We start from the raw sequence: 61,099 nt of genomic DNA, 5'->3' as shown, positions 1-61,099 counted from the left end.
TACTGAATTCCAGCATGGGTGTGGTAGATTACTGACGTGAAGCCGGACCTCTATGAGTGCTCTACATGGCCGGATCAAAGCTCCAAATCGTAATGTCGCGCTCGCCCGCCCTACACGTAAAATATGATGATCATGGGGACACTTTCAAACAAGTCCGTGGAAAACTTGCGAACGAAAAAAAAAATCCCTCTTGATAGCCATTTTCCTGCGAAATAATGGGCATTTATGTGATTACATATAAAGGTAGGGGGTTTTCTGCAAAAAAACTGCCACATAGGCACCCGACAGGCGGGCCTCCTCGGTCAGATACACTGTCAATACATGTAAAAATTAGCAATCATGGTACCAATCTGCATGTAATGCCTGAATTATGGTACTTCTGTGCAATTAACTTTCTTCCTCCTCCTCAATGGCCAATGGCGGCTGCACTCAGCAGCCACAAAAGAGCGCGTCCATGTTTAACTCGTCGGAGACGTTCAAAGGCACGCACGAGTTCAGGATCCCAAACTTCAGTGCCATGCAGAGGAGGTTCGGCGTGGACGAATGCATCCAAATCGGCGGTCACGGCTGGGTCATTCTCGTGTACCCGTCAGGAATCCGCGGGCACGGGCACGACGACAAGGAGGAAGACCAAGAGAAACACATAGGCGTGTTCCTCGAGATGATAACTAGTCCTCCTGGAGCTGCAGACGTGTGGGTGGCGTGCACCTTGAAGATGTGTGACCCGAGCGGCAAATTGCCACCGGTTTTCTGTTGGGTTGATGACTTCTGCAGTATTCATAAATACTTGGGAATGAACAAGTTCGGTGACCTGGCGTCTACCAATTCATGCTACCTGGGACACGACGGCTCCATCACACCTGGACACTGCGACGTCTCGGTCACCAAGGAGTACCCAAACACCAATGCCGGCACCGCCGCCGCTGCTGAAGCTATGACAACAGCGATCTCCGTGCCGTCGTCCAACATCGCCTCGCACCTGGAGAACCTCCTGGTGAGCGAGCAGGGCTCCGACGTCACATTCCTGGTCGGGGACACCGAGCTCCGCGCACACCGCCTCGTGATCGCTGCACGCGCGCCGGTCCTACACAAAGCCATGGCGGCGATGGATAGCATGGACGACCGCCTAAGGATGGATGACGTAGAGGCCCAAGTTTTTACTTCTGTGCTTGACTTCATCTACACCGACGAGCTGCCCGACCACTTGGGAAACACCACGACGATGGCCCGGGTCATGCTGGCTGCAGCGGACCGGTTCGGCCTGGAGAGGATGAAGGCCATGTGCGAGAACATACTGTGCGAGCACGTCACGGCAAAGAATGTGGTGGGCACGTTGAAGCTGGCGGACCACCACCTTTGCCAGGGGCTCAAGGACTTCTGCATGGAGCACATTTCGCAGCCGCATGTGCTCGAGCAAGTGGTGGGAACTAAGGGTTTCAAGGATCTCAAAACCACATGTCCATCGCTTCTAGAGGAGATCATCATCAAAATCTCCAAATTGTCGTCGTCGGATGGGTAGCTCGCCTCGCTAGCTCCACAAGTATACCTATAAATCCAATTGTACATGCACTCAATGCAATTTGTAACGTCCACATTGTCTCAACATTTTTGAGGTATGAACATTTTGACATTGATCATTAGTTATACTTGAACCCCTGCCGGCCTCTGGAACTTTGGGCGTGTTGTCGCATCTAAGTCCACCCCCCGCTACTGGTATCTCGATTTGATCATGAATCCCAGGCCTTAAGCTTTAACTTAACTAGATGATGCTTCGTGTGTTGCTATAGAAATTGATTGCAATAAATCTCAATGAAATTTGATTGTATGGCATAACTATTTTGATTATTTATTGTATTTCCTTTGGTCCATTTTTAGAACATTCCAACTTTGTCTCCACAACGGAGGAAAAACAAACAGCAGGAGGTCACACATAACTAAGTTTCAACACACCCTTGATTCCGTGGCTCTGTTTATTATCTTTCCCAGTGCTACTAGATGCAGCGAGATGGTTGAGATTTGCGTGAATTCTATGTTGCCCACCAATTAATCTAATGATGAGATTGGTTGACGCAGAAAAGCACCACCAAGATATTGGAAGTACCTTTACTTTGTATTTGATGATTTCTCTTACGGATGGTAGTGGTTTGATACTAATCATCAACTTACGCCCGAAACGCAACAACCAAAGACTAACTAGGTGGCATACAACCAGATTGATGTGTGATAGAAAATATGGGGCAATACATGCACGACTCAAATTGATGTGTGTTAGATAATAACGAGAATAAACGAGACAGAGAGAGCACACGGATTTTTTACGTGGAAACCCTTGCGGGAGAAAACCACGGACGCACGAAGGCGCAATCACTATGAGGAGGAGTATTACAAGCACGAGACGACAGGCCGTCTGAGGTGCGACTACATGGGGTATATATGAGGGGCAACACATAGAAGTCCTTATAGGACAAGTAAACGAGTTGTACTCGTACACGTCGGTACCAACGCAAAAGGCCCACACCGTATGTACTACGTCTAGTCCAATACGGTACTAGAATTTGGATCATAATTCAACAATCTCCACCTTGAGCCAAATTCCCTCCAGTAGTCGAAGAAAGTGAATAACTCCATCCAAATCAGCTTAAACACCTTGTGCGTCAAAGTCCATAGGACTAGTGAGAAATACCAACTAAGCCTGAGCAAAGCTCAAACTTATTGGTCGGAACTGGCTTTGTCATCATATCAGCAGGATTATCATGAGTACTTATCTTGCATACCTTCAAATCACCTTCAGCAACAACATCTCGAATATAGTGATATTTGACATCAATGTGCTTTGTTCCATTGGATTCTTTGTAAGATATATATCACTTTGACTGTCACTAAATACGGTAGGGCAAGATGATTCTCCACAAAGCTCAGTGTACAAACCTCTCAACCAGATAGCTTCTTTGCATGCCTCAGAAATAGCCATATACTCGGCATCAGTAGTGGAACAAGCCACAATAGACTGCAAAGTTGCTCTCCAACTCACAGCACAACCACCAATGGTGAAAACATAACCTGTGATTGATCTTCTCTTATCCAAATCACCAGCAAAATCAGAATCAACAAAACCAACAAGTCCATCTCTAGTTTTCCCAAACTGTAAATAAGCATTAGAAGTACCACGCAGGTATCTGAAAATCCACTGAACTGCTCTCCAATGCTCTTTTCCAGGATTAGCCATGTATCTACTGACAACACTCAATGCATATGATAAATCAGGACGAGAACAAACCATGGCATACATAAGTGAACCAACTGCACTTGAATAGGGAACTCTAGACATGTACTCAATATCGGCATCTGACTTAGGACATAAAACTGATGATAATTTGAAGTGTGCAGCTAACGGAGTACTTACTGGCTTGGCATTATGCATATTAAAACGACGAAGAACTTTATCAATATATCCCTTCTGACTGAGATACACTTTTCCAGATGGTCTATCTCTGGATATTTCCATGCCAAGTATTTTCTTTGCTGCACCCAAATCCTTCATCTCAAATTCATTACTCAATTGCTTCTTTAGTTCATTAATCTCTGACATACTCTTTGCAGCAATTAGCATATCATCAACATAAAGGAGCAAATAAATAGTTGAACCTTTGACAGTTTTCAAATAAACACAACTATCATAATTAGACCTTTTGAAAACTTGAGAGAGCATAAAGGTGTCAAATCTCTTGTACCACTATCTCGAGGATTGCTTCAATCCATAAAGAGATTTCTTTAACTTACAGACAAGCTTTTCTTTTCCAGGAATAACAAAACCTTCAGGTTGTTCCATATAAATATCCTCTTCTAATTCTCCATGTAAGAATGCAGTTTTAACATCCAATTGTTCAAGCTCAAGATCATGCATGGCAACAATACCGAGTAAAGTGCGAATAGAGCTATGCTTCACAACAGGAGAAAAGACTTCGTTATAGTCAATACCTGGAATCTGGCTATAACCTTTAGCAACTAACCTTGCTTTATATCTTGTCTCATCATTAGGAGAAACACCTTCTTTCCTCTTAAAAACCCACTTGCAACGAATAGGTTTCTTCTCTCTAGGTAATCTTACTAAATCCCAAGTGCCATTTTTTTCAAGTGATTCCATCTCATCATGCATAGCAGTCATCCACTTATTACTATCACTAGAAATAATAGCCTCAGAATATGAAGAAGGCTCAGCATTACCTTCAATTTCTTCTGCAACAGATAAAGCAAAAGAAACAATATTGCATTCTTCAATTAACCTGTCAGGTTTATTACTACCCCGTCTAACTCTGTCACGTGCAAGATTCCAACTGGTGGAACAATAAGCTGATTTGGAGTGGGAGTGACATGTTCATCATTAACGACGGGTTCATCATGTGCATCAACAATTTCATTATGAGATGTATCACCTGAATCAATAACATGCTCCACCTGAATAGTAGGCTGCTGAATAGGAGGCTGCTGTTCACTCTCAACAGGAACATTAGTAGATGAAACATCATGTAACATAGCAGATTCATTAAAGATAACATTTCTGCTCATAACAACCTTCTGGGTTTCAGGAGTCCATAATTTAAAACCTTTAACACCAGACTTATAACCAAGAAAGATGCACTTAACAGCCCTAGGCTCCAATTTTCCATTATCAACATGAGCATAAGCAGTGCAACCAAAAACTCTCAACTGTGAATAATCAGCAGGTGAACCAGACCATACCTCAATTGGAGTTTTCTTATTAAGAGCAATAGATGGTGAACGGTTAATGAGATAACAAGCAGTGGAAGCGGCCTCAGCCCAAAAACGCCTATGCAAACCTGCATTGGACAACATGCAACGGGCTCTGGAAATAATGGTCCTGTTCATACGCTCAGCAACACCGTTTTTTTGAGGAGTATAAGGAACGGTGTAATGTCTGACAATGCCTTCAGACTTGCAATAATTCTTAAATTGCTTAGAACAGAATTCCATACCATTATTAGTGCGAAGTATTTTTACCTTCTTTTCAGTTTGTCTTTCAATCATAATCTTCCACTCCTTAAATGCTGAGAATGCTTCATATTTATGCTTCAAGAAATAAGGCCAAACTTTTCTCGAATAATCATCAATAATAGTCAGCATGTAACTAGCACCACCTAGTGACTTCTTGCGAGATGGTCCCCATAAATCAGAATGCACATAATCAAGAATACCTTCGGTTGTATGAGTCGAAGTGTTGAACTTCACCCTGTTGTGCTTGCCGAAGATACAATGCTCACAAAATTTTAATTTACCAGGTTCATATCCATCAAGAAGACTGTAGGATCTAGAAGTAGATGTGTCTAGAGGGGGGTGATTAGACACTTAGTGCTAAAGTTGCAATTTTTAAGCTTTTTCGGTTTAAGTGGAGTTTAGGCACAATTTCAACACACACAATACATATCAAGCAAGCATGCAAAGAGTATATGAGCAGCGGAATGTAAAGCATGCAACTTGCAAGAATGTAAAGGGAAGGGTTTGGAGAGATCAAACGCAATTGGAGACACGGATGTTTTTCCCGTGGTTCGGATAGGTGGTGCTATCCTACATCCACGTTGATGGAGACTTCAACCCACGAAGGGTAACAGTTGCGCGAGTCCACATAGGCCTCCACCCAAGGGTAACGGTTGCGCGAGTCCACATAGGGCTCCACCCACGAAGGGTCCATGAAGAAGCAACCACCCACAAAGGGTCCACGAAGAAGCTACCTTGTCTATCCCACCATGGCCATCGCCCACACAGGACTTGCCTCACTAGCGGTAGATCTTCACGAAGTAGGCGATCTCCTTGCCCTTACAAACTCCTTGGTTCAACTCCACAATCTTGTCGGAGGCTCCCAAGTGACACCTAGCCAATCTAGGAGACACCACTCTCCAAGAAGTAACAAATGGTGTGTAGGTAATGAACTCCTTGCTCTTGTGTTTCAAATGATAGTCTCCCCAACACTCAACTCTCTCTCATAGGATTTGGATTTGGTGGAAAGAAGATTTGAGTGGAAAGCAACTTGGGAAAGGCTAGAGATCAAGATTCATATGGTAGGAATGGAATATCTTGGTCTCAACACATGAGTAGGTGGTTCTCTCTCAGAACATATGAGTTGGAATGGTGTATGCGTTCTGATGGCTCTCTCTACGAATGAAGAGGAGGTGGAGGGATATATATAGCCTCCACACAAAATCCAACCGTTACACAGTTTTCCAATCTCGGTGGGACCGAATCAATAAACTCGGTCGGACCGAAAATGTAAACCTAGTGACCGTTAGAGATTTCGGTGGGACCGACTGGATCAACTCGGTGGGACCGATGTGCTAGGGTTAGGGTAAATCCAAAACTCGGTTTGACCGATTACTCAAACTCGGTGGGACCGATTTGGGTAATAAGTGAAACTGAGATTTGGCCAAGCAAACTCGGTGGAACCGATTGCATATCTCGGTGGGACCGAGAATATTGCAATGGGTAACAGAGAGTTTGCAAGCCCATCTCGGTGAGACCGAGATCCCATCGGTGAGACCGAAATGATTAGGGTTTGGCAGTGGCTTATGACAAGTGAAACTCGGTGGCGCCGGATAGGAAGAATCGGTAGGACCGAGTTTGGCTTAGGGTTTAGGTCATATGTGGAAGTGGGAAAGTAGCTGAGGATTTTGGAGCATATCATTAAGCACATGAAGCAAGAGGCTCATTAAGCAACACCTCATCCCTCCTTGATAGTATTGGCTTTTCCTATGGACTCAATGTGATCTTGGATCACTAAAATGTAAAATGAAGAGTCTTGAGCTTGAAGCTTTAGCCAATCCTTTGTCCTTAGCATCTTGAAGGAGTTCCCACAACTTTTAGTCCATGCCACTCCATTATTGAACTTATCTGAAACATGCTAGATCGAAATGTTAGTCCAACAAGAGATATGTTGTCATCAATTATCAAAACCACCTAGGGAGCACTTGTGCTTTCAATCTCCCCCTTTTTGGTAATTGATGGCAACATACATCAAAGCTTTAGATAAAGATATAAAGAACAACAAGTAATGCTTTGGAAGGACATGTAACAAGCATAGGCTCCCCCTACATGTATGCACTCATGTAAATATGAAATATAGAAGCATGTGAGAGCATAACCATGACAGAGTAGGCAATGTGTTACATGTATCTTGGCCATATGCATCGGAGCAAAAGATTATCAAGGAAAATACCTTCATGCTCATGAGTCCTTCTTGCAAACAGTATGTACATAAGCAAGAACTCCTCATACTCATGATTTTGATGCATATACTTACCTTGTGGTCTTGAGTTGGCTTAGGATGGAATGAACCTGCACAAACAAGGTTAGATAACACAGGTACATCCACTAGCCATAGCAAACAAAAGAAACCACAAGAATACCAAGACTGGGATGACATGTAGAGAGTGAGTACAAGGTACCACATTGAATTCAACATGTCCCCAAGAATAAAGATATGCAATGAATTTGACTGATTTCTTTTCCTTAGGTGTCTTGCTCCCCCTGAATCGTACATGGGATATTGGGAGAAGATAGGAAACAGAAAATCAGAGATGAAAGATATGAATAGAACTTAATTCAAATGAGCTCATATGAACATGTCTTTCCCCCAAAAAGACATGTGGCATCTCTCCTCTTGAACATCAAGCATCTGGGATCCTTGAGTATTCTCTCCCCCTTGGAGATTTCTTTCTCCCCCTTAATATATGGGATCCTTGAGTATTCTCTCCCCCTTGGAGATTTCTTTCTCCCCCTTAATATATGGGATCCTTGAGTATTCTCTCCCCCTTAGTACTTTCTCCTTTGTAGGTGATAAGCTTTTGATGTGATCTCTCTCTCCCTGATGATAAGCTTTGATGTGATCTCTCTCTCCCCCTTTGATATCAATTTCCAAGAAGGTTTTTCCTGGAATCCGTCGAATAGGTTTGGTCCTCGAGATTCAGTACAAAGCAGGGAATAAAACTGTGATGCTTGTAGAGGACAAGATTCATTGAGTGGAGCTGGATCAGAAGAAATGTAGAACAAGTGGCAAACTGTTTTTCTGATTGCAAAGTCGGTGGCACCGAGTGACATATTTCGGTGGTACCGAAATGATTCGGTTGGACCGAAAATTGCAAGTCGGTGAAACTGAGTTTACACAGAGAAAAACACTTGTCACCTCAGCTCACTAGACATGTAGGATCTCACAAAGATTTGCAATGAATTACCTGAAGGATTTGCAAGGAATTAAATGCAGAAAAATGCAGAACAAATCTAAAGAAGAAACTGAAAGATCTAGATGAAGTTTTTTTTTGTTTTTGAAAAAGATAAAGAAACTAAACATGCATGAGACAAATGCAATAACACAGAAAAGAACACAAGAGAACTTCATCTAGAGTTGGGCCGTGACATAGTCACCTATGTTAGAGTATATTGACTTAGGAGTCAAGTGAGAACACTTGATCATAGGTCATACTCATCGTTTAAGCTCAAAATGGGGTTACCACTTTTCGTTTAAGCATCTTGATGTATTCACATCTTGTTAAGTTGCTTTGACTCATGTCTTGGAGTAAAGCTTCTCTAAGATGGAATAACATACCTTGGGTGGTGGTGTGGTTCTTGCTCATGTAGTTGAACTTGTGTGGGTGCTCAAGGTTGATGTAGCTCATCAAGAGTTGGGAGCACCACTTGGAGTTTGAGTTCATCTACCTACATGGGTTAGTTCTTGCAGGGAAGAGCACTTGTGTATCCAAAAATGACAATCATGAAGCTTAACATAGAATTTGTCAAAGGATATGTTTGAATGGTTTTGTGCTTCCTTGTCTTCAACCACTATTGTGTAGAGTCTTGGTGATGTAGAGATTGCTCAATATGTGAGTGAGTCGCAATCTCATGGAATTAGATTCAACCAAGCACCTACATGGGTTAGACAACATGCAATGTGCAAATATATCCAAGACATAAGATAGTTATCATAAGAGATATATCATGGATTAGTCATAAGCTCATGTCTTGCATGTATCCAATGGAGTTTCTACTCCAAGTTCGAAGCATCAATGATGTTCAATTCTCCTCTCAACCTGCAAAACACTTTCTCATCAAGTGGTTTAGTAAATATATCCGCTAATTGCTTGTCGGTGCGAACATGCTTAAGATTGATGTCACCCTTAGCAACATGATCTCGAATGAAATGATGACGAACTTCAATATGCTTAGTTCGAGAATGTTGTACAGGATTATGACCAATTTTGATAGCACTTTCATTGTCACAAAGCAGTGGAACATGTTTCACATAAATCCCATAATCTTTAAGAGTTTGGGTCATCCAAAGTAATTGAGCGCAACATGAACCAGCGGCAATGTATTCCGCTTCGGCGGTGGATAAGGATACCGAGTTTTGTTTCTTGGAAGACCAAGACACAAGGGATCTACCAAGAAATTGACAAGTACCCGAAGTGGACTTTCTATCAACCTTGTCTCCGGCATAATCCGAGTCGGAATAGCCAACAAGATCAAAAGAAGACCTCTTAGGATACCAAATGCCAAAATTTGGTGTATGGATTAAATATCTCACTATCCTTTTCACAGCCTTAAGATGACAATCTTTAGGAGCAGCTTGATATCGTGCACACATGCACACACTTAGCATAATATCAGGACGTGAAGCACATAGGTATAACAATGAACCAATCATAGAGCGATGAACCTTTTGATCAACCGGTTCACCATCTTTGGTTAAATCATTATGTCCACTAGTAGGCATGGGTGTAGACATACCTTTGCATTCTTGCATATTGAACTTCTTAAATAAGTCCTTGGTGTACTTTGTTTGAGAGACAAATGTACCTTCCTTAGTTTGCTTGATTTGCAACCCGAGAAAGAATTTGAGTTTACTCATCATAGACATCTCAAACTTCTCTGACATTAGCTTTCCAAACTTTTCACTAAAGAGAGGGTTAGTTGAACCAAATATGATATCATCAACATAAATTTGGCATACAAATAGTTCTCCATTAACCCTTTTAGTAAAAAGAGTAGAATCAATTTTACCAATTTCAAAACCACTTGTAGTAAGGAACTTGGTCAAGCATTTATACCATGCTCTAGGAGCTTGTTTAAGACCATAAAGAGCCTTATGAAGTTTGTAAACATGATTTGGTTTCTTAGGATTGATAAAGCCTGGAGGTTGTTTGACATAAACTTCCTCCTCTATTTCTCCATTTAGAAAAGCACTTTTAATGTCCATTTGGTACAAGGTGATATTATGGTGATTAGCATAGGAAAGTAAGATGCGAATGGACTCAAGTCTAGCGACGGGGGCATATGTCTCACCATAGTCCATACCTTCGACTTGTGTGTACCCTTGAGCGACGAGACGTGCCTTGTTGCGAACCACTTATCCATCTTCATATTGCTTGTTGCGAAACACCCATTTGGTACCAATGATGTTGTGGTTGTTGTCGGGCTTCTCGACCAATGTCCAAACTTGGTTTCTCTCAAAATTATGTAGCTCTTCATGCATAGCGTTTATCCAATCCGGATCTTCCAATGCTTCTTCAACCTTCATAGGTTCAATGCTAGAGATGAATGAATAGTTTTCACAAAAGTTAGCTAAACGAGTTTTTGAGCGAGTGATTCTCCCGGTTTGTATATCATTGAGGATTTGCTCGACGGGATGATCTTTGGCAATTCTTGCTCGAACTCGTGAGAGCTTTTGCTTGGGTCTTCGTTGAGCATCTTCTTCATCTTGTTCTTCTTCTTGGCCTTCTTCATTGTTGACGTCGTCGTTCTCTTGTCGTGGTGGAGAAGGAGGTTGTTGATGTTCATCTTGACGTACTTCCTCATTTTCTTCATCTTGGTGTGTCCCACTTGTGGATGCTTCCGTGTCGATTCTTGGTTCACCTTGTCGTGAAGTAGAAGCTTCCACTTGGACGGATGAAGTACTCTCCTTCACCTCCGTTGGACGAATTTTGCCAATGGACAAGTCTTGGATTGCTTCTGAAGGGTCTTTGTCTCCTACATCAATTGGCAATTGCTCTACTTGCGAGCCATTAGATTCATCAAACTTCACATCTACCGTCTCTTCAACCTTTCGGGTGAAATTGTTGTAGACACGGTAAGTGTGAGAGTTTGAGCCATAACCAAGTAGAAAACCTTCATGAGATTTAGGAGCAAACTTTGAACGACGATGCTTATCAAGAATGTAGCACTTTGAGCAGAATACTCGAAAGTATCCAACTTGGGGTTTGTTACCGGTGAGAAGCTCGTATGCCGTCTTGCCGAGTAGCTTGTGAAGATATAAGCGATTTGTTGCGTGACAAGCTGTCTCAACCGCTTCTGCCCAAAAGTGCTTCGGCGTATTGTATTCATCAAGCATCGTTCTTGCCATTTCGATGGGCGTTCGGTTCTTCCTCTCAACAACTCCATTTTGTTGAGGTGTGTACGTAGCCGAGAACTCGTGTGAAATCCCTTCTTCGTCAAGAAAGGTGTCCACATTTGCGTTCTTGAACTCCGTTCCGTTGTCACTCCGAACCTTCTTGATCTTCACGTCAAACTGATTTTGGGCCTTCGTAGCGAAGTTTCTGAAGATCTTCTGGACCTGCGAATTGTCATTAAGAAAGAACACCCACGTAAATCTTGAAGAATCATCAACTATAACTAGACCAAAAGAATTTCCACCGAGACTCTTGTAGGCGTTGGGACCAAAAAGATCCATATGAAGTAGCTCGAGTGGCCTTCTTGTGGTCATGATGTTCTTCACGGGATGCCTTCCTCCAACCTGTTTACCTGCTTGACAAGCACTGCAAAGTCTATCCTTATCAAATATGACATTGTTAACTCCAAGGATATGATTTCCTTTAATAAGCTTGTCAAGGTTTCTCATGCCAACGGGACCTAGTCGTCTATGCCACAACCAACCTTTTGAGGATTTAGCAACAAAGCAAGTTTTAGGTTGTGCCTTTTTAGAGAAATCGACAATGTAAAGATCACCTCTACGCATACCCGTAAAGACCATTTTATGATTGTCTCGACGAAATACTTGGCAATCTACCTCAGTAAATAGGACATTCAAACCGAAATCAGCAAGTCTAGATACTGGAAGTAAGTTGTAGCCAAGAGATTCAACGAGCATGACATTTTGAATGGAACTATCATGTGAGATGGCCACCTTACCAAGGCCAACCACTTTACCCTTTGAATTATCACCAAAGGTGACATATTTTCGAGGGCCGTTGTTTTCAGCAAGCTCACGAAACATCTCTTCATCTCCGGTCATATGATCAGTACATCCACTATCAATAACCCATTCCTTTCCTCCTGATTCATATCCCCGAAGATTTGCCATAAGACCAAAATGTCTCATTGCATCATCAAGATCGAAGTCACTATCATCATCATCATCATCATCATCATCATAGTATCCATGTTCATCATGATCTTGTGACTCATCATTTCCTAGAGAGGGTAATTCATTAGATAAATGATCAAAGTGGTTACTTTTATGAATTCTTATAGCTTTGAATATGATATCATTAATGATTCCAACATCTCCTTTAGCATGCTTAAGATTGGTAAGTTCAAATAGGCAATTACCAAAACTAGGATCACTAGAGTTCATCTTACTCAAGGCAATAGATTTATGGAGAATTTCATCCAAATTTTTCAAGGAATGATCGGGAAATCGTTCCTCAAGAAATTTCCATATAGTATAGGCACAATTAAGAGTAGGCAAACTAGCAATCAAATTTTTGGGCAATCCTCTAATGATGAGCTCAATAGTTCTAAGATTGCGAATCATGTCAATATCTTCATCTAGGGTAGGATGCAAAGGATCAATATGAGGTGCACAAGGACTAGCAATATACTTGTTCAAATGATATTGATTGAAGATTACAAGCATCTCATTTTTCCACTCATGAAAATACTCTTCATCAAGAATAGGCACTCTATGTCTAAGACTCCCTAAGGTAGACACATCCATCTTCCTCCAATGGTGATTAAACCAAGGCAATGGAGACCAAAGCTCTGATACCACTTGTAGGATCTAGAACTAGATGTGTCTAGAGGGGGGGGTGATTAGACACTTAGTGCTAAAGTTGCAATTTTTAAGCTTTTTCGGTTTAAGTGGAGTTTAGGCACAATTTCAACACACACAAACATATCAAGCAAGCATGCAAAGAGTATATGAGCAGCGGAATGTAAAGCATGCAACTTGCAAGAATGTAAAGGGAAGGGTTTGGAGAGATCAAACGCAATTGGAGACACGGATGTTTTTCCCGTGGTTCGGATAGGTGGTGCTATCCTACATCCACGTTGATGGAGACCTCAACCCACGAAGGGTAACGGTTGCGCGAGTCCACACAGGCCTCCACCCAAGGGTAAGGTTGCGCGAGTCCACACAGGGCTCCACCCACGAAGGGTCCATGAAGAAGCAACCACCCACAAAGGGTCCACGAAGAAGCAACCTTGTCTATCCCACCATGGCCATCGCCCACACAGGACTTGCCTCACTAGCGGTAGATCTTCACGAAGTAGGCGATCTCCTTGCCCTTACAAACTCCTTGGTTCAACTCCACAATCTTGTCGGAGGCTCCCAAGTGACACCTAGCCAATCTAGGAGACACCACTCTTCAAGAAGTAACAAATGGTGTGTAGGTAATGAACTCCTTGCTCTTGTGCTTCAAATGATAGTCTCCCCAACACTCAACTCTCTCTCATAGGATTTGGATTTGGTGGAAAGAAGATTTGAGTGGAAAGCAACTTGGGAAGGCTAGAGATCAAGATTCATATGGTAGGAATGGAATATCTTGGTCTCAACACATGAGTAGGTGGTTCTCTCTCAGAACATATGAGTTGGAATGGTGTATGTGCGTTCTGATGGCTCTCTCTTCAGAATGAAGAGGAGGTGGAGGGGTATATATAGCCTCCACACAAAATCCAACCGTTACACACAGTTTTCCAATCTCGGTGGGACCGAATCAACAAACTCGGTCGGACCGAAAATGGTAAACCTAGTGACCGTTAGAGATTTCGGTGGGACCGACTGGATCAACTCGGTGGGACCGATGTGCTAGGGTTAGGGTAAATCCAAAACTCGGTTTGACCGATTACTCAAACTCGGTGGGACCTATTTGGGTAATAAGTGAAACTGAGATTTGGCCAAGCAAACTCGGTGGAACCGATTGCATATCTCGGTGGGACCGAGAATATTGCAATGGGTAACAGAGAGTTTGCAAGCCCATCTCGATGAGACCGAGATCCCATCAGTGAGACCGAAATGATTAGGGTTTGGCAGTGGCTTATGACAAGTGAAACTCGGTGGCGCCGAATAGGAAGAATCGGTAGGACCGAGTTTGGCTTAGGGTTTAGGTCATATGTGGAAGTGGGAAAGTAGCTGAGGATTTTGGAGCATATCATTAAGCACATGAAGCAAGAGGCTCATTAAGCAACACCTCATCCCTCCTTGATAGTATTGGCTTTTCCTATGGACTCAATGTGATCTTGGATCACTAAAATGTAAAATGAAGAGTCTTGAGCTTGAAGCTTTAGCCAATCCTTTGTCCTTAGCATCTTGAAGGAGTTCCCACAACTTTTAGTCCATGCCACTCCATTGTTGAACTTATCTGAAACATGCTAGATCGAAATGTTAGTCTAACAAGAGATATGTTGTCATCAATTATCAAAACCACCCAGGGAGCACTTGTGCTTTCAAAGACCTCTCTTATTTAACTCTGCCAAACCAAGTTCACTCATATGTCCAAGACGCATATGCCAAAGGTTAGCAGCATCACAATCAGAATTCTTTGAAATAGCTGGAGTAGCATTACCTGAAACGGTAGAACCTCAAAGGTAATAAAGACCATTGGTCGAACTTAAGTCACCTTTCATCACAATAAGGGAACCTTTGGTGACTTTCAAAACACTATCTCCACCTGAATACTTGTATCCCTTTGCATCAAGGGCACTCATAGAAGTAAGATTTCTCTTCATCTTCGGAATATACCGAACATCTGTCAAAGTTCTGATTATGCCATCAAACATCTTGATTCGAATAGAACCTATGCTTTCAATCTTGCATGGTGAATTATCAAAACCCAAAACGGAACCAGTAGAAGTTGTGGAATCAAAAGTATTAAACCAATCTCTATGTGGATACATATGAAAAGTGCATGCAGTGTCAAGTACCCACTCATCATTGGTCTCAGCACATCTAGCAATAACGACAAGAGCATCATCGGAACTATCATCACGAGCAACGTTAGGAGAATTTTCACATTGTTTGTTACCTTTCCTCTTTTCTTTATTTTGCAACTTGAAACACTCTGAGATGTCATGCCCGTCTCTCTTGCAATACCTGCAATATTTCTTGTCTCTGGATTGCGACCGGCCCCTGTAGCCATTTTTACTTTTGCCTCTGTTTCCATTATTGGAGTTCTTCTCCTTTGTCCTGCCACGAACAGATAATCCCTCGGCTTGGGATGAACTCGAACCATCATGAGGCACCATTAATTTCATCTTCTCCTTAGAGTTCAAAGCTTCATAAACTTCATGAAATGTGAGAGTATAACGACTGTATAATATGGTGTCTCTAAAATTGGTATAAGAACTTGGCAGTGAACAAAGTAACATTAAAGCAATATCTTCCTCTTCATACTTAACCTCCATTACAGCTAGATCGGATATAATCTCCTTAAATTCTGAAATATGATTCAAAACATTACCTCCCTCGGGTAACCTGTGCAGGAATAATTTTTGCTTCAGATGCATCTTGCTGGTGAGATCTTTAGTCATGCAAATCCCTTCCAGCTTTAACCATAGAGCGGCGGCAGTTTTCTCGCTCAAAACTTCCTGCAAAATATTATTATGCAAATGGAGTTGAATTTGTGACAAAGCCTTACAATCAATTCTTTTCTCCTCAGCAGTCCAGTCCTCAATTCGGTTCTTCCCAAACTTATCCAGTGCTACATCATAGTCGTCCTGTGCCAACAACGTCCGCATCTTGACTTGCCATACGGTAAACCTTGTGTCACGATCCAGCAGCGGAAAATCGTACTTCATGGATGCCATGTGTTGATAAACTGTGCACAAAGTAGTACAAGTCGTAGAAAAATTCTTGATAGAATTAATTAATGCGGAGCAACGGAGTTGAAAAAATAGCACCTGAAAACTCTCGGTGGCTGTAGCAATTGATGATCTAGTACTCAATTAGTACTAGCTTCGTCACGTACTAGTGCGTGAGGAGTACTAGTTGAAACAGTACTTGAACGGATCAATGCTCACGCGCCGAGTAGCAGCAGCAAAACAAATTGCCTCGGGACTTGATCCAACTGCAGAGCACGCGTGGACGCGTATGCACGCGAGGGCAGCTAGCGGCCTCGACGGGAATTAATCCACAACAGACCTACTCCAGAGTTCCTGTCGGTCTCGGTTTTTACGACGGCTGCAGCACAAATCGATCTGCCTTCGAATTGACAGATCCCTGGTCGGACAGATCGCACCACGGCGGCGCGCACAGATAAAACCCTAACTCTCGTCTCAAACTCTCCTATCTGAAACCTCAACTCTGATACCACTTATTAGATAATAATGAGAATAAACGAGACAGAGAGAGTACATGGATTTTTTACGTGGAAACCTTTGCGGGAGAAAACCACGGACGCACGAAAGCGCAATCACTATGAGGAGGAGTATTACAAGCACGAGACGATAGGCCGTCTGAGGTGCGACTACATGGGGTATATATGAGGGGAAACACATAGGAGTCCTTGTAGGACAAGTAAACGAGTTGTACTCGTACACGTCGGTACCAACGCAAAAGGCCCACACCGTATGTACTACGTCTAGTCCAATACGGTACTAGAATTTGGATCACAATTTAACAATGTGCAACATCCTAAGCCAATGAGGTTGTAGTCATTCTTTCTTACGCCGCATTTAGTGGTCGCGTTTGAGAGATCGAATTTGCCAAGCCCGGTTGTATATGCTCTCCTCTTGAAACATGCTTTCGCCCCGCCTTATAAATAAAATAACGAACCAGAGTACACGGCCGAACGATACAGTGGTGGGGAGGCACCCGGGCGCGTCAGCAAATAGTGACCGGTCATGCCTCAAAAAATGCATTCAACATCCGAATACCTCAAATTAGAAATCTCAAATCCATATATTATTACATGCAACGTGAAACCTAATCTAAGCGGAGCTCGTCCGGTTGCGCTCCCCGCTCGCCCGGCTCCGTCCTGGCCATGTCCGGCGGCCGGCTGCGCTACTCAGAGTGTTGGTCTGGTCGCCAGCAAGGTAGGGTAGGAAATGGGACACGAGCCGGCTCATGGGACTCGAGGCACCGCCGTCTCTCATGCCCTACTCTTCCTCGTCGGAGCCCGGAACCCAAACGGTGCCGATGGACATCAGATCAATGACGGATCCGTTCGGGGACGAGCCATCGACGTCCACCACGATGTGGTTGCGGCGCCCGGACCGCTGCGCCATATGGGGCGCCGGAGAATGCGACTCCGCCTCGCCGACGTCCACTGCTACGAGGGCCGCCGCCGCCTCCCGCGCCCGGTGCCTTGCACGGCAGGCACGCTATGCCATGGCCTCATGGGAAGATGGTGCGTCTCGAATGTCGGCGCGCCACCGGAGGGGTTGCGCATCCGCCAGCGCCTTCGGACACCAGACGGACCGCACGGCCTCCGGCGAGGCAGCCACGGCCGGCCTAGTGCCGGATCCATGCGTCATTTGGTTGGACACAATGGATTCCCGACGGATGGAGTCCGAGCGCAGCCGTGCACAGGCCTCCTCCTGGGCGTGGTGGAGCGCAAGTCGGACGATCATCTCCTCCTTGGGGCCGCGTGGGATGAGCAGCGGCGTGGGCGCGTGCAGCCGTAGCACCTCCCGGATGACCAGGTGCAGGTACGGGAGCTCGCCGAGGGCGTGCTCCTCCACGCTGCCGCGGGCCTCCAGGGCTCGCCGCACCTTGGCCGTGGCCTTGTGCATCGCCTCTGGGTTCCTCATCAGCTCTGCCATCGCCCACTCTATTACTGTCGTCTCGCTGCCGGCGATGAATATGTCCTGCGTGCATCCGCGCGAACCCAATTACAATTTGTTAGATTGGGAAGCGTTCCTACTCCTCGATGAGGAGATGCGTTTGATTTATATTGATATGGGCAAACAGCCATGCCTTGGCTTGTTGGGTTTCGTAGTAATTTCAAAAAAATTCCTACGCACACGCAAGATCATGGTGATGCATAGCAACGAGAGGGGAGAGTGTGATCTACGTACCCTTGTAGATCGACAACGGAAGCGTTAGCACAACGTGGTTGATGTAGTCTTACGTCTTCACGGCTCGACCGATCAAGCACCGAAACTACGGCACCTCCGAGTTCTAGCACACGTTCAGCTCGATGACGATCCCCGGACTCCGATCCAGCAAAGTGTCGGGGAAGAGTTCCGTCAGCACGACGGCGTGGTGACGATCTTGATGTACTACCGTCGCAGGGCTTCGCCTAAGCACCGCTACAATATTATCGAGGACTATGGTGGAAGGGGGCACCACACACGGCTAAGAATATGATCACGTGGATCAACTTGTGTGTCTAGGGGTGCCCCCTGCCTCCGTATATAAAGGATCAAAGGGGGGGGGGTGCGGCCGGCCAGGGAGGGCGCGCCAGGAGGAGTCCTACTCCCTTCGGGAGTAGGATTCCCCCCTTTCCTAGTTGGAATAGGATTCGGGAGGGGGGAAAGAGGAGAGAGAGAAGGAAGGGGGGCGCCGGCCCCCTCTCCTTGTCCTATTCGGACTAGGAGGGGAGGGGCGCGCGGCCCAGCCCTGGCCACCTCTTCTCTCTTCCACTAAAGCCCACTAAGGCCCATATACCTCCCGGGGGGTTCCGGTAACCTCCCGGGGGGTTCCGGTAACCTCCCGGTACTCCGGTAAAATCCCGATTTCACCCGGAACACTTCCGATATCCAAATTGAAGGAAATATGCCCTAGAGGCAATAATAAAGTTATTATTTATTTTCTTATATCATGATAAAAGTTTATTATTCATGCTAGAATTGTATTAACCGGAAACATAATACATGTGTGAATACATAGACAAACAGAGTGTCACTAGTATGCCTCTACTAGACTAGCTTGTTAATCAAAGATGGTTATGTTTCCTAACCATGGACAAAGAGTTGTCATTTGATTAACAGGATCACATCATTAGTTGAATGATCTGATTGACATGACCCATTCCATTAGCTTAGCACCCGATCGTTTAGTATGTTGCTATTGCTTTCTTCATGACTTATACATGTTCCTATGACTATGAGATTATGCAACTCCCGTTTGCCAGAGGAACACTTTGTGTGCTACCAAACGTCACAACATAACTGGGTGATTATAAAGGAGCTCTACAGGTGTCTCCAAAGGTACATGTTGGGTTGGCGTATTTCGAGATTAGGATTTGTCACTCCGATTGTCGAAGAGGTATCTCTGGGCCCTCTCGGTAATGCACATCACTTAAAGCCTTGCAAGCATTGTAACTAATGAGTTAGTTGCGGGATGATGTATTACAGAACGAGTAAAGAGACTTGCCGGTGACGAGATTGAACTAGGTATGGGATACCGACGATCGAATCTTGGGCAAGTAACATACCGATGACAAAGGGAACAACGTATGTTGTTATGCGGTCTGACCGATAAAAGATCTTCGTAGAATACGTAGGAGCCAATATGAGCATCCAGGTTCCGCTATTGGTTATTGACCGGAGACGTGTCTCGGTCATGTCTACATTGTTCTCGAACCCGTAGGGTCCGCACGCTTAAGGTTACGATGACAGTTATATTATGAGTTTATGCATTTTGATGTACCAAAGGTTGTTCAGAGTCCCGGATGTGATCACGGACATGACGAGGAGTCTCGAAATGGTCGAGACATAAAGATTGATATATTGGAAGCCTATGTTTGGATATCGGAAGTGTTCCGGGTGAAATCGGGATTTTACCGGAGTACCGGGAGGTTACCGGAACCCCCGGGAGCTATATGGGCCTAAGTGGGCCTTAGTGGAAAAGAGAAGGGGCAGCCCAAGATGGGCCGCGCGCCCCTCCCCTCCCTTGGTCCGAATAGGACAAGGAGAGGGGGCCGGCCCCCCTCTCTCTTTTCCCCCCCTCCGCGAATCCTATTCCAACTAGGATTGGGGGGGGGGAATCCTACTCCCAGAGGGAGTAGGACTCCTCCTGGCGCGCCTCTCCTAGGCCGGCCGCACCCCCCCCCCCTTGAGCCTTTATATACGGAGGCAGGGGCACCCCAGAGAAACACAAGTTGATCCACGTGATCATATTCTTAGCCGTGTGCGGTGCCCCCTTCCACCATAGTCCTCGATAATATTGTAGCGGTGCTTAGGCGAAGCCCTGCAGCAGTAGTACATCAAGATCGTCACCACGCCATCGTGCTGACGGAACTCTTCCCCGACACTTTGCTGGATCGGAGTCCGGGGATCGTCATCGAGCTGAACGTGTGCTAGAACTCGGAGGTGCCGTAGTTTCGGTGCTTGATCGGTCGGGCCGTGGAGACGTACGACTACATTAACCAAACGCTTCCGTTGTCGATCTACAAGGGTACGTAGATCACACTCTCCCCATCTCGTTGCTATGCATCACTTTGATCTTGTGTGAGCGTAGGAAAATTTTGGAAATTACTACGAAACCCAACACAAATATAGGCTTCCAATATATCAATCTTTATGTCTCGACCATTTCGAGACTCCTCGTCATGTCTGTGATCACATCCGGGACTCCGAACAAACTTCGGTACATCAAAACTCATAAACTCATAATATAACTGTCATCGAAACCTTAAGCGTGCGGACCCTACGGGTTCGAGAACAATGTAGACATGACTGAGACACGTCTCCGGTCAATAACCAATAGCGGAACCTGGATGCTCATATTGGCTCCTACATATTCTACGAAGATCTTTTATCGGTCAGACCGCATAACAACATACGTTGTTCCTTTTGTCATCGGTATGTTACTTGCCCGAGATTCGATCGTCGGTATCTCAATACCTAGTTCAATCTCGTTACCGGCAAGTCTCTTTACTCGTTCCGTAATACATCATCTCACAACTAACTCATTAGTTGCAATGCTTGCAAGGCTTATGTGATGTGCATTACCGAGAGGGCCCAGAGATACCTCTTCGACAATCGGAGTGACAAATCCTAATCTCGAAATACGCCAACCCAACATGTACCTTTGGAGACACCTGTAGAGCACCTTTATAATCAGCCATTTACGTTGTGACGTTTGGTAGCACACAAAGTGTTCCTCTGGCAAACGGGAGTTGCATAATCTCATAGTCATAGGAACATGTATATGTCATGAAGAAAGCAATAGCAACATACTAAACGATCGGGTGCTAAGCTAATGGAATGGGTCATGTCAATCAGATCATTCACCTAATGATGTGATCCCGTTAATCAAATAACAACTCTTTGTCTATGGTTAGAAAACATAATCATCTTTGATCAACGAGCTAGTCTAGTAGAGGCATACTAGTGACACTCTGTTTGTCTATGTATTCACACATGTATTATGTTTCCGGTTAATACAATTCTAGCATGAATAATAAACATTTATCATGATATAAGGAAATAAGTAATAACTTTATTATTGCCTCTAGGGCATATTTCCTTCATGGCTTACAAGCAAGAGGGAACCAATCGCATGTGACCAGGTCGTTACAATGAGATCTCCTAGATAGCTACGGGAGAGAGGGAGAAGAAGATATGGTTGGTTGAGATTACAAGTAAAGATAAACATAAATTCTAACACCCTCCCTTAATATCAACTATCCTAGGTTCAGATTCCTCTTGAATTCTTCAAATGGTTTTGATGGCAGTGCCTTGGTAAATCCATCAGCTACTTGATCTTTGGAAGGGATGAACCGTATCTCAAGTTTCTTGTCTGCAACTCTTTCACGTACAAAGTGAAAGTCTATTTCAATATGTTTTGTTCTGGCATGAAATACAGGATTTGCAGATAAGTATGTTGCACCTAAGTTGTCACACCAAAGACATGAGACACGATTTAACTTAACTCCCAGTTCCTCAAGTAGTGACTCTAACCAAATAATCTCTGCAGTGGCATTTGCCAAAGATTTATACTCAGCCTCTGTACTTGACCTTGATACTGTTGCATGCTTTCTTGCACACCGGGAGATGAGGTTGGACCCAAAGAAGACTGCAAAGCTTCCGGTTGATTTTCTGTCATCACTACAACCTGCCCAATCAGCATCAGAAAATGCACTGACAAGTGTAGAATTAGAACGCCTGAAATTAAGGCCCAAGCTCACAGTGTGTTTTACATATCTCACAATCCTCTTGACAGCTGACCAGTGTGCAGTGGTAGGAGCATGCAGATACTGACAGACTTTGTTAACAGCAAATGAGATATCTGGACGTGTAAGTGTCAAGTACTGTAATGCTCCGACAATGCTTCTATACCTTGTACTTTCTATCTCTTGAAGAGGATCCCCTTCATAAGCTGAGAGTCTTTCTGAAGAGGACAATGGAGTGAGTGCAGGTTTACAGTTTTTCATTCCCATGCGAACCAGAAGCAACAAGATCACCTTAAGGTCTGGTGAGAATTCAGGCTTGATTCCTTGCTCCTTCCTTTCGACAAGCTAAATCATGAAAGAAAGCGTCACACACATTGACACATTGAACAAGATGTTGGTGCTAAAGCTTTGCATACACATTGATGCCAGGTTTTATTTTTCATGAGTGCAGAATATTCTTCATCCATGGCTTTCTTCCACCTTGGATCATCAAGTGCCTCATTCAACGTTGTTGGTTCACCTGAGATACACAACATACCATATCGTATAGTGCCATCAGTACGTACTTTTGGGTGGTATACTTTCATTGTCAACATAACAACCAAGAGATCTCGATATATTCCATGCTACACACATTCGGTTCCCAAACAAAATGGTAAAGTTTATACTCTTCCACCACCAACAAGCATCAATCTATGTCTTGTCCGAAACAACGGGTGCTTCCAACTAACAACAGTCCTGGGGGAGTTTTGTTTGCAATTAATTTGATTTGATTTGAGCATGGGACTGGGCATCCCGGTTACCGGCCATGTTCTCGTGAATGATGAGCGGAGTCCACTCATCTTGAGAATAACCCACCTAACATGGAAGATATATACAGCCCTAGTTGATACATGAGCTATTCAAGCATACAAAACAGAATTTCATTTGAAGGTTTGGAGTTTGGCACATACAAATTTACTTGAAACGGCAGATAGATACCGCATATAGGAAGGTATGGTGGATTCATATGGAATAAATTTGGGGTTTATGTCGAGCTTGCCCACCGCACCCGGCAAGACCACCCAGTCAAAGTGAAACAGCAGGCTCACGAGCGTGAGCTCGATGATGGCGAGGCCGAATGCCATCCCCGGGCACATCCTCCGGCCGGAGCCGAATGGCAGGAAGGAGAAGTCGTTGCCCCTGAAGTCCACGGCGCCCTCGCCCTCGAACCGCTCCGGCACGTCGGGCCAGTACCGCCCGTCGCGTGCTATTGCCCATGCGTTGACAAACACCTGCGTTCCCCGCGGCACATCGTAGCCGAGCACCTGGCATGGCTCCCGGCACTCCCGCGGGATGAGCAGCGGCGTGGGCGCGTGCAGCCGCAGCGCCTCCCGGATTACCAGCTGCAGGTACGGGAGCTTGCCGAGGGCGTGCTCCTCTACGCTGCCACGGGCCTCCAGGGCTCGCCGCACCTCGGCCGTGGCCTTGTGCATCGCCTCTGGGTTCCTCATCAGCTCTGCCATCGCCCACTCTATGACTGTCGTCTCGCTGCCAGCGCTGAATATGTCCTACGTGCATGCGCGCGCGAACCCAATTACAATTTACAGTTGCATAGTATTTGACTAGCTACTGCACATTTTATTGTTATTTGACCGTTCTTGTTTGCTGAGACTGAGAGGATGCATGGGAGCTTCTGGTGTATAGCTAGTTAAAGAGTCTCTGGCTACTTACGAAGATGATGTTTTTGACGGTGTCCATGTCGAGCCTGCCCTCCTTGTGCATGCTTAGCAGCATATCCATCAGGTGATGGTCCTTGTTCTCGCCTCCGCCACCTTCAGTCGTCCTCTCGAGTCGCTCCCGGATGATGGTGTCGAGGATGCCGTTCCTGGTAGCGCGGATCTCCTTGGCGCGGCGCAAGCCCCCGCCGAGCCAGCCGGCAAGCCGGGACGAAGGCCACAGGTCCGCCGGGTTGAACCCCGCGGTGAGCTTCTGGGAGCGGTGGAGCGCGCGGATGAACTCCTCCCCTCGGGCTCTCGCGACCGCGTCGCCCCCGCGGGCGACCGGCCGCGCCCCGGCTCCTCCTCCGCCAGCTCCCCCTTATTCCCCCCCTTCCCGCCGCCGTCGCCAGCGTTCGCCGCCGGGCCTTGCCCGGGCGACGCTGGTGGCGACGGCCCCTGGCCTTTCCCCTCTCGGTTGCTCTCCGGCGCGGGGCGGAGGGCGCCGGGGGGTGTTCCCTAGGCGGCGGCGGTCCGGCATGGCGGCGGGGCTTCCTGGCGCGGCGCGGGAGATCGGCTGGACGGCGGCGTCGCCGTTGGCGGCGGGGTAGCGCGGCGGCGCGGCTAGGCGGCGCCCGCTCGGCCCAGATCTGGGTCCTTCGGGCCCCATCTGGGTCTGGGCGGGCCGACGGCGGGGCAGGTCGACGGCGTGGCTCCCAGGAGGCGGGGGAGCGGCGATGGGCGTTGGGGTGCTGGCGGTGCTGGCGCTGCCCTGCTGCAGCGTGGCCGGCGGGGCTTAGCGGGCCTGATTCGGGCCTGGCCGGGCCAGGGTGGCCTGGTATGCCCTGCTGCTGCGTCCGGACGGCGACCGCGACGGTGCCGAAGGCTCGAGCCTCCTGCACGACGGGGGAGGAGGTGGTTCCCTCCCGCGCGGCTACGGCGCTGCTGCTCCCGTCGTCCAACGCCTCCTCTCCTCGTTCTCTTGGCCTCGTGGTGGCGATCTTAGTGAGGCGGCGTGGGTGGCGTTGCGATCGCGGTGGCGCATGCTGGTGGGCGGTGAGCTGGTTGGTTGGCTTTGATCCGGTTGGGCGGGGGGGGGGGGGGGGGTGCTTGGAGTTAGGAGAAATCCTTGCCGGATCTTCCGGCTCCGATGCGGTGACGCCTGCGGGTGCCACCATTCCTCCCTGGAGGGTGTCGGTGGTCTTCATTCCCCTCTACCCTCCGTGTGCCGGGGGAAACCCTAGGATTCGTCCGGGCAGCAGCGTCGTCGGCGTCGTTTCCTTCCTGGAGGTGCTGCTTGGTTCACGGAGGATCGGAGCCTAGGATCGTAGTGGGTAGATTCCGGAGGGCGCAGCGGTTGTAGGTCATTCACGTCTGTCGAGCTGCCGGTGTTGGCATTGTTTCTTTTTCTTTTTTTTTTTGGCTTGTTGTGCTGCTCGCCCCAGCGTATGCTCTGTATTGGTATTGGTGCTTTGGAATACAAAGCGGGGGGAAATCTTTTTTCGGTAACTCCTCGCGCTACTTGAACCTGTAGTCACCCATGACGGCGCGCACCGTGATGTTGGAGACGACCACGGAGAGGCACGCGTGCAGCTCCACGGGGCGCGCGGCCGCCGCGGCGTCGGCGACATCGTGGAGCATGGCGGCGATTTCCTCCTCGCGGATGGCGCGGAAGGACAGGACCCGCCCCGGCGACAAGAGCTCCAGGACGGCGATCTTCCGGAGCTGCCGCCAGTGGTCGCCGCAGGGCGCGAACACGATGTCCCGGCCGCCGTTGGTGAGCACGCTCATGGTGGAGTTGAGGGGCCGCGTCGCGAACAGCATGTCGTGGGTCTTCATCACCTCGCGGGCGGCCTCCGGGGACGACACTACCAGCGTGGGCACCTCCCCGAGCCGGAGGAGCATCACCGGCCCGTGACGCCGCGCTAGGTCGCGCATCGCGCGGTGGGGCAGCTGCCCGACGAGGTGGTGCAGGCTGCCGATCACCGGCAGCCGCCACGGCCCCGGCGCCTCGTTCGACGCCGGCCACCTGCGTGCGCGCCTGGAAAGAAGCGCGATACACAAGGATACCAGAGCTACGCCAAGGTAGACGACCTCCATTTGCATGCTGTACAGTGAAGCCACCGTTGCAGGCACATGCATTGGTTGCTTGCTTTGCAACGGTTCTTAGCCAAGCCCTACACAACTCTTTGTGCTTAGAATGCGCGGCGTGGCCATGCTTTTATACCAAGTGACTCACCCATTGTTGGACCTATGAATGAATGCGCGTGCGCTGTCCCGTACTTATGAATGCGCGCCGTCCCATACTTTAGGAGCTTTGCTACACACACGGACGAGCTTTGCTACACGCACGGACACATGACAACGGGCTTTTACGGGGAAGATTAGCTGGATCCTTTTGATTGGAAGAAAGAATGATGCGGGGCCCACATCCCCAGAAAATAGGGTTGGGGGGGGGGGGGTGGAGATTAGTTAACGAACAAACCCCGTAATATGCCCGTAAGAGTCCGTTGGGTTAGAATTTTCGCACACGGACACAGGACAACGGACTTTTACGGGAAGGCTTTAGCTGGGACCATTTGATTGGAGGAAATCATAATGAGGGGCCCACGCCCCCCTGAAAATCAGGGAGGGAGAGGGGTTGAAGATTGGTTAACGAAGAGACCACGTAATACGCCTGTAAAACTCCGTTGGTTTAGAATTTTCACATACTTTAGTGTAGGACTCACCCCAAAAAAACTACTCCTTCCGTCCCATAACACTATCGCTAGCGCCCTCTGGACGACGCCGTCTTTAGGTCTGCTCAGGCCCTGCCGTTCACTTGCCGACTTCTTCTTGGCGCATTGGGTGGGGTACGTTGGTCTGCGTTGTCCTCGAGTCTTGGTCTTATCGTAGAGGTCTCCGGCATCGGTTGTGACGTGGCCTGGTTGCTATGTGGCTTGCCTCGTTGCCTTCGGTATGAGGTTGGCCTACGTATAGCATGTATCATAGTTAGCCTGGTGGGTGTGTTGGGTGAACGTGGATATTAATCTTTGTGATTGGCATGGAAATGGCCGAAAGGCGTTGTATCTGGCTTCTTTGCAGCTCCTTCTTTAATATATGATAGCTTATGCGCATTCGAGAAAAAACAACACAAGAGCGATTATACTTTGGGTTAATCATAGTGAAAGTAACTTAACAAGTAACATAGCGTATTTCAAGACAAGTTTGCTTACATGGCGTATAGTTAATGAGGAGAGAGAAGTTTGGATAACATAATATGTTACTGTAAACATAACACCGCTCAAAGCAAAATGAGTCTACAATGTAATAAATATAATTATCTATGATACTACTGCTATTTTACTTTTCATAATGAAGGTAGTAACAAAGACTAGTGTCGTATGCATGACACTAGTCTAAGTTACTCCCCATTATGACTGGCCTTAGTGTAGGAGTATTATGGGATGGAGGAAGTTCCATATTAGCGCTGAAATAAGGCCCGCTTGGGTAATTAATCTATCTATCTACATATATATATATATCTATGATTCTAAAAAATATACATATATATGTATATGTATATCTATCTATCTATACCTTTTTGGCACGCCCAAAAAATTCACACGTTAATTAGAAATTAAGAGCCACTAATTTTTGGTGGGACCGAGTTATTACCATCGAGATCTTCCCTAGAGTTCGTTCAAAGCATCATCAAATTATCAATCTCTTTGCACCCTGTAAAAAAACAATCTCTCTTTTGCAAGCAAAAAAAAAATCAATCTCTCCACTACCTCTCTCCTCTTTCTCCACGCTCGTCACAGAAACCAATCTCTCCTCGACCTCTCTCTTACTTGTCTCTCCATGTCACGCGGCCGTCGTCTTCTCGATTTTTATCGTTTCCGGCTGCTTCGAGAAGTATATCCTCTAGCTGCAAAGATCAGGCGCACACGTTCGATCAGGGAGACTGCATGTGAGCGCTGAGGTCAACTAAGCCAGGCAGACTGCAGGGTGAACTGCAACCGTGTAGGATAGCGTTGGAAACGACCGAACGAATCTAGCCGGCCGGTGTCATCGTAGCGCAGCAGCAGCCGATCTGCGAGGCCGAAATCACTGTTCTGACCTTTTGACGTTTCTACTTCACATGAAAACGCCAACTAGCTAGCTTTATTGCTTCATATAAAAACGCCGAGATATCTCGCGCTTTTGTTCCACATAGAAAAGCCAACATGCCTGGCGTTGCTGCCCAGGCCCAAACGCCATTAGCTTTGGCGTTTCTAGCTGGCGAGCTAGCTTGAATAGGAGAGCTAGCTTGAATAGGACAGGTAGAGAGATGGAGTAGAGTACGGTAAAGAAATCGACCACCTCTGTCCGGTCATTTAACAACCCATCCATGCATGCATGCACTAGCTCCTATACGTCTTCAGACTAGAAGACTAGAGAGTACAGAAGAAAGAGAACTTTGTTAAAAAAAGAAGAGACTGAGCGTGCGGGCTAGTGGCATTGCTGGCCAGGAGGCGCCAGCACACCCACCAACTCGTGCATGCAAGCCCACTACCACTAGCTAGCTACAGGAACCATGCATGCATGCATTCATCAATTCTTGCAGGTAGTTGGTACTATTTCTTTATGCCACGTATGAAACGCCAACGCCAATGGCGTTGCCATATAGGGAAGAAACGTCAAAGTGGTTGGCATTTTCATGTGGAAAAAAAACGCTAGATATCTTGGCGTTTTCATATAAAGTAGCAACACTAGCTAGCTCGACGTTTCTATGTGAAGCAGAAACGTCGCGGTCTGTGACGTTTCTAAAAGAGTCAGATTGTGAAATACTTTTATGTCAAGTTCAGTTGGTGACAAAGATCGTCGAGAAGGTCAGAACAGTGATTTCGGCCGATCTGCGACCGGTACACAGACTTTTGCGACTCAGCATGGAAGAACATGTGGTACCTCTGCCAAAATCAACCCAAAGGGCTGCCACGACCTTCTCGAGGAAGGAAGCATGAGCTGCTGCACGTAATGCGAGCGATGATGCGCGCGGCACTGCATGTTGTACACCACCGTGTACTGGCTCCATGGTCGGGTACACTAGCAGCCCTATGCCCAGGTGCTAGACTACGGTTTCCTGGTGGACTTCGATCTTCCCATGTATCTTTATCTTAATTAGCAGATACACATGCTACAGGAGCTACGTCCAATCTATTGCTCTTCCCGGTGCTCCATCATGGATAGGTGCTAAGCATGCCACATAAGTGAAAAAAATGATATGGCGCAACATTTAAGGAGGGGAGAAAGTACATTGGTGACCCCAAAAAGAACCAATGCCAAGCGCGAAACCACTTAAATGAAACAATTTGACCAATGCATGAAAGACTTTAGGTGTTAACTCATTAAATAAAGTGTGCTTAGCAACAACAAGTAAAGCACCTCTGCATTGGGGAGTTGAGTTGCTATGGCATTTAATGTACTTAGCACCTCATCTAAGCATCTTTGCATTGGAATGAAGAGGTCTCACGACGTACAAGGGTGCTAAGATTGATATTGATTTCGGACATAACAGTTTCATTAATTATAGTGACAGTATGAAACATGTATTGCTATATGATCAAGATTTAATGTACACTATTTTGTATACCTGGTATGACTAGGATAGAGAGAATATTATAAGCAATATTATCTTTGTATATATTCAGTTATTAGCCATTCCATTTGCAAGAAAACAGAAGTATGTTGCCCTGATTTTGCAGTGTAAGTCTGGCATGCGAAAGGACGACTCCAATATCAATTACAAACTAAAAGTATTGTACACTGCGTACTATCTTTCATAATTTCAACTCCCTCCGCCCAGGATTAGTATGCACTCAACAGGATGTATCTAGTACTGAAATATATCTAGATACATTTGTTTGATCGGCAACTAATTCTGGACGGAGGACGTACTAGGATAATACATAATGATATGTATCAAGAACCCATGTGTTAGTCAACACACAAACATGGATGGAATTGATAGCTCATGCTTGTTGGGTTGTTTTGTTGTATGTATGACATTGTTCATATACGTATTAATACTTGTTCATCATCCATTAATAATACTATATTAAAGAAAACTACCATTTTATATTGTTCTACATGGTCATAACATTTAGTACTATTTCTAACCCACAATTATAGTAATTTTCAATTACGTTAATCAATGTGCTTTCTATTTTATGCAGCACTTTGACTTATTAGGAAAGTGAACAAATGCAAGAACTATCCTTCCATGTGTAAAATGACCTGGCAGCTTTCTTAGAAAGGTTATTATCCTGTTATGTTGTAGGATAATTGGTGGTTTTTAATTAATAATTAAATAAATAAATTCTGATTGTTATCAAATTGCATCTTAGATTATCTATGTACAACATTAAATCACTACATGAACGCTTTAGTTACTAACTTGGATCACTTTCCAGATGCATCTTGGGTGACAGGAATAAGATATAGATAATACCGCATCCTTTTTGTGAGAGAAAGGCAATTTGGTAGCTCATGCGGTACTCTTTCAATTATTTGATGAATGGATGCAGGGTCATACAGACAAAAACAGTGTAGCATAGACATGGGGTAAATTCAGATGGTTCTTGAGTGGATAAAAGAAATGACAAATACCACTATTACATGTAAAACTTTTCAAGTTTCTATTGTGTATGTTCGTTCTATTCTTTTCTTTTGGTTTCCCTGTGGGCACGTGTTTGTGTGACAAAGTCTGCTACAAAAAGAATGAAGCTCATATAGATGTTTTGATATCCTTTATACAATTATTATTGTGGGCTTTATAAAAAGATATGCTTAATTCGAACGCCATGAAAAGGAACCATATGAGAACTATTAATTAAGTAAATGAAACTATCAATTTCTAATATTTATCCTTCGGGCTATATTAGTTGTAGAAATATTGCTTCTTCTTGAGGATGCCTAAACAATTTTAAGATCTTGGTTCTTGCATCTGTTGTAGAATGAAGTATAATTAGGCAACTACTGACGATGCACATGTTACAAAACAAATTGTAGTGTTAACTAATTAAACTTTCAAGAGCATATCACCAAGTCTCTATATTCATCGCAATATTCTTCTAAATGGTTAGCTAATGCATTGTTATAACCTAGCCCGTGCAAGTGCACGGGCCTCCGTTCCAAAATAGATGACTCAACTTTGTACTAACTTTATTTTGGAACAGAGGGAGTAGTATGCAACTAATCTGTAACCTCGAAACATATATGCTTCCATAAGTACTAACACATTGTAAAGCATAACCCATACAATATACAGTAACACAAGTACATGCAGATTTCTGCAGATCTATTCGGTGCTCCTGCCTCTCCACCCTACGAGTGTTCGACTGTTGGGTTTTGTGACTGGTGTTGGGGGTATGCGGCGGCGCAACATAGGGTTGGGGTGTTGCTGGGGGTGAGATATTTTTGGGAAGCAGACGACATCTAGGTCGATATGTGTCGGAGGCGAGTGGTGCTGGTTGGGGTCAATGGAGTGGGAGAGGGGAGACGGTACAACAGGGACGCTGATGAGGTGGATATTATTAGGATTAAACACGACTGCTTGTCCGTGTCCGTTTCGTGTACGTGTATATGCATGTGTTCGTGTAAGTTTCCTAAACCATGAGCGAGTAGGACTACTGGTTGGCCAGGTTAGCTAGTATATACACTCGAGATATCCCCTGTAACCTCGACCACCGAGACCACCGAAGCAATAAAGAAAACTAAATACTTAAAAGTGCAGCTGTGCTATTATGTTGAAGCGAGCGCACACCCTTGTCTCCCTCTCTGTCACCTACCACATGGTCCCTAAGACCCTAACACACTTAAACTCTTTTCATGAGGGCATCATCCCGTGAATTCTCTTCACAAATGAGAGCTGCAAAGAACGTCCAGTGACTTCATGTGTTAGAAAAATATAAATCTGCATGCATTTAATTTGTATTTTTAAAATTTTAAAAAGCTATAACTTTTGAACGGAACATCAAAATTAAGATCAGTTTTCACCGCTAGGTTCTCCGCGACGAGCTCTTCAAAACTAGATCATATATGAGTATGTTTTGACTAATTTTTTTTACGTGCAACTTTGGGTGCTACGGAAGCAATTTTAGTGCTACAGGAAAACAACTTCTTGTTAGTTTGTGTAATATGACTACCTATCATCAAAAATCCCTTTGAAGTTGACAACCATAACTACCAAGTTAACTAGCTTCACCTCTAAGTTTCCTACCATAACTAGCAAATATACTTCCATAACTTGTTTGAGACTGGACTTTTAGATCCCGGGTGCCCAGGCACCCCCTTATCTGCACTTCGAGATGTGTGTGCTTCACTGTAGCCAATGATTTCGTTGCAGCTTCGTTGCCTCGTTAAGCCCAAGAATAAGGATAGAAAACAAACAAATCTGGGTCTAGTCAAGCACTGCCTCTCTCTAGACCAAGACTGGTTTTGCATGTGCATGTGGTGCGAGAGAGAGAGAGACAAAGATTGAACAGTGACATGTGATGTCCTGCGTTGGTTATTTTTGCTGTTTTTGAATCACGGGCTGGACAACGACCTACCTATATGCTGGGAATCTGTACTATTCACGTAGGCAGGGATCTCTAAGACCATGACAAGTTCTGTCACCGAATGCAAAAAAAATGGACAGGAAGCACCTACAATAGTGCTGTCAAGTCATCTCTGTCTCCATCGAAAAGGTGCCTCCCTTCCCACAGCTTGAGGTCGTGATGGATTAATTTGTTGCTAATGCTATCACAGCTTGAGGTCGTGATGGATTAATTTGTTGCTAATGCTTGAGGTCGTGATGGATTAATTTGTTGCTAATGCTCAAGTCATCTCTATCACCCACTGCAAAAGCTGTCTAAGTAGTCAGACTCGTGTGGGAATCTTATAATGGCTCAAACGCACTGTACTAGGGGGTGCCGGGGCACCCGGGTGCTATGGCACTTTTTCGAACTTGTTTTGCCTCCAAGTTGATAGTATTGTAGGCAGCTTAGTTTTTGAAGTGGACTAACATTATCCAAATTGCCTGTCATGACTAGCCACTTGCTTCACATCATCCTTAGTTGCATGCAAGAATTTTTGGTATTGTAAGAAACATAGTTTCATAGATAGGCAACTTAGCAACACTAATGGACAACTTTTCAATGTATTATAGGCAACTAAAATAGTAGTAGCAGGCAACTAAGCGTCACTGGTAGGCAACTAAACTTCATAATGTTCGTAGGCAACTTAGAAAAACAATGATAAACAACTTCACATTATTTGTAGACAACTAATTTGCAAAGTTAGGTAACAGAGCATCAGTGGTAGGCAACTAATTATCACTAGCAAGAAACTGAGCATCAATGGTAAGCAATTTCATAGTATTTGTAGGCAACTGAGACTCAACTGTAGGCAAGTGACGATCAACGATAAACATCTGAGCAGCAATGGTAGGCAACTAATTACCATTAGCAAGCAACTGAGCATCAATGGTAGGCAATTTCAGAGTATTTGTGGGCAACCGAGACTCAACCATAGGCAACTAATGATCAACGATTGGCAACTGAGCAGCAATAATGGACAACTAATTACCAATAGCAAGCAATTGGTCATAAATGGTAGTCAATTTCATAGTATTTGTAGGTAACAGAGACTCAACCATAGGCCACTAACGACCAATGACAGGCAACTGAGCAATCACGATAGACAAATTGGGATAATGTCAGCAAAATTCACAGGTATACATAGTGCAGTGAAGTTGCTTTGCATGTAGCACTAAGACGCCTCATGTTTTGCTAGATCTTTTCGTTTTTACACAAACCAACCTAATAGGCATTTCTACTATGCCAAAAACAAGGAGTTGCTTTCCTATACCACTAAAGTTTTCTCCGTTGCACCTGAAGTTGCTCAAAAAAAGTTCGTCGAAACCTACTCAAATGGGATCTAGTTTTGAAGAATCCGTCGCGGGAAACCCAACGGTGAAAACGGTTTGAAATTTCGACGCTCGAATCAAAAGTTATGCCTTTAAAAAAATTGAAACCCCAATTAATGCATGCATGTGGGATATTCCTGAGGAATCACGGGGCAGGAGAGCGCGAGCAGACACGAAGATCAGGTGATTTTCCTGTTTTAGTATGTGATGCGTGTAATTGAACTGTACTTAGATTGTATGGAAGGTGCGCCCAAACGCCCCATCGAGCACGCAGGCGACGTCTAGCCACGTCCTATAAAAACGAGTCCAAAACCATAGCGCATGAACATTTGATCTCACAGACATTACTATACTTAGGCGCAATATAAGCCGGAAAACCACGCAATACCCATCGTCGATTCAAATGCACGTAAAAGCCGCGCCATGCGGAAGGTTGGATTCAGTAAAGCACCTACTATAGATGTAAAAACGCTAGCCGTGCGTCAACCGGCCTTCAGTTGGCTCCCGCGCAACCGCTGCCACCATGGCCGAAGCCGGAGACCCCGCGGCCTCCTCCATCGCCGTCGGTGGTCTGACCCACCTCGCCGCAGCCGCGGCTACTCCGCCGCCCCGATTCACGCAACCACAGCCCCTTCACCACTCCTATGCCGCTCCTCCTCCTTTCTCTGCCTCAAATCACCGCTCCTCTGCCGCTGCTTCACCGCCCAGATTTGCGTCGTCGTCGTCACGATTTACCACCCCCGCCACCCCTCCGACGCTCCTCCGCTACCGCCACGCACAGCCGCCGTTGCCCCGACGGCGCCACCCCGAGTCACACCGCACTACCGCCGCTTCCTCGCCGTTGCCCCACGGCACCGCCCCGAATCACGCCGCGACGCCGTTCAGCCGCCGCCCACTAGTTTTTGCATCATCTATTGGAGTTGCAGTTTTACATCTCCAATATGCATCACTTGTTGGAGTTGCCTCTTTTTGGAGATGTAAAAAAGCACTTTTTGGAGATGTACATTTTTATATCTCCTCTTTTACATCTCCAAATTTGCATCTTCAATTGGAGATGCTCTTAGGGCAATCTAGCCAGCATCCAAATTGACATACGTACATGTTCATGCCCGAGCTAAGGGCATCTACAACACCGACCCTCAAACCGTTCGCATACAATTGGATACAGTTGTTCGGACCGCGGAAAGCATCCAATGCCGACCCCATCCATCCGTGAAGCTGTCCAGATGACAATATTCATGTAAACCGGGACCAAACACTAGTAGAAAACAGGGCTTTGGTCCAGGCCGGGTCAGCCCATTAGTCCCGGTTCAGTTCAGAATCGGGACCAATGCGGGCATTGGTCCCGGTTCGTGAGCCCAGGGGGCCGGCCGGGCCACGTGGGCCATTGGTCCCGGTTCATCTGGACCTTTTGGTCCCGGTTGGTGGGATGAACCGGGACCAATGGGCCTCGCTCCTGGCCCACAACCATTGGTCCCGGTTCGTGCCTCAAACCGGGACTAAAGATTAGACCTTTAGTCCCGGTTTGAGGCACGAACCGGGACTAATGGGGTTGAGACCTTTAGTCCCGGTTCGTGCCACGAACCGGTACTAAAGGTCCCATTTTCAAACTCTACCCCCCCCCCATGGATCGCCTTTTCAGTTTAAAAAAAATAAAAGAAAATGATGGAAATGTCAAAAAAATAAAAGAAAATAAGTTTCCCATGTGATATGTGGTCTAGTTGTTGGGAAAATTTGCAAATGTGAATTTTGACTTTATTTGCAAAATCTCTCTGAAATTTGTAAAAATGGGCATAACTTTTGCATACTAACTCGGATGAAAAAGTTTTTTATATGAAAAATCATCTACTCGAAAAGTTACATCCGAATTTAACTGGGGGCACCCCATTAAACATTTTCAAAATCCTCAAAAACCTAATAGAAAAAAGTTACGGGGCTTTTAAGATCTAGAGTGAAAAAATCGAAAAAATTCAAACAGTGGGCAAACTGTGGTCAAACAATGGTCAAACTAATTATTCTAGAATATTAGTGTTACTAAATAATTATTTCAGTTATTTCAATTTTGGTCAAATCTGGTCAAACTATGGTCAAACTGTGGTCAAACAATGGTCAAACTAATTATTCAAGAAATATTAGTGTTACTAAATAATTATTGTTTTTTAAAACAATAGTTTCAAAATAAAACTATGAAATGTGTCACTTCATGCTCAAGCAAAATTCCTGAAGGTTAATAGGATTGACATCTTAGTATTGTCAGGAAAACAACAAGTGCAGACTTGGAGCGAGGGAGAATATAACCCGGAAGTTAAGCGTGCTCAGACTGGGGGAGTGGGAGGATGGGTGACCGTTCGAGAAGTTAGATGATTTGGAATTATGAGGGGTGATTAGAGAATAAATTGAGAAGTGATGAGGGGTGGTGATTACAGACTAGAGGTTAAAATAATTCAGAAATTTAAAAACCAAAAAAAATCAAAAAAAATCATAAAATTTCCTTTAGTCCCGGTTGGTGTTACCAACCGGGACTAAAGGTGGAGCTCCACGTGGCCGCGCCCTTTAGTCCCAGTTCTGGATTGAACCGGGACTAAAGGGAGAGGCATTAGTACCGACCCTTTAGTCCCGGTTCCAGAACCGGGACTAAAGGGAGAGGCATTAGTACTGACCCTTTAGTCCCGGTTCCAGAACCGGGACTAAAGGCCCTTATGAACCGGGACTGAAGGCCCTTTTTCTACTAGTGAAACAGGGGAGGGGCTTTGCGGGAGTCCGTACACGAGACACGTCAGACTCTAACACCTTTGGCCCACCCAAAAGGAAGGCGGAGCCCGCACTTTTGTAGTTGTCCGCCCTATTTCCGTGGAAAAATCTCTACTCTCTTCTTCCATCTCGCGGCTCTCCACCCAATTCCTGGTAGATCAACTCAGCGATGCAGCAAAATCGTCTCTTCAAAGCGAAGGCCTCAAAGGAGGATTGCTACCTCTTGAGCACTGTGTTGGTTTTTCCTTGAAGAGAAAAGGGTGATGCAGCAAAGTAGCGTAAGTATTTTCCTCAGTTTTTGAGAACCAAGGTATCAATCCAGTAGGAGGCTACGCGTGAGTCCCTCGCACCTACACAAAACAAATAAATCCTCGCAACCAATGCGATAAGGGGTTGTCAATCCCTACACGGTCACTTATGAGAGTGAGATATGATAGATATGATAAGATAATATTTTTGGTATTTTTATGATAAAGATGAAAAGTAAAATAAAAGGCAATGAAAATAGCTAAGTGTTGGAAGATTAATATGATGGAAAATAGACCCGGGGGCCATAGGTTTCACTAGTGGCTTCTCTCAAGAGCATAGGTATTTTACGGTGGGTGAACAAATTACTGTTGAGCAATTGACAGAATTGAGCATAGTTATGAGAATATCTAGGTATGATCATGTATATAGGCATCACGTCCGAGACAAGTACACCGACTCCTGCCTGCATCTACTACTATTACTCCACACATCGCCCGCTATCCAGCATGCATCTAGAGTATTAAGTTCATAAGAACAGAGTAACGCTTTAAGCAAGATGACATGATGTAGAGGGATAAACTCATGCAATATGATAAAAATCCCATCTTGTTATCCTCGATGGCAACAATACAATACGTGCCTTGCTGCCCCTGCTGTCACTGGAAAAGGACACCGCAAGATTGAACCCAAAGCCAAGCACTTCTCCCATTGCAAGAAAGATCAATCTAGTAGGTCAAACCAAACTGATAATTCGAAGAGACTTGCAAAGATAACCAATCATACATAAAAGAATTCAGAAGATTCAAATATTGTTCTTAGATAAACTTGATCATAAACCCACAATTCATCGGTCTCAACAAACACACCGCAAAAGAAGATTACATCGAATATATCTCCACGAGAGAGGGGGAGAACATTGTATTGAGATCCAAAAAGAGAGAAGAAGCCATCTAGCTAATAACTATGGACCCAAAGGTCTGAGGTAAACTACTCACACATCATCGGAGAGGCTATGGTGTTGATGTAGAAGCCCTCCGTGATCGATGCCCCTTCCGGCGGAGCTCCGGAACAGGCCCCAAGATGGGATCTCATGGGTACAGAAGGTTGCGGCGGTGGAATTAGGTTTTTGGCTCCGTATTTGATCGTTTGGGGGTACGTAGGTATATATATATAGGAGGAAGGAGTATGTCGGTGGAGCAACAGGGGGCCCACAAGGGTGGAAGGCGCGCCCCCCTACCTCGTGGCTTCCCTGTTGGTTGCTTTACGTAGGGTCCAAGTCTCCTGGATCATGTTCGTTCCAAAAATCACGTTCCCGAAGGTTTCATTTCGTTTGGACTCCGTTTGATATTCTTTTTCTGCGAAACTCTGAAATAGGCAAAAAACAACAATTCTGGACTGGGCTCCGGTTAATAGGTTAGTCCCAAAAATAATATAAAAGTGAATAATAAAGCCTAATAATGTTCAAAACAGAAGATAATATAGCATGGAGTAATCAAAAATTATAGATACGTTGGAGACGTATCAAGCATCCCCAAATTTAATTCCTGCTCGTCCTCGAGATGGGTGCCGGCACACCGTCAGTTTTACTGTCCTTAAAAAAATTAGCCAAATGTTGGGAGTTTATTTTTTCCGAGGGGAACGTGGTTTCAGCTATCGGGCCGAATGACATCCGCCGGCGCTGCTCGAACAGATGATGCGGTGCAGCCCAGCCCAGGCCCTTCTCCCCCTTTCATCTCCCACCGTCGTCTTCTCTCTAATCTATTTCCGTTAGCTTCTCTCAAAAAAAATCTATTTCCGTTAGCGAAAAAAAGGTCGGCCGTCGCGTTCGTTAGAGTCCCGTCACCCAATTTCAAACCCCACTCTCCTCCCCCGCTCCACTCCACCCCTCATCCGATGGCCCATGCGGCAGCCGTCGACCTGGGAGAATCAACGCCGGCCACCGCCGCGACGCCGCGCGCCGGCCCCGCTCGGCCGGATCCCGCGCGCCGCCCGCCCGTCACCCCGCGCAAGCTAGGGTTTACGCCGTTTCGCGGCCCTCCTCCCCCTCCTCAAGGTACGGCCGGCGTCGCCCCCCTTCCGTTTCCGAGAGGGGAAGTTCAGCACCGTTCCATCTTGTACCGTTTTCATGTACATTGTCAGCATTCAAATTCCCCTAGGCTCGGCTCGGCACCATTGTCAGCATCCAAATTTCCTTGATCTTCTACTGTTTGCCTTGATCCATCTGTCCATGATATTTGCATGTTGCACAAAAACCATGCAGCCGGGGTCAAAAGGTCATTCAAATTTGTAGAAACACAGCCAAACTTCATGTTTTTGCACAGACCGCATCCTTATGCTGTATTTTTGTGACACACTGATGCATGACTCTAAACCCTCTGGTCTCCGAAAATGTTTTGCTATGCCCATCTAAATCTACAAATTTTTTGCATTAGAATTGTCTTTTCTTTTACTTTATCTGACATCTGACACATAGTTTCTTCATCTTTAATAGAGGCCAAAGAGTATTTGTCTTTCTAGATATTTCAAATGGTTATCACATACGGATGTATATAGACATATTTTAGAGTGTAGATTCACTCATTTTGCTCCGTATGTATATAGACTTGTTGAAACCTTTAGAAAGATAAATATTTAGGAACGGAGGGAGTATATATATACAAATAGTCAGCGCGCAATATTTTGGTGTGCTAATCTGTAGCATTTAAAAGAAAAAGGAATCATGTAGCTATGTAGTTGGTCAGGGCACCATGCCAGGAAAAACACCACGGTGGAGGCGAACATAAAAATGTAGACTGATCTGGGTGCACTGGAGACAGCCATTGCATCGACGAGGGGATTTTTTATAGCCTATATTGTGGGCATGCAGTAGGTTTTATTAGTAAATGTTAGCGTGATAAGTAGTTCTTGATCGCTCCCGCCAATTTTTCTGATACGCGCTGTGCACATTTCCAGGTATATGCTGCCTGTAGATGTACGGACCATGGCTCCACACAATATTTTCATCCGTTTCCTCTGGGGCTCAAGCCCCTCAATCGAGACGCCTAGGGTCTAGGCTCTAGGGTGCAGAGCGTGAGTTTGTGAGCCCCTCAGTCGAGTCGCCTCTGGGGCTCCACACAATACGTACGATGCGGAACGTGAGTTTGTGATTTTGCTGCCCCTCTTTTTTCTTTCAAATTCGTATATACTTTGGGTTCGAAATAGGGGCTTTTACAGCCTGCCAAAATTTGGGCTACTGGTGTTAGTATTTACCTGAGATTGGATTCCTGCCTTGCATTGGCTAGATTGTGAATTGAATCTTGGTCACTTACCTTGCTCGAAATCAGTCAAGTCGATATAATACAGAGAACCTTTTTGTTTGCAGAGGGAGCACTGCCAAATTCACCAGAGGAGATTCAGAGCCCTGAGTGGAAACCTTATGTCAGATCTCAAGCTCTTCCAGAAACTGCGGTACACGTGCTTCACTTCCCTCTCACATGCATGGTCTGGCTCCCTCGCTACCGACGAACTATTTTTATTTTTTAGATTGTATTTTTAATACTGACATGGTTTGTCATACTTGTTGTGGTTAGTGGTAATGTATTGACATGTTTATCATAATTGTTAGCATGTGACGACACCTGTAAGTTGGGTTAAGAGCACCCGTGAAGCTTTGACGCATAAAGCATTCGCCTATGAACTGCATGCACAGTTGGATGCACAGATACTAGTCAATGCAGATCTTACGTGAGTTATTACTACTTGCAAGTCTCAGCAGTTATGTGAGTTTCTCCAATTTAATTGTATCTTCTTTGTAGCCAGGGAAAACCACCAGCAAAGTCCGCCCCACGCCCCGTACGCAACCCTCCTCCTCTAGGTACGGAGACGCCAGCTACCTGGCTTCTCCTTTCAATTTGTGTTTGATCCCCTCAATCCATTGCTTATGCAGCGAGTTTGTGATTTTCATGTGCTTGCTCACGTCCCAAGTCACCTTCGCCGCCCCTCTTTTTTCTTTCAAATTCGTATATACTTTGGGTTCAAAATAGGGGCTTTTACAGCCTGCCAAAATTTGGGCTACTGATGTTAGTATTTACCCGAGATTGGATTCCTGCCTTGCATTGGCTAGATTGTGAAATTGAATCTTGGCCGCTTACCTTGCTCGAAATCAGTCAAGCTGATATAATACAGAGAGCCTTTTGTTTGCAGAGCGAGCACTGACAGATTCATCAGAGGAGATTCAGGCTCCTGAATGGAAACCGTATGCCGGATCTCAAGCTGTTCCAGATACCGAGGTAATCCCCTTCCCCCTCTTTCCATCACTCTCTGTGTGCCATGCAGGTGTGTTTGCTCATCCATCACTTCCCTCCTACATGGTCTGGTTCCTTCCCTTCTGAAGAGCTTTTTCTTTCAGAAATTATTTTCTTATATATTAACATGATTTTTATCATAATTGTTAGGGTGTGAGGACACCTGGGAGTTCACTTAAGAACACCTGTGAAGCTTTGGCGCACGAAGCGTTCACCGATGAACAGCATGCGCAGTTGTATGCACATATATTAATAAATGCAGATCTTAAGTGAGTTATTACTTCTAAGTCTCAACAGTTATTTGAGTTTCTGCAATGTAATTTTCTTTTCTTTTTAGACAGGGAAAACCACCATCAAAGGCTGCCATGGTTCTGGCCTTTGGACGACCTGGTAAGTGCAAATACACAGGATGTCGATGTAGATTGATTTGCTCTGTGTTTATCTTTTAATGTTTGTGATGACGTACAGTGGAGGGTCAGAAACATGCATGGGAGGAGGTTTGGCGCGCTGCTCTTGACAGATACCAGAAACAAATGTCACCACTGGGCTTTGAGACACCTTTTAGTTCCCAGAAGAATGGTAAGTACGTTATGTTTTGCACTAAGTAAAACGAGCACAGTGGCACACACACATTTTCCTGCCAAAAAAATGTTTCATATAGGATGTTAGTATCATCATATTTCCAAAAGACATCTTCCGTTGAGATAATTGCAATAATTATAAGAGCGCCAATTTATCTTACTTTTTAACTTTTAATGGTTAATGATTTATGATGAAAAGTTAACATGGGAAATGTGCTGTTAAATTACTAATTATATAGTTTTGTTAGTAATTTTATAGAAAAGTTCTGTTCACCACTTCACCATCAAACTCAAAAGCAAACCAGAGATCAAATATTCCATCTCAATGAGTGTCAGATAGTTCACGATTACTCATCATGATATGAATATTCTGTCTTTCCGATTTTCCTGGGTTTTTGTCATCTTTTCTTTCATCATTTTTTTGAGAATATTTCTCTCTTTAAAACCCCACCTTACATGATTTGAGTCAAATATGTTTTGATTACCTTTCGACAAATATATGTTTGTAGTATGGGCACAAACTTCTGTGTGCAACTTTGACCATTGCTTTTATGTGAATATTTAGAACAAAATGTATAGAAAGGTAGTATACTATATTTTCACGGCAGATATACAGAGTTCTTGAGCTTAGGGAAACTTTGCTTTCAAAACTAGCTTCTACAAACAAACTGTAACATATAAGTTTCCGAATTTGTTGAATATCCTATTAGTAAACATAAGCTTCTTTAAGAAAACATATCTTCACGAAACGTGCTGACAGAATGCGACATACCTTTTTTAGGCCCCTTAGAACCATCTCCTATCAGCATGAAGAATCTTGAGGAGTTTGAGCTGAAGGAGGCACATTCAGAGCTCGTTGATGCACAGACTAGCAAATGGCAGAACCAGAAGTCACCAGTGACTGGCTTTGAGACACCCATCAAGTCTGTGATAGGTAAATTAAATACTTTGTATTTCGTGATAAAGCACATGCTTATATTTTCGTTCCATCATCACTAAATAAATGAGTTTGCAGGTAATTGCGCAGCTCAAGGTTTGGATGTTCAGAATGGCGAAGAGCTGGCAGTCAGTTGTACTGACAAAGTTGATCAAGAGTCACCTGATGGCAGAAACATAATGAATACAATGTATGGTAGGCTAGAGTCTCTTTGCGGCAGCACTCCGTTGGAAAGTTCAGAAAGCTTGACGGAACAGGACTCATGTGTGAAATGCGGTAAAGATGGGCAGTTGCTGAAATGTTCCAGCTGCTTCTTAGCCGCCCATGCGACCTGTTTTGGTTCATCGGTGACTTTCGATGACTCTGGCTATTTTGATTGCCCTTTTTGCTATTGCCATAAAGCTGATAAAGCATTGGAAAGGGCTAAGAAAACAAAATCTGAAGCTTGGAAAAATTTATCCGTTTTCTGCAGCGGCTCGATGCAATTTTGTAAGGAACCCAGTGAGCAATCTACTGGAAATCAGCAAAGACATGCGAACTTCGAGGATCAGATGAATGGCTTTCACACAGCTAAAAAGCAAGGTAACCATCAGTCTGAAGCAGCTGAGCTATGTCGCAAGGATGAAGAGCCTAGTCATCTGTGTTCTGGCTTTGTTTCCTTTTTTGTTGTCACTCAAAGAGGTGGTTTTTTCTATTTTCTTTTGGTTTTCTGTGTTATGTTTGGGTTTTGGTTTTTTCTCCATTTTTAATTTTATAATTTCTCCTTTCCATATTTTTTCCCTTTTGGGTTTTCATGGGCTTTTTAATACATCTTGATTTTTTTGTATATGATGAACATTTTTTGTTATATATATTAAACATTTTTTAATTATATGATGTACATTTTTTAATATACGGTGAACTTTTTCTAGATATGCTGAACATTTTAATATAATTTTCTGCAATATGTTTTTACTTTTTTATAGGTTTTCAAATATTTAGCTCCATAAAAATACAACATACTTTTTTGTTGGAAAAACCAACTTAAAAATCAAAGAGAAAAAACAAAAAAGCGTTCGTGCCAGAGTGGGCTAGCCCATTTTCCCAATCTTTTAGGCGTAGCCTTCCATGTTTGACGCCCATAGGTGTCATACAGACGAAATAATTAAGGGGCACCCCTTGCAAAGGTCACTGCATATACGTTATTAGTCCCTATCTAGGAGTTTCCCTTTTTTCGTAGATTTGCGTCCAACTACCTAACCTTTTTCACCATTGGATTTCTCACGTTGAGATCGTCGAAACTAGATCTTCAAAAATGATCTCACAACTTGTGAATTCCTTGGATCGTCCCACGATCTCCTTAATGATTGCGCTATATATTTCTTCCGTGCCAGTCTTGATCTCTTGTACAACTGCCTTGCAATCACATGCGATGACCACTCTAGTTGGAGATAAATCGAGAGCAAGAGCCAAAGCTTCATGGCATGCAACCGCTTCTAGCATCGCTGGGTTAGTAATACCCCTGAAAACCATTGCGGATGAGCCAAGAAAATTTCCTGTTTGATCCCGGCAGACTGAAGCCGCTGCACCACTCAAACCATCTCTTGAAAAGCCTCCGTCGACTTGCATTTTTGTTGCTCCTTGGCTGGGCGCGATCCACCTGATTGCACCCCTCGTCCTTGTTATCTCATGTGTCGTTGCTTGCTGCACATTCCTCACCGGCGATTGCATTGAGTTTAGTTCATCTATGAAGTTGATTACAAAGGCATGTGTTGCATGTGGACTCTGCAGAATCCCATCATGTATAGCCTTACGCCTTACTGCCCAGATAGCACACAACGTGACTACCAATTTGATCATAGTAGCATGTGGTAGTTCTCCCATTAGTGCGAACATCCATTGTTTGGCGTCTGTAGAAGTCGAAGCTTGTACATACTCTGCTACATCCTCATCGACCAAGGCCCACACACATCGAGCTACTGAACATTCTAAAAGGGAGTGCCGCCAAGAGTCTTGCATCCCACATAATTGGCAACAGTCCTTCTCGTCCGTCTTCCTTGTGTGGCGGACGTCCTCGTAGGAATCGAATGCTTGGCCAATCTCCATAAAAAGTTCCAAATCTTTCCCACACCTGGACTGGCGACAGATACGTCCATGCCTTTGATTCCGTCTCAAAATCCGAGGACCCTGCATTCCCTTCCAACCAGTTTTCCCTCTATCGTTTCGTATCAACTAACATGCGATAGGCTGACCGAACCGAGAAGGTGTTGTTCCTCTCGGAACTCCATGCCCAGTGATCCTCTCCATCGGCCGCGTACATAACGGTATGCCGAGAATAGCATTTGTACCTGCTGCTATAAAGATCTGATCCATGACCCCTCTATTCCATGTCGCATTCGTGTGATCTATTAGGTCGCTGACCATGGTAGGAGGGTCAGCCGAGAGACAAGCAAATGGCCACATTGAAACATTCCTCGGGATCCAATTCTCTGTCCATATTCCGTGTAGTTGACCCATCACCGATTCGCCTACTTAAGCCTTGACACATAACCTCGCGCCCCTCAAGGATAGCCCACCAGACTTGAGATGGACGATTACCCAATTCAACTGTCAGGATGGTTCCTTGGGAAAATAGACCGCCTACAACAACCGAGTACACAAAGAATCCGGCTGCTGTAGCATCCTCCATGATTGCCCTGCCAAAAGTGCTAGATTAAAGAGCTCAAAATCATGAAAACCAAGACCTCCCATGTATTTTGGCTAAGTCATAGTCTTCGATGATACCCAAGTTGGCTTCCTTTTTCCTTCCTTACCCCCCCCCCCAAAAAAAATTGCCTAATGAGATTGTTAAGATGTTCACACAGCCCCCTAGGTAATTTAAAGCAAGACATAGAGAAAAATTGCACAACTTGTGCCACTGATTTCACTAAAACTTCTTTCCCAGTTGAGGACAAGGACTTCTCTATCCACCCTGTCACCTTTACTCCATAGCCTATCTTTCAGATATTTGAAATCACCTAATTTTGAAGTACCTATGTCAGAAGGCATGCCTAGGTACTTGTCATTCAAAGTTTCATTCGCACATTCAAAATCCCTTTTATCTCTTCTTTGATATGTGAAGGGCAACCTTTACTAAAGAAAATTGATGACTTGGAAGAATTGATTCTTTGACTTGAAACTAGACAATACTTATCCAACAGGTTTGATACTTCTGTCGCCCCTCCACCAGTTGCTTTGAAGAATAGCATGCTATCATCTATGAATAACAAGTGGTTAACAGGCGGTGCCGTCGGTGCCACTTGAATCCCACCCAGTTGAGATGACTCAGTTTTTTTAATGGGTCTGAAAGGCCCTCGCTACCAAGAAGAACAAGTAAGGGGAGATTGGATCTCCCTGTCGAATACCTTTGCTAGGTTTGAATTCCTGCAATTTCTTTCCATTAAATAGAACTGAGTATGAGCCCGGAATGACAAGATTCATCACAATATTCACCCACCTCTGTCAGAAGCCCTGTTTCAGCATTATAGTTCCCAAATAGTCCCATTCTGCTCGGTCATACGCGTTCATCATATCCAACTTCAAAGCACGGTGATGATGCTTGACCGCTTTATTTCGCTTCATAAAATGTAAACACTCATAGGCCACAAGGATGTTGTCTATAATCAGACGACCCGTAACAAATACTGATTGTTGTGCCGAAATAATCTCAAGAAGGACTAGCTTCAAACGATTAGCAATAACCTTGGAAGCTATATTATATAAAATGTTGCACAAACTGATGGGGCGGAACTGTGATAACAAAGTCGGATTTTTTACCTTCGGAATTAGGACCAAGAACATTTTGTTTATACCTTCTGCGCTCTCTTGGCCTCTGACAATTTTTAGAACAACCGTTGTTTTCTCCTGCCTGCACACACCCCAATGTTTATGGAAAAATGCGCGGGGAACCCATCGGGACCTAGTGATTTGGTAGGGAACATTTGATATAGAGCTATCTTCACTTCATCCTCTGTATACTCAGCATCCAAAAGGGCGCGCATGTCAATTGTTATCTTTTGAGGGACTGAATCGAGTACCTCTTGCATGTTTGTGCACCCATCCGAAGTGTGCAACTCCTTATAAAATTGTGTCGTCATAGCTTCACTAGTAGAAAATAGGGCTTTGGTCCAGCCCGGGTCAGCCCATTAGTCCCGGTTCAGTCCAGAATCGGGACCAATGGGGGCATTGGTCCCGGTTCATGAGCCCAGGGGGCCGGCCGGGCCACGTGGGCCATTGGTCCCAGTTCATTTGGACCTTTTGGTCCCGGTTGGTGGGATGAACCGGGACCAATGGGCCTCGCTCCTGGCCCACCACCATTGGTCCCGGTTGGTGGCTTGAACCGGGACCAAAGGCTCCCCTTTAGTCCCGGTTCATGTCACCAACCGGGACCAATGAGGTGCCTATATATACCCCTCGCTCGCGAGCAGAGCACCCCAGTACTCTATTTTTCTCTGGCCGAGGGGGAGAGGGCTTGGTGGTGCTCTAGCTCACCTCCTATGCACACAAGGTGTTCGATGGAATGTCCGAGCCACACTACTTAAGCTTTCTCCTCTCCAAGCTCGACCTCCAAACTCCATTTTCCATAATATTTGTCTAGGTTTAGCGGTCCGTCACGCCCCGTCCCCGTCTTCACCGCCGTCGATCACCCGCGCCGAGCTCATCGCCGGCACCACCGTGGTGAGCCTCTTGTTCTTATCTTCTTTCTGAAAGGAAAAATATTCTTACTTGTATGTTTACATAGATACTTGTATTATTTTATTACTTTTATTATTGCATCTTATATAGTGCGATGGTTTTGGTATCCGCCCCCGTCGGCCCTCGTCCTGTCTATGATTCGGATGTGATATATATATATATTATCTTTATAACTATTGGTTCATTTATTGTTTATGAAAATTATGCCAACCAACGTGACATAGATTTTATTTATGTAGGATGTATGTGAATCGGAAATGCCAACCGACCCTATTGTCGAGAGGTTAACTTTAGTTGAAGAAGAAAACAATTTGTTGAAGGAAAAAATAAAAAAATTGAGGAGGAGAAGATGATATTGGAGTTGCATGTTGCGGATGTCGTCTATGATCACAAGGTCAAGATGGATGCAATGCGCTTGAAGATTAGAAAGATTAGAAAATATGCCATTCATACCGAGGCTTGGTATCATTATGCCGTTGGATCAATTGTTACCCTGGTTGCGATTATGATCGCATTTGTTTTCGCATTGAAATGTTTTACATAGTTTCAATGTATGGTTTAATTAATTAGATGCTCTGGAGAGCTATATGTTGTTAGATGAGAACTATGTATGCACTTTGGTTTTAATGTGATGATGAACTTCTATTAATTTGGACACTTAATTATATATAATGCACGCAGATGAACCGGCAATGGATGTACGGTGACAGACACACCTGCGAGTACATTAAGGGCATGCATGCGTTTCTCGATGCGGCTGAGGCAAACAAGCAGAATGGTTTTATGTGTTGTCCATGCACTGAATGTGGGAATATGAGGTCTTACTCTAACTGGAAAATCCTTCACTCCCACCTGCTTTACAAGGGTTTCATGCCACACTATAATGTTTGGACGAGGCACGGAGAAATAGGGGTTATGATGGAAGACGGCGAAGAAGAAGAGTACGATGACAACTATGTGCCCCCTGAATACGGTGATGCTGCAACGGGGGGAGCTGGTGAAGATCAAGAGGAACCAGACGATGTGCCCAATGATGCTGCAACGGGTGAAGCTGCTGAAGATCAAGAGGAACCAGACGATGTGCCCGATGATGATGATCTCCGCCGGGTCATTGTCGATGCAAGGACGCAATGCGAAAGTCAAAAGGAGAAGCTGAAGTTCGATCGCATGTTAGAGGATCACAAAAAAGGGTTATACCCCAATTGCGAAGATGGCAACACAAAGCTCGGTACCGTACTGGAATTGCTGCAGTGGAAGGCAGAGAATGCTGTGACTGACAAAGGATTTGAGAAGCTACTGAAAATATTGGAGAAGAAGCTTCCAAAGGATAACGAATTGCCCGACAGTACATACGCAGCAAAGAAGGCCGTATGCCCTCTAGGATTGGAGGTGGAGAAGATACATGCATGCCCTAATGACTGCATCCTCTACCGCGGTACATACAAGGATCTGAACGCATGCCCGGTATGCGGCGCATTGCGGTATAAGATCAAACGAGATGACCCTGGTGATGTTGACGGCGAGCCCCCCAGGAAGAGGGTTCCTGCGAAGGTGATGTGGTATGCTCCTATAATACCATGGTTGAAACGTCTGTTCAGAAATGAAGAGCATGCCAAGTTGATGCGATGGCACAGTGAGAACCGAAAGAAAGATGGGAAGTTGAGAGCACCCGCTGACGGGTCGCAGTGGAGAAAAATCGAGAGAAAGTACTGGGATGAGTTTGCAAAGGACCCAAGGAATGTATGGTTTGTTTTAAGCGCGGATGGCATTAATCCTTTCGGGGAGCAGAGCAGCAATCACAACACCTGGCCCGTGACTCTATGTATGTATAACCTTCCTCCTTGTATGTGCATGAAGCGGAAGTTCATTATGATGCCAGTTCTCATCCAAGGCCCTAAGCAACCCGGCAACGAAATTGATGTGTACCTAAGGCCATTAGTTGAAGAACTTTTACAGCTGTGGAATGGAAACGGTGTACGTACGTGGGATGAGCACGGACAGGAGGAATTTAACCTTAAGGCGTTGATGTTCGTGACCATCAACGATTGGCCTGCTCTCAGTAACCTTTCAGGACAGACAAACAAAGAATACCACGCATGCACGCACTGTTTAGATGACACTGAAAGTATATACCTGGACAAATGCAGGAAGAATGTGTACCTGGGCCATCGTCGATTTTTTCCGACCAACCATCAATGTCGAAAGAAAGGCAAGCATTTCAAAGGCGAGGCAGATCACCGGAAGAAGCCCGCCATGCGTACCGGTGATCACGTACTTACTATGGTCAATGATTTACACTACGTAATCTTTGGAAAGGGTCCCAGTGGACTAGCTGTTCGGAATGACGCTGAGGGACACGCACCCATGTGGAAGAAGAAATCTATATTTTGGGACCTACCCTACTGGAAAGACCTAGAGGTCCGCTCCTCAATCGACGTGATGCACGTGACGAAGAACCTTTGCGTGAACCTGCTAGGCTTCTTGGGCGTGTATGGGAAGACAAAAGATACACCTGAGGCACGGGAGGACCTGCAACGTTTGCACGAAAAAGACGGCAAGCCTCCGAAGCAGTATAAAGGTCCTGCCAGCTACGCTCTTACGAAAGAAGAGAAAGAAATCTTCTTTGAATGCCTGCTCAGTATGAAGGTCACGACTGGCTTCTCGTCGAATATAAAGGGAATAATAAATATGCCAGAGAAAAAGTTTCAGAACCTAAAGTCTCATGACTGCCACGTGATTATGACGCAACTGCTTCCGGTTGCATTGAGGGGGCTTCTACCAAAAAACGTCCGATTAGCCATTGTGAAGCTATGTGCATTCCTCAATGCAATCTCTCAGAAGGTGATCGATCCAGAAATCGTACCAAGGCTAAGGAGTGATGTGGCGCAATGTCTTGTCAGTTTCGAGCTGGTTTTCCCACCATCCTTCTTCAATATCATGACGCACGTCCTAGTTCATCTAGTCGACGAGATTGTCATTCTGGGGCCCGTATTTCTACACAATATGTTCCCCTTTGAGAGGTTCATGGGAGTCCTAAAGAAATATGTCAGTAACCGCGCTAGGACAGAAGGAAGCATCTCCATGGGCCATCAAACAGAGGATGTTATCGGGTTTTGTGTTGACTTCATTCCTGGCCTTAAGAAGATAGGTCTCCCTAAATCGCGGTATGAGGGGAGACTGACTGGAAAAGGCATTCTTGGAAGAGACTCAATAATATGCAGGGACAGATATTCTTGGTCTCAAGCACACTACACAGTTCTACAGAACTCTACCTTGGTGACCCCGTATGTCGATGAACACAAGAACAGTCTGCGCTCCAAACACCCGGAGCAGTGCGACGACTGGATTACATGTGAACACATCAGGACTTTCAGCGGTTGGTTGGAAACACGTCTCAGAGGTGACAACACTGTTTGTGATGAGTTGTACTTGTTGTCCAGGGGACCATCTTTGACTGTATTGACTTACAAAGGATACGAGATAAATAGGAATACATTTTACACGATCGTCCAAGATCAAAAGAGCACCAACCAAAACAGCGATGTCCGCTTTGATGCAGCAACCGAGAGCGGAAAGGACACATATTATGGTTACATAGTGGACATATGGGAACTTGACTACGGACATGATTTTAAGGTCCCTTTGTTTAAGTGCAAATGGGTCAATCTGTTAGGCGGCGAGGTACAGGTAGACCCACAGTACGGAATGACAACAGTGGATCTGAAAAATCTTGGGTACACTGACGAACCGTTCGTCCTAGCCAATGATGTGGCACAGGTTATCTATGTGAAGGACATGTCTACCAAACCGAGAAAAAGAAAAGATAAGGAAGCGAATACATCATACGATGAGCCAAAGCGCCACATAGTTCTTTCAGGAAAAAGGGACATCCTGGGAGTGGACGGCAAGACAGACATGTCTGAAGATTATGAAAAGTTTCATGAAATTCCTCCCTTCAATGTCAAGGCTAACCCAAGCATCCTGATAAACAATGAAGATTATCCATGGTTACGGCGCAATAAGCAAATGACACAAGCGAAGAAAAAGTGAAGACTTTCTCCCGAAGCTATTATGATGATACCATGCCAACTTTGTAACACACGAACATGCTACCATTATCCGTTTTGTACAAGCACATGCTATGTGGGTGAAATTATGATACTGAAGGAAATATGCCCTAGAGGCAATAATAAAGTTATTATTTATTTCCTTATATCATGATAAATGTTTATTATTCATGCTAGAATTGTATTAACCGGAAACATAATACATGTGTGAATACATAGACAAACAGAGTGTCACTAGTATGCCTCTACTTGACTAGCTCGTTAATCAAAGATGGTTATGTGTCCTAACCATAAACAAAGAGTTGTTATTTGATTAACGGGATCACATCATTAGGTGAATGATCTGATTGACATGACCCATTCCATTAGCTTAGCACCCGATCGTTTAATATGTTGCTATTGCTTTCTTCATGACTTATACATGTTCCTATGACTATGAGATTATGCAACTCCCGTTTGCCGGAGGAACACTTTGTGTGCTACCAAACGTCACAACGTAAATGGGTGATTATAAAGGTGCTCTACAGGTGTCTCCAAAGGTACATGTTGGGTTGGTGTATTTCGAGATTAGGATTTGTCACTCCGATTGTCGGAGAGGTATCTCTGGGCCCTCTCGGTAATACACATCACATAAGCCTTGCAAGCATTGCAACTAATGAGTTAGTTGTGAGATGATGTATTACGGAACGAGTAAAGAGACTTGACGGTAACGAGATTGAACTAGGTATGGGATACCGACGATCGAATCTCGGGCAAGTAACATACCGATGACAAAGGGAACAACGTATGTTGTTATGCGGTCTGACCGATAAAAGATCTTCGTAGAAAATGTAGGAGCCAATATGAGCATCCAGGTTCCGCTATTGGTTATTGACCGGAGACGTGTCTCAGTCATGTCTACATTGTTCTCGAACCCGTAGGGTCCGCACGCTTAAGGTTTCGATGACAGTTATATTATGAGTTTATGAGTTTTGATGTACCGAAGTTAGTTCGGAGTCCCGGATGTGATCACGGACATGACGAGGAGTCTCGAAATGGTCGAGACATAAAGATTGATATATTGGACGGCTATATTCGGACACCGGAAGTGTTCCGGGGAAGTTTCGGATAAAACCGGAGCACCGGGGGGTTACCGGAACCCCCGGGGGGTTAATGGGCCTCATGGGCCTAAAGTGGGGAAGAGGAGGGGCTGCCAGGGCAGGCCGCGCGCCCCCTCTCCCCCTAGTCCGGGGATCGTCATCGAGCTGAACGTGTGCTAAAACTCGGAGGTGCCGTAGTTTTGGTGCTTGATCGGTCGGGCCATGGAGACGTACGACTACATCAACCAAGTTAACGCTTCCGTTGTCGATCTACAAGGGTACGTAGATCACACTCTCCCCTCTCGTTTCTATGCATCACCATGATCTTGCGTGTGCGTAGGATTTTTTTTTGAAATTACTACATTCCCCAACAGTGGTATCAGAGCCTAGGTTATATATGTTGATGTTATATGCACGAGTAGAACACAAGTGAGTTGTGGGTGATATAAGTCATACTGCTTACCAGCATGTCATACTTTGGTTCGGCGGTATTGTTGGACGAAGCGGCCCGGACCGACATTACGCGTACGCTTACGCGAGACCGGTTCTCCCGACGTGCTTTGCACATAGGTGGCTTGCGGGTGACAGTTTCTCCAACTTTAGTTGAATCGAGTGTGGCTACGCCCGGTCCTTGCGAAGGTTAAAACAGCACCAACTTGACAAACTATCGTTGTGGTTTTGATGCGTAGGTAAGATTGGTTCTTGCTTAAGCCCGTAGCAGCCACGTAAAAACTTGCAGCAACAAAGTAGAGGACGTCTAACTTGTTTTTGCAGGGCATGTTGTGATGTGATATGATCAAGACATGATGCTAAATTTTATTGTATGAGATGATCATGTTTTGTAACCGAGTTATCGGCAACTGGCAGGAGCCATATGGTTGTCGCTTTATTGTATGCAATGCAATCGCGCTGTAATGCTTTACTTTGTCACTAAGCGGTAGCGATAGTCGTGGAAGCATAAGATTGGCGAGACGACAACGATGCTACGATGGAGATCAAGGTGTCGCGCCGGTGACGATGGTGATCACGACGGTGCTTCAAAGATGGAGATCACAAGCACAAGATGATGATGGCCATATCATATCACTTATATTGATTGCATGTGATGTTTATCTTTTATGCATCTTATCTTGCTTTGATTGACGGTAGCATTATAAGATGATCTCTCACTAATTATCAAGAAGTGTTCTCCCTGAGTATGCACCATTGCGAAAGCTCTTCGTGCTGAGACACCATGTGATGATCGGGTGTGATAGGCTCTACGTTCAAATACAACGGGTGCAAAACAGTTGCACACGCGGAATACTTAGGTTATACTTGACGAGCCAAGCATATACAGATATGGCCTCGGAACACGGAGACCGAAAGGTCGAGCGTGAATCATATAGTAGATATGATCAACATAGTGATGTTCACCAATGAAACTACTCCATCTCACGTGATGATCGGACATGGTTTAGTTGATTTGGATCACGTAATCACTTAGAGGATTAGAGGGATGTCTATCTAAGTGGGAGTTCTTTAAGTAAATTAATTGAACCTAAATTTATCATGAAACTTAGTACCTGATAGTATCTTGCTTGTTTTTGCTTGATTGTAGATAGATGGCTCGTGCTGTTGTTCTGTTGAATTTTAATGCGTTCCTTGAGAAAGCAAAGTTGAAAGATGATGGTAGCAATTACACGGACCGGGTCTGTAACTTGAGGATTATCCTCATTGCTGCACAGAAGAATTACATCCTGGAAGCACCGCTGGGTGCCAGGCCTGCTGCTGGAGCAACACCAGATGTTATGAACGTCTGGCAGAGCAAAGCTGATGACTACTCGATAGTTTAGTGTGCCATGCTTTACGGCTTAGAATCGGGACTTCAACGACGTTTTGAACGTCATGGAGCATATGAGATGTTCCAGGAGTTGAAGTTAATATTTCAAGCAAATGCCCGGATTGAGAGATATGAAATCTCCAATAAGTTCTATAGCTGCAAGATGGAGGAGAACAGTCCTGTCAGTGAGCATATACTCAAAATGTCTGGGTATAATAATCACTTGATTCAATTGGGAGTTAATCTTCCAGATGATTGCGTCATTGACAGAATTCTCCAATCACTGCCACCAAGCTACAAGAGCTTCGTGATGAACTATAATATGCAAGGGATGAATAAGACTATTCCCGAGCTCTTCGCAATGCTGAAAGATGCGGAGGTAGAAGTCAATAAGGAGCATCAAGTGTTGATGGTCAACAAGACCACTAGTTTCAAGAAAAAGGGCAAAGGAAAAAAGAAGGGGAACTTCAAAAAGAACAGCAAGCAAGTTGCTACTCAAGAGAAGAAACCCAAACCTGGACCTAAGCCTGAAACTGAGTGCTTCTACTACAAGCAGACTGGTCACTGGAAGCGGAACTGCCCCAAGTATTTGGCGGATAAGAAGGATGGCAAGGTGAATAAAGGTATATGTGATATACATGTTATTGATGTGTACCTTACTAATGCTCGCAGTAGCACCTGGGTATTTGATACTGGTTCTGTTGCTAATATTTGCAACTCGAAACAGGGACTACGAATTAAGCGAAGATTGGCTAAGGACGAGGTGACGATGCGCGTGGGAAACGGTTCCAAAGTCGATGTGATCGCAGTCGGCACGCTACCTCTACATCTACCTTCGGGATTAATATTAGACCTAAATAATTGTTATTTGGTGCCGGCGTTAAGCATGAACATTATATCTGGATCTTGTTTGATGCGAGACGGTTATTCATTTAAATCTGAGAATAATGGCTGTTCTATTTATATGAGTAATATCTTTTATGGTCATGCACCCTTAAAGAGTGGTCTATTTTTATTGAATCTCGATAGTAGTGACACACATATTCATAGTGTTGAAGCCAAAAGATGCAGAGTTAATAATGATAGTGCAACTTATTTGTGGCACTGCCGTTTAGGTCATATCGGTGTAAAGCGCATGAAGAAACTCCATACTGATGGACTTTTGGAACCACTTGATTATGAATCACTTGGTACTTGTGAACCGTGCCTCATGGGCAAGATGACCAAAACACCATTCTCCGGTACTATGGAGAGAGCAACAGATTTGTTGGAAATCATACATACAGATGTATGTGGTCCGATGAATATTGAGGCTCGTGGCGGATATTGTTATTTTCTCACCTTCACAGATGACTTAAGCAGATATGGGTATATCTACTTAATGAAACACAAGTCTGAAACATTTGAAAAGTTCAAAGAATTTCAGAGTGAAGTAGAAAATCATCGTAACAAGAAAATAAAATTTCTACGATCTGATCGTGGAGGAGAATATTTGAGTTACGAGTTTGGTGTACATTTGAAAAATTGTGGAATAGTTTCGCAACTCACGCCACCCGGAACACCATAGCGTAATGGTGTGTCCGAACGTCGTAATCGTACTTTACTAGATATGGTGCGATCTATGATGTCTCTTACTGATTTACCGCTATCGTTTTGGGGATACGCTCTAGAGACGGCCGCATTCACGTTAAATAGGGCACCATCAAAATCCGTTGAGACGACGCCTTATGAGCTGTGGTTTGGCAAGAAACCAAAGTTGTCGTTTCTGAAAGTTTGGGGCTGCGATGCTTATGTGAAAAAGCTTCAACCTGATAAGATCGAGCCCAAATCGGAGAAATGTGTCTTCATAGGATATCCAAAGGAAACTATTGGATACACCTTCTATCACAGATCCGAAGGCAAGACTTTTGTTGCTAAATTCGGAAACTTTCTGGAGAAGGAGTTTCTCTTGAAAGAAGTGAGTGGGAGGAAAGTAGAACTTGACGAGGTAACTGTACCTGCTCCCTTATTGGAAAGTAGTGCATCACAGAAAACTGTTTCAGTGACACCTACACCAGTTAGTGAGGAAGCTAATGATGATGATCATGAAACTTCAGAACAAGATACTACTGAACCTCGTAGATCAACCAGAGTGAGATCTGCGCCAGAGTGGTACGGTAATCCTGTTCTGGAAGTCATGCTACTAGATCATGATGAACCTACGAACTATGAAGAAGCGATGGTGAGCCCAGATTCCGCAAAATGGCTTGAAGCCATGAAATCTGAGATGGGATCCATGTATGAGAACAAAGTATGGACTTTGGTTGACTTGCCCGATGATCGGCAAGCAATTGAGAATAAATGGATCTTCAAGAAGAAGACTGACGCTGACGGTAATATTACTGTCTACAAAGCTCGACTTGTTGCAAAAGGTTTTCGGCAAGTTCAAGGGATTGACTACGATGAGACCTTCTCACCCGTAGCGATGCTTAAGTCTGTCCGAATCATGTTAGCAATTGCCGCATTTTATGATTATGAAATTTGGCAGATGGATGTCAAAACTGCATTCCTGAATGGATTTCTGGAAGAAGAGTTGTATATGATGCAACCAGAAGGTTTTGTCGATCCAAAGGGAGCTAACAAAGTGTGCAAGCTCCAGCGATCCATTTATGGACTGGTGCAAGCCTCTCGGAGTTGGAATAAACGCTTTGATAGTGTGATCAAAGCATTTGGTTTTATACAGACTTTTGGAGAAGTCTGTATTTACAAGAAAGTGAGTGGGAGCTCTGTAGCATTTCTGATATTATATGTGGATGACATATTACTAATTGGAAATGATATAGAATTTCTGGATAGCATAAAGGGATACTTGAATAAGAGTTTTTCAGTGAAAGACCTTGGTGAAGCTGCTTACATATTAGGCATTAAGATCTATAGAGATAGATCAAGACGCTTAATTGGACTTTCACAAAGCACATACCTTGACAAAGTTTTGAAGAAGTTCAAAATGGAACAAGCAAAGAAAGGGTTCTTGCCTGTGTTACAAGGTGTGAAGTTGAGTAAGACTCAATGCCCGACCACTGCAGAAGATAGAGAGAAAATGAAAGATGTTCCCTATGCTTCAGCCATAGGCTCTATCATGTATGCAATGCTGTGTACCAGACCTGATGTGTGCCTTGCTATAAGTCTAGCAGGGAGGTACCAAAGTGATCCAGGAGTGAATCACTGGACAGTGGTCAAGAACATCCTGAAATACCTGAAAAGGACTAAGGATATGTTTCTCATATATGGAGGTGACAAAGAGCTCATCGTAAAAGGTTACGTTGATGCAAGCTTTGACACTGATCCGGACGATTCTAAATCGCAAACCGGATACATGTTTACATTAAACGGTGGGGCTGTCAGTTGGTGCAGTTCTAAACAAAGCGTTGTAGCGGGATCTACATGTGAAGCGGAGTACATAGCTGCTTCGGAAGCAGCAAATGAAGGAGTCTGGATGAAGGAGTTCATATCCGATCTAGGTGTCATACCTAGTGCATCGGGTCCAATGAAAATCTTTTGTGACAATACTGGTGCAATTGCCTTGGCAAAGGAATCCAGATTTCACAAGAGAACCAAGCACATCAAAAGACGCTTCAATTCCATCCGGGATCTAGTCCAGGTGGGAGACATAGAGATTTGCAAGATACATACGGATCTGAATGTTGCAGACCCGTTGACTAAGCCTCTTCCACGAGCAAAACATGATCAGCACCAAGGCTCCATGGGTGTTAGAATCATTACTGTGTAATCTAGATTATTGACTCTAGTGCAAGTGGGAGACTGAAGGAAATATGCCCTAGAGGCAATATTTAAGTTATTATTTATTTCCTTATATCATGATAAATGTTTATTATTCATGCTAGAATTGTATTAACCGGAAACATAATACATGTGTGAATACATAGACAAACAGAGTGTCACTAGTATGCCTCTACTTGACTAGCTCATTAATCAAAGATGGTTATGTTTCCTAACCATAAACAAAGAGTTGTTATTTGATTAATGGGATCACATCATTAGGTGAATGATCTGATTGACATGACCCATTCCATTAGCTTAGCACCCGATCGTTTAGTATGTTGCTATTGCTTTCTTCATGACTTATACTTCCTATGACTATGAGATTATGCAACTCCCGTTTGCCGGAGGAACACTTTGTGTGCTACCAAACGTCACAACGTAAATGGGTGATTATAAAGGTGCTCTACAGGTGTCTCCAAAGGTACATGTTGGGTTGGCGTATTTCGAGATTAGGATTTGTCACTCCGATTGTCGGAGAGGTATCTCTGGGCCCTCTCGGTAATGCACATCACATAAGCCTTGCAAGCATTGCCATAATGAGTTAGTTGCGAGATGATGTATTCACGAACGAGTAAAAGAGACTTGCCGGTAACGAGATTGAACTAGGTATTGAGATACCGACGATCGAATCTCGGGCAAGTAACATACCGATGACAAAGGGAACAACGTATGTTGTATGACGGATCTGACCGATAAAAGATCTTCGTAGAATAATGGGGAGCCAATATGAGCATCCAGGTTCCGCTATTGGTTATTGACCGGAGACGTGCCTCGGTCATGTCTACATTGTTCTCGAACCCGTAGGGTCCGCACGCTTAAGGTTTCGATGACAGTTATATTATGAGTTTATTAGTTTTGATGTACCGATTAGTTCGGAGTCCCGGATGTGATCACGGACATGACGAGGAGTCTCGAAATGGTCGAGACATAAAGATTGATATATTGGACGGCTATATTCGGACACCGGAAGTGTTCCGGGGAAGTTTCGGATAAAACCAGAGCACCGGGGGGTTACCGGAACCCCCCGGGGGGTTAAAGGGCCTCATGGGCCTAAAATGGAGAAGAGGAGGGGCTGCCAGGGCAGGCCGCGCGCCCCCTCTCCCCCTAGTCTGAATTGGACAAGGAGGGAGGGGCGGCGCCCCCCCTTTTCCTTCTCTCCTCCCCCCTCTCCTACTTGGACAAGGAAAGGGAGGGGAGTCCTACTCCCGGTAGGAGTAGGACTCCTCCTGCGCGCCTCCTACTAGGGCCGGCCGCACCCCCCCTTGGATCCTTTATATACGGAGGCAAGGGGCACCCCTAGACACACAAGTTGATCCACGTGATCATATTCTTAGCCGTGTGCGGTGCCCCCTTCCACCATAGTCCTCGATAATATTGTAGCGGTGCTTAGGCGAAGCCCTGCGACAGTAGTACATCAAGATCGTCACCACGCCGTCGTGCTGACGGAACTCTTCCCCGACACTTTGCTGGATCGGAGTCTGGGGATCGTCATCGAGCTGAACGTGTGCTAGAACTCGGAGGTGCCGTAGTTTCGGTGCTTGATCGGTCGGGCCGTGAAGACGTACGACTACATCAACCAAGTTAACGCTTCCGTTGTCGATCTACAAGGGTACGTAGATCACACTCTCCCCTCTCGTTGCTATGCATCACCATGATCTTGCGTGTGCGTAGGAATTTTTTTTGAAATTACTACGAAACCCAACAGATACCATGCCAACTTTCAACTTTTTCAGAGTTCATTTGAAATGCTTTCATGTCTTATGGTTCGGCCCTCGTAATACCATGACCATTAGTCCCTGGCCCATGCCAACTTTCAACTTTCAACTTTCTAAAACTAATGGCACTAATAGAAAGTTTATAATTTTGCTCCTCGCCCCTGGCCCATGACCATTAGTCCCGGTTTGTGCCACAAACCGGGACTAAAGGGTTGGTCCTTGTTGCGGGCAGAGTTTAGTCCCACCTCGCCAACCGAAGGGGGCTCACACCGGTTTATAAGCCCTTCCCTCTCTGCCTTGTTGAGCTCCTCTCAAAGTGAAAATAGATGCCCTAATAGAGAAAAGTTTAACCTAAATTCATAGTGAATTTCTCTGAAATTCATAGAAATTTACTAGGAATTTAGGTTGAATTTTCTCTATAAGCGCACCTATTCTCATTTTTTAGTAAGTTAATCACAAACTTGTGATTCAAACAATTTTCAAAGAATTCAAATTTTAACTATTCAAATTTGAAAACTAATGGCACTAACAGAAAGTTTATAATTTTAACTATTCAAATTTGAAAACTAATAGCAACAATAAGTATTTTGTTGTAAGTAGAAACAAAATAAAATAAATAAAGCAACAAAGAAAACAAAAAAAAGTGTTTTCAAATTTGAAAACTAATGGCACTAACAGAAAGTTTATAATTTTTCTAAAACTAAAAGCAAAAAAGAATTAAAAAATAAAGCAAAAAACAAAAGAAAATAAATAATGCAGAAAACAAAACAAAAAAACTGGAAAAAAAATTAAATATAGCAACAATAAGTATTTTGTTGTAAGTAGAAACAAAAAAAAGTGCCACCTACTGGGCACCCACGGCCTGAATACGACTAGAAACCCTACCATGGGCCAGGATTCAGGCCCGCGGGAGGCCCAGTAGGCCCACAGGCACACATTGCACGGTTAGGCCCGAAAGCCTGGTTTAGAGAGGAGCTCGAGAGGGAAGGCGCACCGCACCTTATAAACAGGTGCGGCTCCCTCTCAACTAGCGAGGTGGGACTAAACATTTGGGCGCGGGGCAGCACAAGGCCTTTGGTCCCGGTTGGTGCCACCAACCGGGACAAAAGGCCACCGCT

General features: G+C 44.8%; 1 protein-coding gene and 1 pseudogene across 1 annotated transcript; one reads left to right on the top strand and one right to left on the bottom strand.

Moving 5' to 3' along the window:
• Window positions 1-21,845: 21,845 nt before the first annotated feature.
• Window positions 21,846-26,200, bottom strand: LOC125507624 (annotated as a pseudogene).
• Window positions 26,201-38,855: 12,655 nt separating this feature from the next.
• On the top strand, window positions 38,856-43,744 carry LOC125507623. Its single transcript, XM_048672152.1, has 11 exons — window positions 38,856-39,015; window positions 40,324-40,409; window positions 40,567-40,685; window positions 40,757-40,856; window positions 41,129-41,311; window positions 41,396-41,514; window positions 41,583-41,635; window positions 41,714-41,824; window positions 42,608-42,760; window positions 42,842-43,403; window positions 43,729-43,744. The coding sequence occupies exons 1-11, from the start codon at window positions 38,856-38,858 to the stop codon at window positions 43,742-43,744; spliced, it is 1,662 nt and encodes a 553-aa protein (XP_048528109.1).
• The last annotated feature ends 17,355 nt before the right edge of the window (window positions 43,745-61,099 follow it).

Source organism: Triticum urartu, chromosome 5, assembly GCF_003073215.2.
Source record: "Triticum urartu cultivar G1812 chromosome 5, Tu2.1, whole genome shotgun sequence".
In the NCBI taxonomy this organism is placed as follows: Eukaryota; Viridiplantae; Streptophyta; class Magnoliopsida; order Poales; family Poaceae; genus Triticum; species Triticum urartu.
This window is presented reverse-complemented; position numbering and strand designations above follow the sequence as displayed.

Bases quoted from the DNA above. Each gene is read 5' to 3' on its own strand.
- LOC125507623 (XM_048672152.1), top strand. From the start codon at position 38,856: ATGGCCCATGCGGCAGCCGTCGACCTGGGAGAATCAACGCCGGCCACC. The intron at 40,857-41,128 runs GTTTGATCCCCT...TATAATACAGAG, and splicing joins GGCTTCTCCTTTCAATTTGT to AGCCTTTTGTTTGCAGAGCG. The intron at 41,312-41,395 runs GTCTGGTTCCTT...CATAATTGTTAG, and splicing joins CATCACTTCCCTCCTACATG to GGTGTGAGGACACCTGGGAG.